Source organism: Talpa occidentalis, unplaced genomic scaffold, assembly GCF_014898055.3.
Source record: "Talpa occidentalis isolate TD23 unplaced genomic scaffold, MPIMG_talOcc4v2.1 talOcc4.9, whole genome shotgun sequence".
Lineage (NCBI taxonomy): Eukaryota > Metazoa > Chordata > Mammalia > Eulipotyphla > Talpidae > Talpa > Talpa occidentalis.
Genome location: NW_023605305.1, coordinates 18,519,217 through 18,580,164, shown reverse-complemented (window position 1 = coordinate 18,580,164; position 60,948 = coordinate 18,519,217). Strand labels below are relative to the sequence as shown.

The 60,948-nt window shown below is 41.4% G+C and overlaps 3 protein-coding genes and 1 pseudogene across 4 annotated transcripts; 2 read left to right on the top strand and 2 right to left on the bottom strand.

The window, feature by feature from the left end:
• Positions 1 to 1,262: 1,262 nt before the first annotated feature.
• Positions 1,263 to 18,091, top strand: LOC129145096 (uncharacterized). Of its 2 annotated transcripts, XM_054690939.1 has the most exons (3): positions 1,263 to 1,375; positions 2,600 to 2,725; positions 17,987 to 18,091. In XM_054690939.1, exons 2-3 carry the CDS (start codon positions 2,711 to 2,713, stop codon positions 18,080 to 18,082), a joined length of 111 nt encoding a protein of 36 aa, XP_054546914.1. In that variant the 5' UTR covers positions 1,263 to 1,375; positions 2,600 to 2,710; the 3' UTR covers positions 18,083 to 18,091. The 2 variants fall into 2 exon arrangements, with proteins under 2 accessions (XP_054546914.1, XP_054546913.1); XM_054690938.1 differs by lacking the exon at positions 2,600 to 2,725.
• LOC119235182 (cytochrome c oxidase assembly protein COX20, mitochondrial-like) lies at positions 13,319 to 13,514 on the bottom strand (annotated as a pseudogene).
• Positions 18,092 to 18,579: 488 nt separating the features above from the next.
• Positions 18,580 to 26,615, top strand: PTP4A2 (protein tyrosine phosphatase 4A2). Its single transcript, XM_037498331.2, has 5 exons — positions 18,580 to 18,675; positions 20,674 to 20,766; positions 23,663 to 23,793; positions 25,274 to 25,348; positions 26,313 to 26,615. Exons 1-5 carry the CDS (start codon positions 18,580 to 18,582, stop codon positions 26,419 to 26,421), a joined length of 504 nt encoding a protein of 167 aa, XP_037354228.1. The 3' UTR covers positions 26,422 to 26,615.
• Positions 26,616 to 41,134: 14,519 nt separating this feature from the next.
• On the bottom strand, positions 41,135 to 42,506 carry LOC119235424 (heterogeneous nuclear ribonucleoprotein A1-like). The gene has a single exon (XM_037498777.1). The coding sequence runs from the start codon at positions 42,454 to 42,456 to the stop codon at positions 41,557 to 41,559; it is 900 nt and encodes a 299-aa protein (XP_037354674.1). The 5' UTR covers positions 42,457 to 42,506; the 3' UTR covers positions 41,135 to 41,556.
• Between the last annotated feature and the right edge of the window lie 18,442 nt (positions 42,507 to 60,948).

Here is a 60,948-nt window from a genome sequence, read left to right as displayed (position 1 = left end):
GTCCCTCCCTCCCCTTCTGCCGCCCCTCTCCTGGGGAAGCCTCCCTTCTGCTTTCTCACTGCCCTCTGGCAACGGCTCAGCCCAGTCTCCTAGTTCATCGGTGACCACATTTTCCAAACCAAAACGCCTAAGCTGACAAAGAAAGAATTTCTGATCACCTTCCAAATGCGAGAGAATACTGGGACCTCCCCTTTTCCTGGGGGCCACCCTGTTACAGAATCGCTAGGATGATCCCTGTCGTTAAAGGGGACATTAAGTTGGAAATCTTCAAATTGAGGGTCTCCTATGTGGCATTTCTCATACCGTGTACCACGGATACGTGAACTCCCCATGAGGCAGCTGACAACTATTTCCACTTGTACAAGAGTCAATACTCAGAGAGAGGAAATAACTTACCCACTATGCTACATCCCGGAAGTTTGAATTTTAGTTCGGGGGGGGGGTGTCTCCCCCTCTCTGGGACTGGGAGGGAGCGTTGACGCAGAAGTGTCCTTCGCAAAGACGCGCCATTTGCCTGGGCCTCGAGGAAGGCCAGCCCAGACCCGAGCGGCCCGGCTCCCACCTCAGAGCTGGAAATCCCCGAGCCGAGGGCCCGGTCGCGCCCCGTCCCCCCGCACTTGGCCCAGGCCTCGCCGCCCGGGACGCGGAAACGAGCCCCGAGACCTCGCGGGTCACACCAAGGCCTCGGGCCCTCGTCCCAGCGCGGGGGTGGAGCCGCGGGGCCCGAGTGTGGGCGCAGGGCTCCCCCGCCTGTCCTCCCGCCCCCCCGCCCCGGTCACATGGACGCGCCTTCCGCAGCCCGGAGCGCGGAGCGGAGCGAACCACGAGGAGGCGCGGGGGGCGCCGAGGGCAGTGGGTCAGCGCCCCGCGGGGCAGGGGCGGGCCCGGCCGCCGCGCAGGCCGCCAGCCAGTCAGCGGGCGCGGGGGGCGGGCCGGCGGGCGCGCGCGCCGCGCCCCGCAGCGCCCCCTGAGGGGCGGCGGCGGGAGCGGGTTCCGGCTGCGCGCGCAGCAGCGGTGGCGGCGGCGCGGTCGGCCGGGTGTAACCGTCGTCGGTCCGGTAGCGGCTGGAGCGGCAGCGGCGGCCGGGCACGGCGCGAGGCGACGCCACCGGGCAGCGGCGGCAGCGGGGGCAGCGGCGGCAGCCGGGGACGCAGCGGCGGCCACAGCAGCAGCAGCAAGACGGACTCGTGGACACGCGCCGCCGCCGCCGCCGCCGCCGGGCCGGGCCGGGTGTCGCGCGCCGAGGCTGGGGGGGAGTCGTCGCCGCCGCCGCCGCCGCTCCCGCCGCCGCCGCCGCCGCCGAGGTGACTGAGGAGAGAGGCGCCTCCTCGCTCCCGCCGCCCGGACTTCAATGCCCAGTCCCCGGCTCGCCAGCGTGAGTGCGCGCGCCCGGGGGGCCCCCGCGCCGGCCCCGGGGCCTCGGGGAAGGGCGGGCGGGAGGCGCCGCAGCCATTAGTGCAGGCCCGAGACACGTCCCCGGAAGGAGGCCGGGCCGGCCGGGCGGGGAGCGCGGGGCCCGCGGCGGGTGCGGGGCCGGGCGCGTGCGGGCGGGCGCGGGGCGGTGTGGAAGAATGTGGCGTGCGGGGGGCGCGCGGGCCGTGGGGGCCTGGGAGGGGAGGGGGGCGTGGAGGGAGCGGGGCGCGCAGGGCCGCGGGGGGAGAGCGCAGGGCGGGACGGTGGGGGAGCGGGGCGAGGGTGGGGGACCCTGGGGGACAGTGTGGGTGGGGGTGAGCATGTGTGGGGGAGTGTCGGGGAGAGAGAGTGAGTGGGCAGCGTGTGGGGGAGCGTGTGGGGCGAGGGGAGTGTTAAGCGAATGGGGGGTCTGAGTGTGGGGTGAGGGGGCTGCCGAGGTGCGTGGACGGGGAGGGAGAGTGGAAGGGTGCAGGGTGTGCCCGCGCTCGTCGTGCGCGAGCAGGCGTCCTGGAGGGCGAGCCCCGCTCTCCTGGGGTCGGGAGTTCTCTCCGGGAGAACTCGGGGTCCCTGCAACCTCGGGGTTCAAGTGGGTGCACAGGATGCGAGCATGTGTTCCGGCGGCGCTATCATCTCTGGATTTTTGTTATGAAGTGCGCCCCTGTCCCCCCCCCCCCATTTTTTCCCCTGTAAACCGCACTCCCCCCCCCCACCTCCTTGTTTCAGGACATGGACATAAATTTCCCAGTTTGCCAAGAATGTGGTTGCACCCCATCCTAGGCTGGGCTTCGAGAGCTGGCGGACACAAACTTGTCTATTGTCCAGAACCCTCGATGATTCTCCCTTTAGGGTATTCCAAGCATAGCTGTTTCCTCAAGTACTGCTAGTTTTTCAAGGGAAAGTTGTTCCGTTGTTAGGTATCTTGAAGCAGTATTTTTTTAGGTTGTGGCTCTTTTCTGCCTACCTGGAGAACAGCTCTTAAGCAATAGGAAGAGCGGTAGTAACATACTGGTGACGGAGAATCCTAGGCTAGTTTATTATTTCCTGAAATTTGTCAAGAAACATACAGTGTCCAGCGAATCTGGCATCACTGGAGACATGGCAGCAAATGATTGTTTGGAGTCACGGAACTACAGCTACAGCTGGATTAGAATATGGTAGTTACCTGCTGCCTTGCTCTGTCTTACAGAATAGTTTCAGACAGGAAATGATTGAAGTTGTGCCCTATGCAGTGTGCACAAGGAAACGGACAACAGTGACACATTATTAAAGGCTTCAGAACCGTTGGCTCCACACCATTATGTTGGTGAAGCTGGTGAGAAGTTTGCCATACTCTGATCTTCACATTTTAAGTTGTTTCATATTGGATGGTGAAAGGACTTTTCTCAGGTTCTTGTACTGTAGAAGTAGGGGTTCTTGTTGATGAGTACCTTGCCACAGATTGTACTCCTAAGTCTCTTAGAAGTTGGGGGTTCTTATGATAAGCAAAGAGTAGGGTGCCTTTTGGAAGGCAGCTATCTTCACCTTGTACCACCAACACAGCACAACCCAAGGTGGTCTTTTTGATGGCAGACAGAAAGGCAAAGGCATTGGTGTGTAATTAGAAGTTAGAAATTATTTTTCTTTCAGTGTCCTTATTCACTGGCCTACTGTCTGCTTTCAGAAATAGTAAATGGTATTGTTCCTATCCAGACAGGATTATTTAGTTAAGTGTCTGTTGTGCACCAGGTGCTTTTTATCAGCTCACTTAATGCTCATAGTCACTGTAAAGGTGATGGGTATCTTCATTTGCATTCATTCAGCACACTGAGTGGTATGTATTTGCCAGGGACTCAGGGGTCTGGGGTCCGGTGGTGAGCCCTCAGTGACTTACAGCAATGAGATGAAGAGATGGAGACTCAAAGAGGTTAAGTCACAAGATAATATCTTATCCCAGGTCACAAGATAATAAAAATTGTAGTTAGGCTAAAAACCATGCTCTGACTCCAAAGTCCTTGATTTTTCCACTGCACCATTACTACTTTCAAAATAGGTTGTCTCACTGTGAGGTTTCTCATCCACCAGTGGTGACCTAGCAACTTTTATAGATGAGACTGAAGACTGAAGGACTAGAGGCAAGGGGATCATTTAGGAGATGCTGACTTGAGGCTGTTGGGGGCCTAAGCTAGGCTTTTATGTGGGTGGTGATTCTGCCTTGAAACTCTTGGGGCCCCAGGGTGTGTGCTTTGCGACAGTTTTTATGAGACACCTGGGATATGTCTGGGAGAGAAAAGTTTGATGAAAGAAACCCAACAGTCTTTCATGTTTTTTTATTTTGGGGGAAAGAGGAAGAATGTATTTTGAGGGACTGAGAGTCAACTGTGTGTTGTCACTTCTTTGTGAAAGTCTTTCTGTTCAGCTGTATGGGATATTTTACCTCAGATTATGAAGATCAAGTGAGTAAATATATATGAAAGTATTTAGTTCATTATAAATTGAACCACAGATTCAAAGTATTATAACCACTAGGACTTTTCTACTAAGGCAACCATCTAGTTGTTATATTTAGTAGCTGGAAAAGACTAGCATTTTAGAATACCTATACAAATGAAAGATTGTTTAGAACTGCTGAACTGGACATATTCTGATTCAGAATAGCAAAATCAAAACTCTCCTTCTGTGAGTCAATCAAGTAATATTTAATTTGAATGAACCAAACTTACAGGCAGAAACCATTTACAATTAGGGGGAAGAGTAAATTCAAATTGTTTGAATTAAAAAGTCTGAAAACTTATTTATATTTTACTTGAAAATTAGATTTTTAAAAAAAGATTTATTTATTTATGCATACAAGAACTGGGGTACAGACCAGAGGTGTGGGGGTGAGAGGATTCACCAGAGACAGAGTGGGGCAGGCAGATCGACTGAAATACACTGCTCAGGGGAGCAGCAGGCCAGACAGGAGAGGTCTGCTGTACCACGTGGATCACCTCCCTGGCCTGGGATCGAAATAGTTCCGCAGTGGCTGCTGATAGCTTCTTAATGCTGACTCTTAACCCCTTGCACCACCAGGGAGTACCGAGAAATAGTTTATTTTTAAGAAATAATTTTGTTTTTGAAAGGTAGGATTTCTGTATACACTAGTTACAGAACACTACGGTTTTGATACACAAAGTTAAAATTTAGTTAAGATTTATTTATAGTGGGGCCTCCCTGGAGGTGTAAGGGTTTAAGACGCAACCTATGAAACTGTCCGCAGCCACTGCAGCATGAGTTCGATCCCCGGCCAGGGAGCTACCTATATGGCACAGCAGACCTCTCCTGACTCGCCTGCTGCTCCCCTTGGCAGTGTATTTCAGTCATTCTGCCTGTTCTGTTCCCCACTCTTGTCTCTGGTGAATCCTCTCACTCACCACACCTCTGGCCTGTACCCCAGTTCTTGTATGCATAAATAAATAAATCTTAAAAAAATATTTATTTATAGGGCTTGACTGTGCTGTTAATTTTTTATTGGAATATGGAATTGATAACCAGGGAAGCCTCTAGAAAAAAAGCATTTATAAATAAGATGCAGAGGAGCAGCACATAAATTCTTACCTGTTGATCTTGAAAGTGTGAAGCCTAAGTAGTGTAGATTTCTTCAGATGCTATAGTATCACTCCTCCTTCTTACACACATTTAAGACTTTTGAGCAGCTAAGTATCAAGGATTCCTAGTTTTAACATGGTGTACTTAGTTATGTTTATGGAATTAGGATAGAGATCTTGAGGTCTTAGATAATTATGAAGTCCAACATTTTGCATTAGGTTTCAACATTCCCTTGAGAATCTTCTTGTGCTAAATCAGATCATCTCATTTAAAACCCATAATAATCCTGTGAGCAAGTGGCATTCTTTCAGTTTTATAGATAAGGATATTGATTTAGAGATCAATTTGCTGAATCCTAGGTTTTGGAATCCATGTTAAGAATATCAGTAAATAGACAGCAGTGGGAAAAAAAAAATATTTTCTCGTTGGGACTTAAAGCGCTTAAATCTCTGGCTAATTCACCACCCCCTCCTGTTATTTTACAGGGAACTATGGAGGAGTTAGGTAGATATTAAGGAAGTCAGCCTTTCTTTGCTTGAAATGTAAGGTTTTTTTTTATATTAAAAGATATACTTCAATTACTTTTTTCCCTCAATTGGGAGGGGTTGTACTTTGAGATTTTCTCAAGAAACAAGTTGGGTTATGTGTGTAGAAACTGATGCTTATTCTCTTAAGTTTCTAAAGCAGGAGTCCTTGCTGTTATTGTTATTGCTCAGATAATTTTATACCTTGGGTTCAATGAACAGTGCATGTCATCAGTTATTATTTTAGGGAATGGTGATTTGAATCTCTCAGTTGGGAGTATTAAAAGAGCCTTTTTTCCATTTTCAACTTCAGAATTAATATCTATATAGAGAATATCTGGTAGCTTTCTCTAGTTTTATTGACTGAACAGAATTCTCCAGCTCCTTTGTCTTCTTGACTACTCTGTTGGAACTTGAAGCCTAATGGGATTATTTGATGTAGACTCAAGTGGACATTGTATATAAATCTTTTGCTCCTTGGAGTTGTAGAGGTCTAGACTGAAACAGAAATTGTCACTACTCTAGCACTTTATAAAAGAAGCTGCACAGCTCTGTAATAGTCTGCCCACTTTCTACAGTTACTCTATGGAGTTTATATGACCCAGGTGAGAAAATGAGCTGTCTCCTCATGTTTTAAGGTGGTTTTCCCTGTACTGTCTTTTCAGATTTTTTTTTTTTTTAATAGAGGCATGTTTTTATTTATTTATTTGTTTGTTTGTTTGTTTTGTTTATACATGCACTGGGTACAGCAGAAGCGCGGGAGGGTGAAAGAATTCACCAGAGCCAGAGTAGGGAGCAGAGCAGGCAGAAGGACTGAAGTACACTGCTGAGGGGAGCAGCGGGCGGCAGGAGAGGTCTGCGCGCCATGTGGGACCCTCCTCCGGTGACCGGGGAGCAGCCGGGGATCGAACCAGCGCCACAGAGGCCACGGGCAGCTTCGCAACCCAGCGCTCTACCGCTGTGCCACCTGGGAGGCCCCCTGTACTGTCTTTTCAATCAGTACAGATTTACAAGGCACAAAATCTTAGCCAAAAAATGATTATGAGGAATTGACAGTATACCAACAGTTTTTATGTGACTTGAATACAGTGTTTTTCTGTTTGCACTGATTTCTTACTCCTAACTTTTGTAACACAGCATCCACTGTAGTTCAAGTGGACTAGAAACTAAGTTTTGTCAATTGAATGTACATTTACATTGTACAACATTAACTTTTTAAACTGTAGAGAATTTTAAGATTAAATGTTTCTGTCACCCTTGTTTTGCTTAGCTTGTTTTGAAAAAATATGTTGACCATTAAAATGGTCTTTACATTTAAAAAGGTGTATTTAATTTCTTTCATAAGTATTTTTGGGTTGAAATTTCATTCTTCTCAGAAAATGTTAGTTCTTTTGGCTTAAGATGCACACATGATATATTTGCTTTAGCAGATCAGATAAATTATATTTTTATTTCTGCAGTGGTCAAAAATGTTGGCTCTTAACTAATGTATTGTTTGACAAGAATTCAAATTCACAGTCAGATCTGCTTCTAGTTATCCTTTAATTTTAGTTGAGATTTGAGCATAACTTTATTTTTTTTGCAGTTTTATTGGAAAATTTACTAGGCTGTACCTACTAAATAGTATTTGTAAATTGAATGTGTGTATATGTATGTTGATACTTATTTTAGTAGCAAAAAAAAAATTGATGTTTTCTACTTTCAATTATTGGTGAAAAGCCTATCCTAAGAGAACAGAGTGCCTGGTTAGTGCAGAAGGATATGAGTCATCAGTAGGATTTGTCAGCAAATTGAGAAGGATATAATGGAGAAACAATAGATTCTGGTGACATTATTCTTCATTCCACACATGTGGTTGCAAACAAGTTTCCTTCTGGTGATTGGCATAAATGATCCACATCAGATCTTTCTGGGTGAAAAATTCTTCAAATTTAAGTTGTACACTATAGTCAGTTTTTCTAGTGAGGTGAACTCTTCATTTGGAAGTCTTTAACAAGTAGACTTTAAACTCAAATCATCTGTTTACTAAGAAAAATAATTCAGTTACCAAGTAGGAATTAGTTTAGAGTATATTTTCGTGAAGCTTATTGATAATTGTGGAGCTTTTGAATAGATCAGAAGATGCCCACAAATATGGCAATATTTGTTTTCTGTCAGTGATCAGAGTTGCTCCTTAACTGTTCTACTTTTAAATTCCCAAGAGCTTTTATTGCATTTGAATTGGTCTGAAATTCTTTTTACTTGGTCAATGCCTCCCAGTTACCTAACCAGACTCGGCTCCTTTTTCCAAGTTGGGCTACCAGACCCTTCACTGTTTCTGCCAGTCTTCTGTCCTGAGTTTTACCTTTCCTTGAAAGAATTAATCCTGCTCTGTTCTACTCGTGCTTACTTTGTGTCTTTCAAAGTATGTAGCATTAATATCACGTTGTAATGTCCATCCATCATCAAATACAGTTCACCCACATTGTAAGACCTTGATCCTAAATAGTGTTTGTTATGTGTGCTCACAGAGCTCCACAAAGCTTGTTATAAGATAGGCTGTGCTGCCTTTTACTATCATTTAGACAGAGGTTGTCTTTCACCTCAGTAAGCATTTGAAGGAAGAAGACAAGAATAATTGAACATTGCCTTCTTTAAATGGTCAGAGATGGAAGGTGACTGTTGAGCTGAACTAGGGAACAAAGAACGGTAACCTCTTGACATGGGGTTATAGAGCTATTTCACCATTTTCTCTTACTGTTCCTAGGTAATGTGAAACAACTGCTTTGAATGTATGGTTTTTTAAAAATGATGGTGTGTTTTATGAAAGTAAATAGCAAACTACTATTGGGCAACTGATGGGTGGGCAGTATATTTTAAAAGGCCAGCAGCTCTAAAAAGAATGGTTTAACATTCTTGGTTATCTTGCACTGTACTCAGTATACAGAGGGATGATTGTGAAGTAGAATGAAATTTATAAAAAGTAAGTTTAGGAGGGCCTCCCTGGTGGTGCGAGGGGTTAAGACGCAACCTATGAAGCTACCTGCAGCCACTGCAGCACGAGTTCAATCCCCGGCCAGGGAGAAACCCACATAGCACAGCCAACCTCTCCTGTCACGCCCACTGCTCCCCTCAGCAGTGTATTTCAGTAGATCTGCCTGTTTCCCACTCTGTCTCTGGTGAATCCTCTCACCCCCCACTTCTCTGACCTGTGCCCCAGTTCTTTTTTTTTTTTTAAGATTTATTTATTTATTTATACAAGCACTGGGTACAGTCAGAAGCGTGGGTGAGAGAATTCACCAGAGACAGAGCAGGGAACAGAACTGGCAGACTGACTGAAGGACACTGCTGAGGGGATCAACCGGGGAGACAGGAGAGGTCTGCGCGCCATGTGGGACCCTTGCTGGCGGCCGGGGATCGAACCGGCGCTGTAGAGGCTGCGGGCAGCTTCACAGCCCATGTGCCCCAGTTCTTGTATGCATAAATAAATAAAATCTTTAAATAAAAAAAAAAAAGAAAAAAAAAGTAAGTTTAGGACAGGAAGTGATGCTAACTTAACCCGGTTTTAGGGGAAACTTGCACTAAAATGCCCTAACAGCAGAAAAACTTCTAGGACTTAAACAAAAGAATTTATGCTGACAAGATGTATTTTAGAGTGTTCTTATTCTGTATTCTGTACATAGTTTTCTCTCCCAGCAGTACCTTTAAATATACTATGTACACTTGACAAAATGGGGAAATGAAAGAGTTAAGCTGACCCATAAACTGCTAAGCTCTGAAACATGGTATATTTTAAATAATGCTAACAATAGCTTGGAAGTTTTTGCTTTGCATACTGCTCCTGTGCTGTAGGTTATTTTGAAAGGTGATTCAAATAACCTTTTCCCAAGTATCTGTTTTGCAACCTCAGGGAACTTGCAGCTGTTACCGTCATTCTGACTGTCCTGATATAGCTCAGAAAACATTTCAGAGTGGTGTTGACAGGCTGAATCCAGGTGTCCTTTTAGAATTTTTTACTACTGAGTTTGCTTTATTACAATTGAAGTTCAGAATCTCAAATATATTTTTATTAATGCAATAATCGATTCAGTGGTTCTTGGGCTAAGGTATGTATAGAGATGTTTGAAACTAAATTAAAATGATTAAGACTTAAATTGTTCTCCAGGAAAATTACTTAGCTTTTGAGATTAAAGAAGGATAGAAGGAAAGAAAGACAAATATTTGAGACAGTTCTTATTGTATTAAAGAAGGTTACCACAGTTATTTAGGAATAGAATATGCTTAAACTTTATTATAAAGGACTTTGGGAGTCTCTTTAGAATGCATATAAACTACAGTCTTTAAACATAAATCTCCTTGAGAGGGTAGCCATGATACCTTTGCCTGGAAATGGAAGTATAAGTGAATAGAATCAACTTAATAGAACAATTTAATTTAATTTTTAAAAATTCACTGAAAACAATAAGATTAATGCCCAATATTAGAATTGTGCTGTTAGGATTTTTAATGTTATAACTGGTATTCTAATAATTTTTTAGAAAAAGTGAAAATTGACCACAACGCTTTTACCTCTTTAAGTTTTATTTAGGAGGGCCTCCTTGGTGGCGCAGGGGTTAAGACACAACCTATGAAGCAATCCGTAGCCACTGCAGCACGAGTTCGATTCCCGGCTTGCCAGGGAGAAACCCACATGGTGGGACAGACCTCTCCTGTCTCGCCGCTGCTGCTTCCCTCAGCAGTGTACTTTGGTCCATCTGCCTGTTCTGTTCCCGGCTCTGTCTCTTGTGAGTCCTCTCACCCCCCCCCCCCGCATCTCTGGCCTGTACCCCAATTCTTGTATAAAAATAAATAAATGTTTAAAAAAAAAGTTTTATTTAGGAAAAATAACATTTTTGGGCAAGAAATTTCAGCTGGAAGATTGCTAATCTTTAGAGTAACAATGGAGTACATAAGTGAAAATTAAATATATTCATGTGGTCTAAAGATATTTACTGGAATTTTTGTCTTATAGTTTATTTGTAGAGGGTGGGAATTACTAGAAAAGGAGGACTACTTCTAATCACCAGGGCACATACAAATTTGAAAACCACTCCCTTTCATATGAGTGGAAACAGCCCACAGAACTTCAGTAAATAACTGTCACTGTTCTGAGAAGCAGGTGCGATTGTTGGTTCATTGCTTTCCTTTCCTTTCTGAGTGACAGGCCATGTATGTCCTGCTGGTTCAGAAATAAGATATTTTCCCACCATCAAGGTCATACGTTCTTTTTATAGGGCTGATTATTGATTTCTGTACTGGAACTTGTTTCTCAAGTTCCCTCCTTAAATGAGGAAGTGGAAAAGTGGGAATAACCAAGGGAGTAACTTTGAAACTTTTAGTAGTCAAAAAGCATCTTGTTATTTTTATCTTGTTTACAGATAAACAGATCCTAATTTGTGTGGAATTACTATGTAGAATTTAATGGTTATACTTCTTAACTCCTCAGTCAGGAGGGGAGGAAACTAACGTTAATTTGAATTAGCTTCAAAATGTAAGATGTATTCAGTTTTAGTTTGATAAATGCAACAATAGAGAGAGGAACAAAGATAAGTAACAGAGTAGAGCTGTTGTTTCTACTAGGCTCTTTTTTTTTTAATAAGTTTTTTTTTTTTTATAGAGGCATGTTTTATTTATTTATTTATTTGTTTGTTTGTTTATACATGCACTGGGTACAGTCAGAAGCGCGGGAGGGTGAGAGAATTCACCAGAGCCAGAGCAGGGAGCAGAGCAGGCAGAAGGACCGAAGTACACTGCTGAGGGGAGCAACGGTCTGCGCGCCATGTGGGGCCCTCCTCCGGTGGCCGGGGAGCAGCCGGAACCGGCGCCGCAGAGTCCACGGGCAGCCTCGCAACCCAGCGCTCAACCGCTGCGCCACCGGGGAGGCCCTCTACTAGGCTCTTATAGCTTGGGAGTAGGTCATGAAAGATGAGTAAAATATGTTTTTGAGCCCAGTAAACCAGTTAGATGTGTTAATTAGCAAAGTTGAGTTCTCTTTAGTTTTCAAGTCTTAAGATACTTTTTCCCCTCAAATGGCTAAAATGCAAAAGATACAGTAGTGGTTTACAGAGGAAATAACCCTACTGTTCTTCCTTGATGGGTGGTATTTTATGGTCTTTTGTCTTTAGGCCTCTGAATATTAAGTTAGGCTTCTGTACAACTTAACTCAGGGTCTTGACACTTTGTCAAAGTCTGTGGTTGGTCTGGGGACAAATTTTTTTTGGATACTACCTCAGGGTAGATCTTGAAACCAATCCTTTAACCTCTCTACTGCTACTACCCTGGCCCAAGTACTCTTAGCTCTCTCTTGGATTATAGCAACAGACTTCTAATGGGTTTCTGTGTTCCTACCCTTACATCTCTATAATCTGTCTTCATGTAGCAGCTATAAGTGATCCTTTTAAACACAAATTGTCATTTTTGCTTGAGCCCCCATCTTTCTCTGAATACAAGTAGCCTATAAGGCTTTTAGTAGCCTGTAAGGCTTTCTTCTCTGATTCTATTCCTTGCCTTCTTTGCACCAGTAGCATTGGCCCTCTTGCTCTTCATAGTGTCCCCACTTCATAGTCTGTGTAACAGCTAACCCCTCTGCTTAGAATGCTCCCTCAAATATCTGTTTGGCTCACAGCCACACCACCAGGTCTTAGATAAAATATCCTTTTTGCAGCAAGACCTTTTCTCATAGCTTTATTTAACACTGGAATCCCCTCTCCCTTTGGCCCTGCTTCCCCAGCTTTGCATTTTTCTCCTTAGCCATGGTATATTTTATTTCTTTAATATCTATCTATTTAATCTGTTTATGCCTACTAAAATATAAGAGTCATCCTGACAAGAATTTTTGTTTACTGTTCTTGCTGCACCTATAAAAGTATGAGACAGAGTATGTGTCCAATAAATATTTGAATTAACAAATTTGTGACTAGCCAAATTGCAAGGAAAATATCTAACTCTTCATGAGAATGAATTCATATACTGTTGACAGATTATTCATAGTTACTATAAGGGGAAGTGTGCTGCTTGAAGTGAAATGAATTTGTTTTAGGAAAAAATTGTTGCAAAGCTTTAGTCTTATGTACAGTATTATGCTTTCATGTTGCCTGTTTGTAGAAACCAAGCTGATGCAAATTTGCATGACTTCCTGTTGAATTTCTGGTAAGAAAAGTAATACAGTAAATGTGTGCTTGCTTCTTCATTCTTCAGACCTTTGCTTTTAGATTTTATTTTCTTAGATCTAGAATTCTTTATTATGCATCTGGGATTATAGTATGCTGTTTTAATTTGGTGAATACTGACTTAATCCATCAAAATAGGGGGTTTATTGCATCATTTAATTTGGAAGTAGAGGCAGTTTCGCAGTGGAAAGCTTGGTGTGAGTCTATTGTGTGTGAGTATATCAACCTTTTTGAAAGGTTGCCCGGTGTAAATTTGGGTTACCTTAACTGGGGCTACTTTTGTAAAGTTTCCTCACACCTTTGAATCCTGCTTATTTATTTATTTATTTATTTATTTATTTATTTATTTATTACTTGAGTGAAGGCTTTATGGTACATAAAAGGTAGGTTTTTTATAGTTGCTCTCAGCTTTTTTCACACTGACTTCCGTTGTATTTGGGTGTTTTATGCCCGAGATTGCTCAGCTGCTGCTGTTGCCATTAGTTTGTTTTCTTTCAGGGTCAAGGGGGGTACTTTCATATAAAATTTTATTTTTAATTCCTTCTCTGGCAGTTCTTTCCTGGATTCTTTGTTTTGCATGGTTATACCTACAATGGGACCAGCATCCTAAAGTCACCAAGAAAAATCCTCCTACTCCAACATCACATGATCGTCTAATCCTACTACTACTAGTTAACAAAAAATGTCCAAGGCCAGCCACAACAGATCCTAATGAACCATAGAATATCAAATCCCGGACACAGGGGATGTTTTCAACTTCTAAAATTCCTAGAAGTTTAAAGGGCTTTCTCTACTCAGGCTTGCCTGGCTCCTGCTCAGCGGCCATGGGGAACTGAATCCTCCATGTTTATATTTGAATTTAGAAATAATAGTTGCCAAAGCAAGACCCGAGCTTTACCCAACATGTTAGTATCTTTTTTTTTTTTTTAAAGATTTATTCATTTATGCATACGAGAACTGGGATACAGGCCAGTGGTGCTGGGGGTGGGGGTGCGTGAGAGGACTCACCAGAGTCAAGAGTGGGGAACAGAACAGGTGCGCTGACCGAAACACACTGCTGAAGGGAGCAGTGGGCGAGTCAGGAGAGGTCTACTGAGACATGTGGGTAGCTCCCTGGCCAGGGATCGAACTTGTGCTGCAGTGGCTGCGGATAGCATCATAGGTTGTGTCTTAACCTCTTGCACCACCGTGGAGGCCCAAGTTAGTGTCTTTAACAAAGACGGAAACTGTCTTTCTGGAGCTGTGTAGGTACAGGTCTTCGGGGAACAGAAGCACTAACCTTCTAATCCTATGACTAAAGCACAGTTATGAACGTGGTTAAATTAAAATTGTAAATCATTGTAGGGTTCTTTATCACCCTGAAATTTAAAAAAAAATGCATGTATATGGAAAAAAGTTAAAATAGTTGAAAAGATATAGATTTGGATAAAGTAAATCATACTCTTGGGCTCCAGCCCCCTTGAGGCCCAGACAACTGATGTTACCTTTTCTCTTTGTAACTTTCCAGATAGCCCATGGACATGAAGGCATATACAGAACTCACAAATATTTCTACTTAAATCATTTGTTCTGTCTTGTACCGTATAAATGTCTCTTAACCACCTCTCCAACAGTTCATATAGGTCTGTTTTATTCTTCTTAACCTCTTCTTAGTTTTCCATTTTAAGGACCTGCCATGATTAAGTTATGGAAAATGTAATACACATTTTGGTTTTTGCTTCTCATCTAGGTAGATGTTCTCAGTAGTCACAGAGGACATTTAGACTCAGACATCTCTCTTTAGTGTTTTCAGTAGTTTCCGTTGTCGTTGACTTAGTGGCAGTACATTATCTCAGTTTGGTAGGCCTCTGATAACTTGCTCTTCTTGTTCTAGTGCCTTCCATTTTTTTTTTCTTTCTCCCCTCCTATCCTTTCTTAATTTAGACGCATTTTTCTGTTACAGAAAAGCCTTTCTAATCCTTCAATGGCATTGTGTTCTTTGTTAAAGATTAAAATGTTGCCTAGGAAATATGTCTGAAGTTCAATATTTTAAAAGTTAGGTTCTATAAAACATAAGAGAATATTTGGAGAGAATATTTGGGTACATATTTGAACTTGATTGCTGTTATAGCTCAGGCAAATCAGCCTCTTCCCTCACCTGGTAAATTAAAACAAAAATCAATTTTTATTTAAGTAGGTAGAGCAGAATTCCTCAGAGACAACTTTAGAAGAAAGTTTTCATGTAAGACATACAGCACTGTATATATAAAACTGTAGTTTTTTAGTACTTTTCCCACTGTGGTAGGTTGTTCATAATTTTTAAACTTTTTTTTTTTTTAAAGATTTATTTATTTATTTGTACAAGTACTGGGTACAATCAGAAGCGCGGGAGGGTGAGAGAATTCACCAGAGCGGGGAACAGAACAGGCAGAAGGACCGAAGTACACTGCTGAGGTTGGCAGGAGATGTCTGAGCGCCATGTGGGACCCTCACCGGCAGCCGGGGATCGAACCGGCGCTGCAGAGGCTGCGGGCAGCTTCGCAGCCCAGCGCTCAACTGCTGCGCCACCAGGAGAGGCCCAATTTTTAGACTTTTTGCTTTAAATTCTTATGCATGTCACAGAAGTTAACAGTTTATCTGAATTGACAGTTGCAAGAACATTTAACTGTTGAAGTGCAGTTTAACTCTTGGGGGAGAAGGAAGGAACAGAAGCTTGCTTTTTTTATCATGTATCTGTTAACATTGATAGAACATACTGTTTCGTTTGGCAAAAATTCCTTTTCTGTGCATCCCAGTATGGTGTTAAGAATCGGAAGTCTAATAATGAATTATCCTTATCTCTGGAAGTGATCCTTCTAAAATGAGCTTGGAGGAATAGATGGGACAGAGCTTTTTCTTTTTGCTGAGCAAGCACTGTAGAAGACTTTGTAATACTAAAGCTCTATAACCTTTTAAGCCTGACCATCCATACAATGCAGGCTTGTCAGTACTTTTACTCAGCTGACAAACATTAGCTATGATAACATCATTGAACTGAAGAGATTCAAACAGGTTAGAATTTCCTTATGTTTTGCTCTCTGCTATATGCAAACCACTGTTCTTTGAATAGTAGTAATCTTTTCTCCTCTTTTTATAAGGTCACAGAATTGCAGATGAATATCCAAGCAAATATGTGAAGAAAGTTAAACTTATTGTTAGATGAAAAAAATTATGACTTGAAAAATAATGTGGCTATGTCCATAGTCCAGATTTTAGGAAAAATCAAGAGTTTTTATAATTTATTTTCTTAACATCATTGTTAATTTTATATAGTGTTTGATTTCTCCCCTCGGGTATAGTCCCCACAGTTCTACTAACTAGCACCCGTGAACCATCACCAGAGTCCCTTGTGCTTTTCCCTTCTGTTTTCCCATCTGTTTTGACCCCTCTACTTTCCCCTCTCCAGCTGTATGCCTCAGATCTGTGAGACCTGGATTTTTCACTTGATCTGCTACTTGATTAACAGTGTGGTCTTGCTTAAGTCATTTTACTTCTCTGGATGCCCAATTTTTTTTTCTTTTTTAAGTCAGTAGTTGAACTCTCAAGTTCTCCTAACATTAAAATTCCTTGACTGTACAAGGAGTTCTCTATGATAGGTATCATGCATGGGTGGCTGTATTTTAAGGCTGCACTTAGAATTATGAGTTAGGAAGACTGGTGGTATGTAGTTTTGTTTTTCTTAGTTTGTAGAAGTTTTGTGTTTTTACTGTAGGAGAAACTCATTCTGCTGGGGACTAAAGTTTTTAGAATGCCATTTTGGATTTCTTATGTATCCTTCATATTTTAGGAATGTTTTAGTTTTGTGCTTGTGTCCATGGTAATATAATCACAAGTACGTAACTTGAAAAGCGTTGTAAGAATATCATAAAAAGACTTGAAGGTATAGTAAGCTTGAAACTTTGTAGGGCTAGATTCTTTCTTATCTATATATTTCAGTGTTGAAATTGGTTCTGTAGTCATCTTTCATGTCTTTCTATCTGGTCACAGTCATCTTTTTTGAGACTTCTAAATAAACTATATTGGTGACTTAGGGCAGAGGCAAATGAGTTTAGACCTTGTCCCTATTTCCAAAGGAATTTATGATTATGTTGACACTTTGAGCCAGTTTGTAAAGATAACTGTGTTTCAAAACAGCAGATTTATAATATTAAAAATTCTGCCACTTCTTTTTCTTAGTTGGGATTAATATTTGGACAGGAGAATGCAGTTTCTTTTTTCTTTTTTTTTTTTTTAAACAGAGGCATGTTTTTATTTATTTATTTGTTTGTTTGTTTGTTTTGTTTACACATGCACTGGGTACAGTCAGAAGCGCAGGAGGGTGAGAGAATTCACCAGAGCCAGAGCAGGGAGCAGAGCAGGCAGAAGGACCGAAACACACTGCTGAGGGGAGCAGCGGGCGGCAGGAGAGGTCTGCGCACCATGTGGGACCCTCCTCCTGTGGCCGGGGAGCAGCCGGGGATCGAACCGGCGCCGCAGAGGCTGCGGGCCGCTTCGCAACCCAGTGCTCAACCGCTGCGCCACTGGGGAGGCCAGGAGAATGCAGTTTCTATCTGAACTTCACATGCTTTTGTACTCTTTAGGCAGTAATACGAGAAGTAGTAAAATGAACTAGAAATAAGAGGATGGGATTTGAATATTAGTTGAGTCATCAGGCATTGTGGCATGTTAAGAAAAACATGGGACTAACAGAAGACTTGAGTTTGAATTTGGACTCAATTAACTCATTTACTTTTGACAAATCACTTGACTTTCTGATCCTTTTCATCATTCCTCACAGACAGGAACAACTACTCAGAGTTATGAGGAATAGAAGATAATTTTGCAGACATACTTTGTGGTCCAATATATTTTGGATAGAAAGAACTTAAATTTTCAAGCACAAATACGGCTTTTATTTTAAGCAAAAAACATATGTGACGGACTTAACCATCAAAGCATAAAAATGAAATTGTTATGAACTTTATGAAAAGAGTTCAAGGAGGGACGGTTTCTATTTATATTTTTTAGGCATTTTAAAGTTGTTTAAAATGAATGTAGAAAGTCAATAATTTAAAAATTATTAGCACAGAAACTTTGTTGAACCCTGTTTTGAAATAAGACATATTTAACTTTTAAGTCTCTGGTCTAGGAATATGCTTTTGTCCTAGTCTTGGCAGTAATTTAGAATTGGTGGCATTTCAGATGTTTTTGGACTTGTAAAGAATGTTTCCAACTTTGGGTATTGTGTTTAAGTATGTTGTCAACCCCAGTTCATTTTACTTATGCTTTATTTTCCTCCAGGTTTTTCGTTGGAATATACGTTGCACATTTATGGCGATTCTGAGCGTGAGGGCAGACTTCTGCCAGGCTCAGCACAGCGTTTTTGCTGACAAGTGAGCTTGGGGATTCTATGTGCCATAATTAACATTGCCTTGAAGACTCTGGACACCGAGACTGGCCTCAGAAATAGTTGGCTTTTTTTTTTTTAATTGCAAGCATATTTCTTTTAATGACTCCAGTAAAATTAAGCATCAAGTAAACATAAGTGGAAAGCGACCTACACTTTTAACTTGTCTCACTAGTGCCTAAATGTAGTAAAGGCTGCTTAAGTTTTGTATGTAGTTGGATTTTTTTGGAGTCCGAAGGTATCCATCTGCAGCCATTGAGGCCCCAAGTTGAATTTGGATTCAAGTGGATTCTAAGTACTTCTGCTTATCTTGAAGAGAGAAGCTTCTTAAGGAATAAACAAGTTGAATAGAGAAAACACTGATCGATAATAGGCATTTTAGTGGTCTTTTTAATGTTTTCTGCTGTGAAACATTTCAAGATTTATTGATTTTTTTTTTTCATTTTCCCATCACACTCACACACGCACGCTCACACTTTTTACCATAATGAACCGTCCAGCCCCTGTGGAGATCTCCTATGAGAACATGCGTTTTCTGATAACTCACAACCCTACCAATGCTACCCTCAACAAGTTCACAGAGGTAAGATTGTATCATAATCTACTTTTTGGATTGATTCTTAGGTAATATCCTATTAACAATTAATACCATTATAAAGAAATCTCTCATCACAAAGCCATTTATTTCTGTGTTTGAAGTCTGGATGTTCATCCTACCAATCTGTTTGAACTGGGTTGAAATAGTTACAATAGCTTTTTAAAGAATATTTATGGAATTTGGGGAGGTCTTGTGGATTATGTCACACTTTGTTTTTATCCTACATATCAGTCCTTTTGTCTTTTTTTTTTTTTTTTAAAGATTTATTTATTTATTTATACAAGCACTGGGTATAGTCAGAAGCGCAGGAGGGTGAGAGAATTCACCAGAGCCAGAGTGGGGAACAGAACAGGCAGAGAGATGAAATACACTGCTGAGGGGAGCAGCGGGCGCGGCAGAAGAGGTCTGCATGCCATGTGGGACCCTCGCCGGCTGCCAGGGATCGAACCGGTGCTGCAGAGGCTGCGGGCAGCTTCGCAGCCCAGCGCTCAACTGCTGCACCACCAGGGGAGGCCCCATTTGTCATATTTCAATAATAAAAATGATTCACATTTAGTGCCGAGCATTACAATAAGCAATTTTACGCATTATGCCATTTACTCCTTACAGTAACCCTATGAAATATAGGTACCATCATTATCTCCTTACAGATGAGGAAAAAATGGGGTTCAGAACTATTTAGTAATTTGCCTAAAGGTACCCTCGCAGTACATGGTAGAATTGTCTCTCTGAAATACCTAACCATTTTTGGTGAAAAGGTATTTACAACTACTTCACAATAGTAGTCATCATCATATATATAAGGGTCCAGAAACTTAGAAGAGCATTTTTATGTCAGAGTTATCTTTTTTTTTTTTTGGGGGGGGGGTAATAGAGAAATTATATTCGACAAACATTGGAATGTGAGCTTTTAAATCATTCCTAGGTTGTTCAGTCTCAATGTAATTTCATTTTATTTTAATTTTAATTTTTATATGCATACAAGAGCTGGGGTGTAGGCCAGAGGTGTGGGGGTTGAGCGGATTCATCAGAGACAGAGTGGGGAACAGAACTGGCGGATTTACGGAAATATACTCCTGAGGGGAGCAGTGGGCGAGACAGATGTCTGCTGCACCATGTGGGTTAGCTGCCTGGCCAGGGATCGAACTCATGCCACGGTGGCTAGCGATAGCTTGATAGTGCTGAGACTTTAACTGCACCACCACCAGGGAGGCCCCCTTAGTATTATTTTAATTTTTAAAAAAGATTATTTATGCATACAAGAACTGCCGTATAGGCCAGAGGTACGGTGGGTGAGAAGATTCACCAGAGACAGAGTGGGGAACATAATAGGCAGATGGATTGAAATACACTGCTGAGGGGAGCAGCAAGCGCGACAGGAGGTCTGCAGTGTCATATGGGGCAACTCCCTGGCAGGCTGGGGTTGAACTTGTGCTGTAAAGGGTGCAGATAGCTTCACAGTGCTGTGCTTAACCCCTTGAGCCGCAAGGGAGGCCCCAGTATTATTTTAATAGCTGTGATAGTATTCTATTGTTTAGATGTCCCACACTTTCTTCAACCATTCTTCTGGTTTTGCACCATTAATGTTTCCAGCTTTTCACCATTTCAAACAGCGATGCTGAACTTGTTGGGACTTAAATCTTTGTGTATATCTTTACTTATCTTGTTATCAGATTCCCAGAAGAAAATGGGGTGAGTGTGAGGAAGGGGAGGAAAAATGTTCCCAGAATTTCTAGGTTAAAGAATGTACTTTTAAAGTTCTTGTGTTTATGCTACCAAATTGCTCTCTAGAAAGGTGAATTATTGATGCCTCCACTGAAAAGTTTGAGAACATCTCTATATACGTTGCCACAGTTCTCCAGTTGTGAATAATTTTGATCTTTGTCTAGGAATAACGTCTCATTGTTTCAGTTTATGATAGTGTATTTTAAAAGCTTTGGGTGCAGATTATAGAAGCAACTTTCCTTATATTTTTCTTTAAAGGAACTTAAGAAGTATGGAGTGACAACATTGGTTCGAGTTTGTGATGCTACATATGATAAAGCTCCAGTAGAAAAAGAAGGAATCCACGTTCTAGTGAGTGTGTAGTGTTTTAATTTTCACCAGACAAGTTGTATCTTTCAAACAGATATTTGTGAGCTTATAATAGGAAAAACAGTATTCATAGCAATCTTGAAAATTTTCTTTAGATTTTGTCCATTGTGCTTTTAAAATCTATATGCAGGCTATTTTCAACAAATAGGAAGCAAAATTTAGTGTACATTTATTTCAGGAAAATGGAAAATTGCATTTTGTTTTCTTTAGGAAAATTAATGCAGTATTTAATTTTTGTTTCTAGGCTGCTGGTTTGAATTTAAAAGTAATTTCCATCAGACATTCTTAAGTCACATGGAAATACTCTACTTTGTGAGAAAATATTAGTTACTTAATATTTTTTTGAAAATTTGTGGAGAGTAGAAAGGTGGGAAGAGAGGATAGGAAGGAAAAGGGAGACTGGGCATCTTGGCCCAGAGTAACCATCACAGTTTCAGACACTGTTTGGTAGAGTTCTAAGCAGCTTTTGTGTGATCAGATGTCTTTCATAGTCCAGTTTGAACATTATGTGATTGGAGTTAATTTAAGTTGAATTCCTACTTAGCCCCTAAATACTCTGTTTCATTATTGGAAACAAGAGCCTCCAATTAGGTAAAAATTTATACATTTTTTCCTAAATAATTGTCTAAGTTGCAAGAGTCTGTAGTGAAATGACTTTGTAGTTATAGATGTCTTATAGATCTCTTTTTCTTTTTAAACCTCTTATAGTTTTCTTTACTCAAACATTTCATATATACCAGTTAATCTAGAAAAAGTCTTAAAAAAAGTCTTCATTAGATCATTTGATTTAATTGTGGGAAGACAGTATAGGAAGAGAACTGTAGATTTTTTAAGTAGTTGAGTAGGAAGAAAGTAATAAGGATGATATTGATAAAAGAATATATTTCTATTTCTTACTAAAAGGTAGTTTTGTTACTGGATTTGTCAGTAGTTTGGAAGACCGTTCATGAAAAGAAATATGCTTGTTGTTAAGGAAGCTGTTTCATATCTGCTCCATAAAATTTCCTCACTTCCACTTTGGTGAAGACAAAAGCTAAATAACCAAACCCCATTTTTTAAAAATATATTTTAATAGTATAGCAAGCAAGGTGTAGTAATTTGCTTGTTTCCCCATTTCTATATGACTTTAAAGGTCCCTTGGGTGAAAGTCCCTTGGGGATAAGTAGAAACATGTAAAATACAGCTCTGTGTTAAAAAAAAATTTTTTTTTAACTTCTGAAAATAGGGTGAATACAAATTCCTTTTTCTTGTATAGTTAGTGGATAGATGAGAAATCAGTGTGTTTTGACAGATGGCAGAGTGAGAAAATGAACTGTGAGTGACTGGAGTCTCTCTGAATCAGTAATGTTGGTAAACACCTTTACAATATAGAAATGAATGAAAGAACTTGAACTATTTTGTAGAAGATAATAGTAGGTCTAGGATTTATTCTAGGACTTTAAATCTAGGTTTTTGTTTTGTTTTGTCTTAAATAGTTGTGATCAGATAAAATTAGGGTCTTAAACTGAAAAAAAAAAAAATTAGAATTAAGCTTGGAATTTCTTTCCTTTTCCCAGACAGATTTTAAGATGGGTTTTTTTTTTGGTTTTTTTTTTTAAGATTTGTTTATTTATACAAGCACTGAGTACAGTCAGAAGCATGGGAGGGTGAGAGAATTCACCAGAGCCAGAGCAGAGAGCAGAACAGGCACACTGACGAAGTACACTGCTGAGGGGAGCAGCGGGTGGCAGGAGAGGTCTGCGCTCCATGTGGGACCCTTGTCTGGTGGCCGGGGAGCAGCTGGGGATCGAACCGTCGCAGCAGAGTCTGTGGGCAGCTTCGTAACCCAGCGCTCAACCGCTGTGCCACTGGGGAGGCCCTTAAGATGGGTTGTTAATTTACTTTTTGCTAGTTGATGAGCATTTGAAATATTTCATCAGAGGCTATCTCCCCAAATAAGACCTTTCAGTTCTTTGATGAGTGCTTGTGGCAAATCTGAGGCACAGTGGACAAGACTAATGGTTTCAGCTATGTCAGTTTGAAGTTCATATGCTTTTAAACTATTACTTGAATGGTTTTTTGATAGAAACTGTTCTGTATTGCATTAGTCTGTAGTTGGGAAGACAGTTCATGCAAAGAAAAGATTAAGTGAAGCATGTTTCTTATTATTCCTTAATTAGTTGCATTTTAGGGATTATTAGAGGAAGTAAACTCTTGACTAAAGTACTTAGGATTAAGGTTTTACTGTTATTTACAGTTAGACTATGTAGTGACATAATAACCTGGTAGCCCTTTAATTACGTGGTATAGTTGACTAATCAAACATAATGTACTGTCATGGCTAATGGGCTACATGAAGTGTCTACTACTGCCAATAATGACTGCAGAATTAATTTAATGCTTTTTCACTTTTCTCCTTTTCTCTAGTATCTTAAAGTGTCCTTATCTGATCTATTAGAATAGTCGCATGTTTAAAAAAAAATAAAATATCCCAATGTTTTTGCATTTCAGAGACACCAGTTGGTATATTTCTTTGTCAGAGTGGACTTTTAAAAATTACTTATAGGTATCTCTTTGTTTTAGCATTAATTACGTTTTCTCTGTTACATCTTATTACTATATTCAGACAAAATATTTGAAGAACATCCACTGACTTACCACTCTGATAAGAGATTTCCATAAGGTAAAATCAGACACTTATGACACTGTATTTCATTGAGAAGGCTAAGTCATCTAGGGTCATTTTTCAGCAGTGTTCAGAATTGTGTTAATTAGAGTAAGTATGTATAGTTAGATTAGTTCATTTAGACCTACTCTATGTAATATGCAGCTGTTCTGCATTAGGATATTAATCTTGGGGAAAAAAGCAATTTAATGTAAAAGATCTTTTTTTCCCCAGGATTGGCCATTTGATGATGGAGCACCACCTCCTAACCAGATAGTAGATGATTGGCTAAACCTATTAAAAACCAAATTTCGTGAAGAACCTGGTTGCTGTGTTGCAGTGCATTGTGTTGCAGGATTGGGAAGGTAAGATTTTACCCTTTTACCTGTGAATTCATTATCATGCCTGAGTGAGCCAATAGAGAATTTCACTTTGATAGAAACTTGCATTTATTATACTAAATTTTATTATTATTATTATTATTAAGATTTATTTATGCATAAAAGAGCTGAGGTACAGGCCAGAGGTGTGTGTGTGTGGAGGGTGAGAACATTCACCAGAGACAGAGTGGGGAACAGAACAGGCAGATTGACCGAAGTACACTGCTGAGGGGAGCAGCGGGCGAGTCAGGAAAGGTCTGAGTGCCATGTGGGTAGCTCTCTGGCCAGCGATTGAACTTGCACTGCAGAGGCTGCAAACAGCTCACAGTGCTGTGCTTAACCCCTTGCGCCACCAGGGAGGCCCTCTTACAACAGTTTTTTGTGTTTCATTGGTTGTCTGAATCTGGTTCAGAAATTGTTTTAAGATTGATTTATATAATTGTCTTTGAGTTAAGAACGCAACCTTAATTCAGTATGTTTTCTGTTTCTCCACATTTTAATTTAAAGTTATCAAAAGCTCAAGCCTTTGAAATGGGCAGCAAAATTAAAGTAACTTTTAGATTTTTTAACATTCTATACATTGTTAATTTTGGATGAGCTGAAGGAAGTTAGTATCAGGAGAGCAGATGGCTGAACTTTAAACTCCTGAAAGGAGATGTATGGAGAATGAAAATTGACTTTGATTTGAAGACTTTTCTTTCAGCATTGCTTGGAATGGTGTTGCAACCCTCTCATTAAAAGCAAATTTAAATGCCAATTTATGATGTGCACTTGAACTGAAAACATTAGTGCAGACTGCTGTTGCCTCAAGGTGGTGGTGACTCAGGATGTTACATCTGCTCAGCTCTTTGGTTGTTGCTTCTTCCCCCTGCCCCTCCAGTTTAGTCGTTTTTTCTTCAGGGTCAGAAGTTTCAGTCAGTTCCTAACTTGAAGGGTAAAGATAGTGTTCTAACTTGACTTGGGGTAATTTTATAACTAATAACTACTCTTGTTTAGCTAGTCCAGAGTTGGTACCCTATAGATTTGTTAGATTACAAAAATGTATATTCTAACCTCTGACACTGTCTTAACTCAGGAAAAGAACTTTGTTAAAGAAGTCCAGAACCTTTTAAATAGGTGATGATAATGATATTAAAATTGATTTGTAGCAAAAATTACTGAGATAGTCTTCCTAGATAATACATTTGAACATTTTATTTCACTGTGATAAATTGTTTTTGATGTGAAAATTTCATATATTGTGATGTTTTAAAGAGTAGAGTTCTCTTAAAGATTTAGGATTTTGTGCTGTGCTGAAAATAGGTATTATAGAAGCTGTAATGCTACAGGTATTTTTAAGACAATGGAAAGTAGCAGATAGTATGTAGGAAAAAGGAAAAAATTCAAGATGTATTATCCTGGATTAAAAAAAAATGCTTTAATTCTAAAAACCTGTGGATATTTACAGATGAGTTTCTCTCTGCAGGGCACCTGTGCTGGTTGCACTTGCTTTGATTGAATGTGGAATGAAGTACGAAGATGCAGTTCAGTTCATAAGACAGTGAGTATGAAGTTTTAATGATTGGAAATACATATTAAGCAAGATCATGCAAAAGAAAGGAATTATGGGAAGTATCCATTTGTAGAACAGAGTAGTAGTAGTTTGCTGTATTTGGCTTACAATATTGTTTGACTAAAGAGATCAGAAAGACCAAGGGATAAAGATACAGTAATAATGGTAACTCCAAAATTGATTTTCTAATGTATGTGGCAAATTTAGATATTGCAGAATATATCCAGTATATTACTTGAATATCTAGGAATCTTTAAAGTAAATATGTAGGTAGTAGAGTCTCAGAGTCTCTTTTAATGGATGTCCAAAAGCAAATCTCTGATCAAGAGGTATGGAAGAATTTAGAGGCTCCAGACACTTAAACGACCTGTTTAGGGACAAAATCAGAATGGTAGTGTCCAGGAAAAATGTTGGCAACAGTCTGGAATAATGTGTCCTGTTATTTTGTTGTCCAGAATATTCTTTGGCAATTACTGTCTCACCTTTTCCCTTTCAACCTTTCCTTTAAAAAAAGGGGGGAAAAAGATGATTTATGATGGAGGGCATGAAAAGTATGGTAGCAGCTCTAGAAAGGTAACATTTCACAGAAGCCCATCTGTGCCTGCTTCATCTAAATACTTACTCATTCATCCTAAATACTCTCTACCTTAATCTGAAGAAGATAGTAAACTAATTGGGAAGAGTATGGTCAGATATCCCTGGACAAACTGAACTTTATTACATGATTAATATCTAATGAGAATCAGTTAAGAAAATTCGTGTATTCCTTTTAGGAAGGCACAGAAAGTTCATGTTTCAACTCATCCCTTTCAGTAAGAAGTGATGTCATAAGGGAACTATGCTAGTTTTCAACTGTGTGAGTTAGAAAAGCCTGAGACCATAAATAATGCATTTCAGTGATTCTGGCAACTCTCTTTTTACATGATAAAGTTTGCCGTTCTTATATTTTCAGAAAAAGAAGGGGAGCGTTCAATTCCAAACAGCTGCTTTACCTGGAGAAATATCGACCTAAGATGCGATTACGCTTCAGAGATACCAATGGGCATTGCTGTGTTCAGTAGAAAGAAATGTAATCGAAGGCTGACTTGATTGTGGCATTTAGAGGGAACTCTTGGTACCTGGAAATGTGAATCTGGAATCTTAACTGTGTCATCAAAGTAGTGATGGATTCAGTACTCCTCAACCACTCTCCTAATGATTGGAAAAAAGCAAACAAAAAAGAAAATCCCTCTATAACAATGAATAAAATGTTTAAGAAAAAAAAGAAAGAAAAAAAGGGATTAATTCAGTGAAGGGTGATTTTGCTCCTAGTGTTAGATTTTGAATTTCAAGATTGAATTATTTCAGAATCTCCTGTCTTTTTTAACTGTTTCAAAATAGGTCTTTAAGGAAAACCAGCAGAACATTAGCCTGTGCAAAACCATCTGTTTGGGGAGCACACTCTTCCATTATGCTTGGCACATAGATCTCCCTGTTGTGAGACTTCTTTCCTTACCTTGTTTTGGGGGGGAGGGGGTGGGTTGTATATTTTTCTCCTCTACTTTTCTTTTACCATCCCTCTTTTTTCCCCTTCATACAAGTTGTAGGTGGAATAGGAGAAGCCCTTGTTGCTATAGATGTGTGTGCAGTTTGGCAGCCTTAAGCCCACCTGGGCACTTTTAGAAAAAAAAAAAAGAAAAAAGAAAAAGAAAAAAAAAAAGAGCAGTGGCATATATATATTATATGATCCAGGTTGGTTTTAGTCTTTATTGATAGGGTATTCATGTTAGTTTCTTTTCTTGAAAACCCTGTTCAACATTAGGCAAAGTAGCCAAGACCTGTGTTTTGGTAAATTAGTGGAAAAGTGGCATTTTAAGAGGAGTCTCTCTTCTCAATGAACTTAGCTGAGAGTCGAGTTCTTCTCTTTTCTAACCAATGAAGTTTAGTGGGTATCCCAGAAACTTTTTTTTTTTAAACTTTTGTTTTCTGAAGGGGATTACACCAGGCCATCATTAAAGGTATGTCCAGGCAGAGAGCACATGCTCTACATCTTAAAGAATTGTGGGCTGTAGCATTACTCTGATTTTTATCCAGTGATGTCAGAGAATGCTGTTAAATTTTTTTATTTTAGAACTTGCTTATATTCTGAATTCTTCAAGAATGGTAAAAGGAGTAGCAGAAAGACACAATATTTTGGACCTGAGAAATGCCTGTGATGGGTATTTTCTAAACTGCCCCCTTACCTGTACAGTTCAGTTTAACCACTGATTGCCTTGTTATTTTCTTAATAGTTTCTTTATAAGATTTAAAAAAAAAAATCGCTGGTTCAAAACCAACAATGCCTAGTGAGTATGTGTCCTCAGGCCATAACAGGATAGAAGAGAGAGCAACCCAGTGAGTAGCAAAGGGACTGCTTTACTAGTGAAGTGGTGTATTATTGCTCTCGCAGATTCTTTGCTGGGTTCAATGTGCTGATTTAGAAAAGCTGTTCTGGTCTTTTGCAGAAGGCAGCTGTGATTGGGCTGCATTGACAAAACAGGTGAAGGACACCATCAGGGACTCTAGCACTCTGTCTAAATATTATATACTTAATAGTGGTCTGCTTCTAAGGATTTGAATAAAGGCTTAGGGTCATCTTATCCTGCTGGAATTTGCTGTGCAGAGCCATAGACTTCCCATTTTGTTTAAATGAGCTAGGCCAGTAGGAATGGACCAGGACCTTGTCTCACACTCATGATACCTCAGACATTGGCTGGCTATGTGAACTGCCTATTTCCTATGCTGGAGTTGTTTTGAATTTTAACTCAGTGAAATTCTGTACATTCTCTCTTTCCCCTATCCCGGAAAAGAAAACAAAATAATGCTTTTTGAAATTGCTTCTAGGATTTTAAAGTGAAAAATGATGGTACTATCCAAAATTCTTTATTTCAGAACATGACTATAGGTTCCTTTAACATAGGCTCAAGATCATAATGCATAACCTCTAAGCTCAAACTGACTCCCAAGAATTTTGATCAATACCACAACAACCTTATTTCCTCTTGACGTGCTCTGATTTTTGTTGCTTGAGGGGAGAGAGAGAGAGGAAGGAAGAGAGAGAAGTGTGTATGTGTGTGCACGTGTGTGCATGCATGCCCATGCCATGTCCACCAGTATCAGTGCCTGCCTGAGTTAGGAAAATTACATTCCTGGTTCTGTATGAGGAAAAGGGTGTATAAAGCAACATGAAACATTAGGCCTTCAGTTTGTTTCAAATTACAGACTAATGTTAATTATTTTCAGAACTGGATTTTTCCCCTTAAAATTAAAGTTTTTTTTTTTCTTTTGGATTTAATGAAGTATTGCTAACTGAAGCCAGTTTGACATGGTGAGACAGATGTCAGACTGATGAAAGGTGTGCAGCCTGATTTAAAACCAAACCCTGAACCCTTTTAAAGAACAATAAAACATATTTTACATGCTCTTTGTGCATTTGTTCTTCACTCCCAGGTTGAGTTTCATTTGTCTCCTTAGAAAACTTGGTATTCTCAAGGCCTATTTTGGGTCCTGCTAATTACTGCAAGGAGGTGAAATAATTAGAGGTTGGGAAGTTCAAAGATTTCGTGCCACCCAGGTAGGTGATCATAAGGGCAACCTTAACTGTAGTTGGGTTACATCTGGTACATTTTCTGATAATGTTGTTGGACATACAGCACTGTAGGAATTCAACATTTTGCCTCATTTCAAAGGATTTATTTATACTATAGGTTTTGGTGAAGCATTGTAACTTGAACTCTTAACAAGGAAGGAGGAATTTTATGGGAGGAGTTGGGTGGGAAATTTCTCTTAAACTGTGGGTTAAGCAACTGCCTCCATCCATTCAGATAACAAATCTATATACTAAGGTAGTAAGGTAAGACATGAATCCCAATTTAGAGGTACTCTGTCTAGAATGCCTGGATGTATAGATACAGAAACAGTGAGTGGCTTGTCTTACCTGTCTTTACCACCTCTGCTTCATTTCCCACCTTAGATTCTGTGGGCCTCTCACTCACTCTTGGCTACGTAGTAAATTGTTTTGACCTTGTCTTCATTATCCTTGACTGACTAAACTCCATTTTTAATTAAATTCAGTGTGTTACTTTCTCTGCATTTACACACTTAGGCAGCTGAATATGTTAACGCAATCTGTGTTTAAAGTCATGTCCTTAAGTAGGCCTTAGTATCTTCAGACAGTTCTACATCTGATTTATACTTTCATTTTCCTTGAAAACTCTAACACCTTTCCTATCCTCACTCTAAGCTTATAACTTTTTTTTTAAAACTTAGAAAATAGAAACAAGGACATTTCCACAGCCTCCTGCCATTACATACTTACCTACTTGTGTATGCACAATTGTATTCTCTTACCTCCAGTTACTGTTGGTAGATTGTCCTTACCGTACTTAAGGCAAACTCTTCCACCGGTGTTCTAGATTCTATCCCTTACCTATTCAAAAGGTCCAGGTTTAACTGTTCTTCCTACTGTCCATTAGCTTTTTTTCCTTTCTAGAGCACCCCCATCAGGTTATAAATAGGCTGCTCTTCCATCTTAAAAGTTGACCCCATCCACTTTCTCTGTTCTTTATAGTAAAACTCCAAAGAATTATCTATCTCACTTTCTCCAGTGAGGATTTTGACTCCTCAAACTGAGAGTGTCAGAACTCCCATGGCGGTATAGTCCATGGGCTATACTCAGTCCAAAACTCCCTGCCCCTCCCTCTGGCATGTGTGGCATGTCAACATACGACACATGTTCATTCCTCTTTGAAATGTTCATTTACTGTGTAGGCAGAATAATGCCCACTCCTATAAGATGTTTACGTTCTAAACCCCTATAACCTGTGAATATGTATTTTTTAACGACATTTATTTATGCATACAAGAACTGGGGTGTAAGCCAGAGAGATGTGGGATGAGAAGATTCACTTAGAGAATGGGGAGCAGAACAGACAGATCGACTGAAATACACTGCTGAGGGCAGCAGCGGGCGAGACAGGAGAGGCCTGCTGCCCCACGTGGGTTACTCCCTGCAGTGGCTGGCAATGGCTTGATAGCGCTTTCAACCCTGCATCACCAGGGAGTTCCCAACCTGTGAATATTTTGCCCTATACAGCAAAAGGGACTTTGTGGCTGTAATTACAGATCTTGAAATGGGGAGATTTTTCTGGGTTCTCTGGATGGGCCTGATGTGGCTTCCTGCATGGGTCCTTAAAAACAGAACCTTTCTTTGAGTCGGAGATGTAGCCAGGAGAACGGTTGGAGAGATGGGGTGTTGCTGGTTTGGAAGATAGAGGAAGGGAGCCTCTAGAACCGGGAAAAGTCAAGGAAACATATCTCCAGAAAGGAACTCACTCTGCCAACACCTTGGTTTTAGTTTTATATGGGCTTCTACAGAACTGTAAGGTAATGTTACATTGAGCCACTGTTTGTGTTAATTTGTTACAGCAGCAATAGAAAGCAAATACAGACTTTTGGTGTCATCAGACTAGGGATTGAACTAGATACTCCCTCCTCACACCTCCTCTCCATGCCAAAGACCACAGTTGATGTGGATCAGAGGTAGACAGTTGACCCAAAGCTAATCAGTTGCCAGAGATTCTTAGTTTCAGCTGAGGGACATTCTGTGAGGAGCTAGTTGAGTCAGTGCGCATGTTGGTTATTTTTTTTTTATTTTTTTAAAGATTTATTTATACAAGAACCGGGGTACAGGCCAGATGCGTGGGAGGGTGAGAGGATTCACCAGAGACAGAGGGGGTAACAAAACAGGCAGATCAACCTGAAGTACACTGCTGAGGGGAGCAGCGGGCCAGACAGGAGAGGTCTGCCGCACCATGTGGGCTTTGAACCCGTGCTGCAGAGGCTGCAGCAGCTTCACAGTACATTGCTCAACCGCCTGTGCCACCAGGGAGGCCCGCTCATGTTGGTTATTAACATGTCCCTTTCTGTGCTAAATACTGAAAGTAAAGTAGGTAAGGGCTTTGTATGCATTGCAAATAAATGGGATGAATAAAGGACAGAGGGAGGGGGATGGAGTAGAAGCCTAGGGAAGCAAAATGGAGAGACAAGGAAATAGCTTGTCTTCAGCCGTATTTCAAGTTCCACTTTCCCATGCGGTCCAGCCATATGCCTGCCCCTGGAGTTCTTTTATTGGTTTCTGCTCCTTCTATGTCCCTTGCTTGGAAATAGTTTTGAGTCCATTTGAAGGCATTATAGAAAGTAACATGTTAAATGCTGTGACAGAAGCACCTAGAGGAAGAGTGATTTGTTCAGTAAGTAATACTCTTGCCACATGCTACATACTAGTGGAGGCAGGAAGAATATAATGGCAAGCACAACTGCCCTCCCAGAGCTTAAGTTCTAGTGGAGAAGCCTAAAAATAAACAGCTACAGCCATAAGTAGTGCATTTATCAAAACTGATTTTGCTGAAGCCAAGAAGAAAATAGAGCTAGTAAGGGCTAGTAACTGGGATTATGGATGGAGTTAGATGGAATGCTCAGGGAAGGTCTGAGGAAGGGGAAAAAGGGCCTACTATGCACATGAAGGCTATGGAAGCACATTCTAAGCAGTTTGTATAACAGTATGTGAACTTAAATAAACTCAGTATTTTCAGAAACAGCAGTGTGGATGGTATGGCTAAAACATACCAAGGAGGGAAGGTAAATGTGGGCAAGATACATTTTAAGAGACCAAATTAGGTAGATTTGGTGAGGCTAGAAAGGCTGGGGTCACATTGCAGACAGCATCATGTATTATTATTGCATGAAATTTGGAAGTTTGCCTCCTTGTTTCTCAGTCTGAAGGAAACATCAGCACCAACTACATGGCTGCTTCAAAATATCCATGTTCAGGCACCAACCGCGGCTATTCTGAATCCGAGTCTAGAGTTGGGAACCCCCCAATTCAATGGGAAATGTGATGGGGAGTCTCTGCAGGTTGGTAAACAGCGATTACAGTCACATCTGTGTTCAAAATGGTTATCAAGATGTTACCTGTTAGGTAAACCCAGTTGCTGATTTTTACTATGCACGCAGTAAACAATAGCTGAATGAGTGAGAAAAAATTGGAGAGAGTGGAAGCTGAGAGACCATTTATGGATGGTGGGCTGATGATGGCTTGCAGTAGGCCAGAAGTACTGGGGCCTCAATTTGGGGGTGGAACTGAGGGGGTGGAAGAGGAACAGAGGGGAAGACTATGCTTTCTTTCAGCCACTGGAGCTGAAGTGCTCTATATCTGTATTTACATTTCAAGGGATTAATTTATATCCACTGGAATATCTGGCGATGGGAAAGGTTTGTAAAACCACCCCCACCTCTCATTCTTTTCTGTAGATGAGATATGCAAATGAAAACAATTAGAATATCTCATGCTTGCAATCTCGCCAACCACTCTGGAAGAACTTTCTGGCAAGTGCGACAGCAATGTAGTACCTTTTCCTCCTTTGCTATTTTGGGGTTGGGGCAGTGAGAAGATGGAGGGACCAGGGGATGACACTAGCCAAGATCTGCCGAGTATGGTTGTACTCAGATTTCGCATGCATTATCTCTTTTAATCTTCAGAGGCTTTCACTAATCGCTGATCCCACTGTAAAGAGGAGGAAACTGAAAAGTAAAATAATAAAGAGGTGGGTGGGCCAGTATTTGAATCCAGACCTGTCTGATTCTAGAATTGGTACTTAACTGCTTGATTGGGAAGTCAATTGGGAAGATGTTTATGTTCAAGATGTAGCATGGATTTTTGCACTCAAGTCCCTGTGAAGCTACATCTTTATGTTAAGTGTGTGTGTGTGTGTGTGTGTGTGTGTATATAAAAGCGTGTGTGGTACAATGTGTGCATGTACAGTGATTCTTGTCTTGTCAGTGGATTTAACTTAGGCCAACTGTGTGTAATGGGCCCTGCCAGTAACAAACCAGGATATCTGAGCAGAGTATTTTATAGTTTATAATTGGCTTCCTATTGCTGTTGGCTGGTTCTCCTGCACATTGAGTATTACTCCAGGATTAGTATTTGATTTAAGAAATTTTCAAATTGATTTTATTTTCAGTGCATTAATGCATGGCCTAAATTCCTGCAGAACCATTAGATAACCAGCCTGGACATGCTTTAGCAATCGTAACTGGATCTGAGCTGCCAGCACTACAGCTTTTATTCAGCACAGATAAATCATTTTTCTGAAACACTTTTCTACCTAAGCCCTGTGCCTTATTTTTTCGGGTACCTCAAGCCTCTTGAAATTGGAATATATTCTCCAAATCATGCTAAAACACACAATTGGGAATTTATGAACACAAGTTGATTTAATTTCTATCTTCCTATTGGAACAGAGCATATAAATATTCAAGGAATGGTGTGGAAATCAGCCTAATTTTCCAAGGGTGCACAATTGTAATGCCTGTTAAAATCAGAAACTATGAAATGTGACCCCAGTAGTGAAATGCTATAAATGTTGCTGAGTACTTGGAAAATGGGAGGATGTTTTGCAATTCCATGAGGATTAGCATAGATAAATGTTTTCATAAAATTTTTTTCAGCTATAGAAGTGCCGAATAGATCACAGCTACATGAAAATACCAATTAATCATCCTCTAATGCTTTTATGCAAATGATTTTATTTGACTTTCATTTAGAATTGCCATTAACACCTGGAACCCTAAGATTGATAACAGGTAAAATTTTAATGAACACATAAATTAAAGATCTGAATCATGTTTAGATTAATTTATAGCACCTTTATTCATTACTGCAAGCTCTCTTGAAATCTAAAAATCACAGAATGAGACAGAAAGTAAGAAAGAGGAGACAGCCTTTGGACTTATCAATTTTTTTAATGATGAAAAAGGATGACTTGGAAGAGCTGAATTCTGCAAGTGCTTTTTCTGTCCTTTGCAGTAATTTGCCCAGGTGATTGGCTTCTGTATACTACATGAGACTTTAATTTTTACAAGTCATGAGACAATACTGGCCTTTTTTTTTAAAAAAAAAAAAAAGATTTATTTATTTATGCATACAAGAGCTGGGGTACAGGCAAGAGGTGTGGGAGGTGAGAGGATTCACCAGAGACAGAGTGGGGAGCAGAACAGGCAGATTGACTGAAATATACTGCTGAGGGGAGCAGTGGGCAAGACAGGAGAGGTCTGCTGCATCATGTGGATTGCTCCCTGGTCGGAGGATCAAACTCGTGCTGCAGAAGCTGCAGACAGCTTCATAGGTTGTGTCTTAACCCCTTGCGCCACCAGGGAGGCCCCGTCCTTTTTCTTTTTAATGAAGATTTTCCTTCTATGCATCCTCCTTGCTTTAAAAAGTATGTATGTATGTATGTATATGTGTGTGTGTCTATATATATATATAGACACACACACATTTATCCCCCCCACCCCCGCCCCAGCAGAATGAAAGTAAACATAGGCTCTTGGTAGAGGTTTTGGGAAATACAGAGTAAGTGAAGAAAAAAAAACCCTCATTGAGCTGACAATCAGGAACAACTGATGTAACGTTATAATGTATTTTTTTCACCTCTCCTCCTCACCCCAGTGAATAATTATAATTGTGTAATTATGTAGCTTGCCCTTTTGCTTACAATTTATTTGAAAGTTTACTATGTATTAGACACTGTGCTTAGTGCTTTTAATGTTATTTTTGAATGGTAGGTGATACCTCCATTTTACAGATTGGGACATGAAAGCTCAGAGAGGGTAAGTAGCTTGCCCAAGTATCACTAACCTGAAATGTCTAGTAGGTTCCAGAGGCAGAAAGCTAACCTGAATTATCTAACTCAGAAACTCTGATCATGTCAGTGTACCATACCCCCTTTGCATTCAGTAAGTGGAGATTATTGTTATTAACTGAAATCAAATTTTCCACTGAGACCACTGCTTTCTCTGAGACCTCATATGTGGAGACTATTCATCGTCCCATGACCCATGTACCCAGAAGCCAGTGGGAGATGAGGGCCATGTCCATTCAGACCATTGCTCCTTTGCCCTTGGGTAATACCAGTTCCAGACAGTTTACTATCCGTCTGTCACAACACTGCCCCTCATTGCTGTTGTTCTCTGCCACCCTCCCTGTCACTCAATCTGGAGTTCAGTGAAGGCTTACCCCTTACTCATTTTCTCATCCTGGGCAGATTCAGTGCTTCAGCCCCTCGGCATTGAAGGTTTTTATTTTCTGAACTCCATTCACCCATTCCCATGGGAGTGAGACAGCTCTGCCTCTGATATAGGCAGGGTTGAACAGTGTCTGGGGAAAAACAATTGTGTGTGTGTAAGTATTACATTACATAAACAACATAAAATTAGTTTATTATAAATTTTACTAGTGTAAAGGATATGTACAACAATTAAAAATAATAAAATAAGCATGAATGTTTATTATTGTTGGGTTTGTTCATTGCAACCATAGGTTGGCTAGGATGTAAGAGACTGGCAAAAATCAACAAAAGCAACATAATGTTTGTTGATATTTTCCTTTATGCTAAATGCTTGAAAATAAAACAATGAAGATTATGTTAGAATTTCACTCATTTGGGCCTCCCCGGTGGCGCAGCGGGTTGAGTGCTGCGCTGTGAAGCTGTCTGCAGCCTCTGCAGCAAGGGTTCTATTCCTGGACCACCAGGGAGAAACCCACATGGTGCAGCAGACCTCTCCTGCCTCACCCACTGCTCCCCTCAGCAGTGTCTTCGGTGCGTCTGCCTGTTCTGCTCCCCGCTCTCTTTGGTGAATTCCCTCACTCTCCCGCACCTCTGACCTGTACCCCAGTTCTTGTATAAATAAATAAATCTTTAAGAAAAAAAAAATTTCACTCATTCACCAGTGATGTGAGTGGCTTCTTTGTGGAACTGAATAATAGTTTTCAAATCCTGGAAAACTGTCTCCTCAATTTTAGGGTGTTGTTTATGTAAGAGCTACTAACATGATGCACTTTCAAATTTAATGTGCATTACTAACATTTCCCCCCCTTTTCAAAAAAAAGTTTTATATATTTTTTTACATCATTTTTATTTTTGCACAATGTATGCATTTTCATTTTGGTTATAGTTGCTTGTTGATTTTGATTTTTACTTTATTATAATTAGTCTTTTTTCTGATCCCTTATTTAGGTTTTCTAAATTCCTGCTATGAGTGAGACCATCCAGTATTTTCCTTTTTCTTTCTGGCTTATTTCACTGAACATGATCCCTTCCAGCTCTATCCAGGTTGCTGCAAATTGCATGAGTTATCTTTTTTTGATTGCTGAGTAATATTCCATTGTGTATATGTGCCACATCTTGATCCAGTCATCTATTTTGGGGCATTTGCATTCCCCCCCCCCTTTTAAAGTATAGACGATCAACAATAAATCAACTTTTGAGTTTTGACTTGATTTATTTGCCAATTTCCAATATATAAATACTCCTGCCATGGCCAATTTCAAGCTATCAATTGATGTCAGTGAACACAGGGTTGGGAGATGAGCAGTGCCAGGCCCACCATAATAGTATTTCCACCAGAAGCATGGGCCATAGTAAAATATAGCAAATTAGGATGTGATGAGTCTTAAGAATTTATGAAATTTATGTCTTCAGTACTTTATTGTAAGTTTTTATAAACTTCATTCTTAATTTTAGTAATGACTAACAATACTTGCAAAATTCCTGAAATTTAAGCAATTTTCTCTGGGTTCCAGTGGCCTCAACACATTGCTATGTATAGGTGTCCTCTACCCACTCTGACACAGCCCATCAATCCCTCTCTTACCTTCTCACCTGCATTCATATGTTTACCCTTTGGTTCATTTTCTATTCACTCCATAACTCACCACAACCTGACTTTTGCCCTTTTTTGTGACAGAGCTTGTAACTAGTAAGTGAAATCTCCTTTCTTCCACTGGCCCCTGAATTCCAGTTTTCCCCAGGGCTCTGTCTTAGGTGGTCTGCTTTTCTCTTCCTATACACTTTGTTTTGTTGATCTCATCCAAACCCCTGACATTAAGTATACCCAAACCTGTAATTCTCTCTTTCTGGAACTCCAGGTCCATTTTCCAACAGTGTATTGGTCATTTCACTTGTTTGTCTCATGGCAATTCAAACAGCATTTCAAGAATGAATTGAGTGTTTCTCCATCCTTCAACCTCCACACCCAAAATCTGACTTTGCCTCTTTTTTTTTCCTGCCTCAATAAATGAAGATAACTTACTAAGACGTTGGAGCCAGGTACCTGGAAGTCATCCTTGATTCCTTTCTTTTATTCATTGTACTTACCTTTCTCTCTGGTACCAAATCCAGATTTGCTCATCCATCCATCCATTCCTTCAGCAAATGTGCATTAGAATGGCATCTTATATCAAACAAGAGCACTAGAGCTTGATGTCAGTCTGCCAAGAATCAAATCCTGCCCTTGGTAATTTTGGGAAACCTTCTCGACCACTCTGTGTCTCCGTTTTCTTAAATATAAGTGGGGATAATAATAGAATCTTCCTCCCAGGGAATGGAGAGATTGAAATGGTTGCTCTGGGAAAAACATGTAAAACACAGCCTGACACAGCAAGCACTGAAGAAATGTTAGCTGTTAATATATATTGAGCTAAATAATCATGCCAGGACAGCAGCCTCAGTAAGTATTCGTTTCCCAGAGATGCTGTAACAAAGCAGTCCAGAGTGGGAGCCTTAAACAACAGATATTTATTGTCTTATAGTTCTGGAGACTAGAAATCCAGAAATTAAGGTATCAGAGGGGTCATATTCCCTCTGAAACCTGTAGGGGAATCTTTCCTTGCCTCTTCTTAGCTTCTGGTGGTTTGCTGGTCATCTTTGGCATTCCTTGGCTTGCAGTTGTTTCTTTAATCTCCATTTGCATCATCACATGGCATTCTCCTTGGTCTCTACCTTCACATGTCATGTCCATAAGTCATATTGGTCTAGGGGCTCACTATACTCCAATATGATCTTATTACATCCACAGTACCCCTGTTTCCAAATAAGACTACATACTGAGATACTGAGAATTAGGGCTTCAACATATTTATTGATATGTTAGAGACTCAATACAATTCATAATGGGTAGGAACTATGATAAAGGGATCATAGCTTACTCTTTGTCTTCTTACCTCCTGTCCCTATAATGCTGTCTTGTTCCTTTCGTCTTGTAATATCTACGGATTACATCCTGCTCTGGCCCTGCCATCTCCCATCCTGAACTTTCAGGTAAAGGGTTGACATAAAAGAGCCTTCTTGTTCTAGCTCCTTCTTGTCTTTCTACACTGAACTTTACAGCCCAAAAAGCTGTTGATAGTTCCCCAAATGTATCATTCTCGTTGACAGTTCTGATGAGGGCCATTCTTTCTGCCTTGGCTCTCACCCTCATTTCTTCACCTGTCTGGGAAAGATTCTCCTGACCCTCCCCAGACCTCTTCTGAACTCCTTTGGTACCCCACGCACACCCTGAACATAGGGTTTACTGATATCATTATTTTCTTTTTTTTTTTTTTTTATAGAGGCATGTTTTTATTTATTTATTTATTTATTTATTTATTTGTTTGTTCATTTGTTTTGTTTATACATGCACTGGGTACAGTCAGAATTGCGGGAGGGTGAGAGAATTCACCAGAGCCAGAGCGGGGAGCAGAGCAGGCAGAAGGACCGAAGTACACTGCTGAGGGGAGCAGCGGGCGGCAGGAGAGGTCTGCGCACCATGTGGGACCCTCCTCCAGTGGCCGGGGAGCAGCCGGGAATCGAACCGGCGCTGCAGAGACTGCAGGCAGCTTCGCAACCCAGCGCTCAACCGCTGCGCCACCGGGGAGGCCCTGATATCATTATTTTCTTTGTGCTTTCCTGATAGGACAGAATGTCCCTTGAGGTCTGGGACTGACTTCATGTCTCCAGTTGTTAGACATGAGTGTCATTTTCAATCTATTCCCCATTGTAAGTAATACTGTAATGAATATCTTTACTTTGAAATACTTTTTCAAATTTAAAATTATTTCTTTAGGTACAGCCCAACAATAAGAAGACAAACCACCAAATTAAAAAAATGGATAAAAGACTTGAATAGAGATTTGTCTAAAGAAGATATACAACTGGCCAACAAGCACGTGAAAAGATATTCAACGTCAATAGTCATTAAGAAAATGAAAATCAAATCTGTAATGAGATATCACTGCATACCCATCAGTATGGGCATAACAACAACAACAAAAAAAAAAAAAAAAAAAAACCAAAAACAAGGAGGATGTGAAGATGGAGAAGTTAGAAAATTCTGGTGGGAATGTAAAATGGTGCAGCTGCTGTGGAAAACAGTTTGGTGCTTCCTCAAAAGGTTATACATGGAATTACCATATGATTCAGCAACTCCACTCTTAGTGAATACCCAAAAGAACTGAAACAGATGCTCAGCAAAAAATTGTGCACAAATGCCTATAGTGGCACTATGCACAATAGTAAAAGGTGGAAATGACCCAAATAGCCACCCATGGATAAATGGATAAACAAAATGTGGTATATATCCATTCAGTGAAATAGCACTCAACCATAGCAAAGGCATGAAGTACTGGCCCATGCTACAATGTGGATGAACCTCAAAAATGTCATGTTAAGTTAAATGACTCAAGCACAAAAGGTCACATAGTATATGATCCCATTTATATGAAATAGTCAGAATAGAGTCACAAAGCAGATGGGGGTTGCTGGAGTAGAGAGGAGGGGAAAAATGGGATTAATTGCTTAATGGGTACAGATTTTGTTTGGGGGTGATGAAATGTTTTGGAGCCAGATAGAGTGGTGGTTGCACAACATTGTGAATGTACCAAATGTCACTGAATTACACATTTTAAAATGTTTATTTTTATGTTAAATGAATTTTGCTTCAATAAAAATTAAATCAAAAAGGAATGAAATACTGTTACATGGTAAATATGGATGATTCTTAACCATGTTACTCTGAGTGGGAGAACCCAGACATAGAAGGTCACATGTTGTGTGATTCCATTTATATAACAAAATCAGAATAGATAAATTCATAGAGACATAAAGCAGAATAATCGTTGCCAGGGGCTGGGGCAGAAGGAAATAGGGAGTGATTGTTTCATGAATAAGAGGATTCCTTTTGGGGTGATGAAATGTTCTGGAACTAGATAATGGTAATAGTTGCACAACTTTGTGAATGTAATAAATGCTACTGAATTGTATATTAAAAATGGTTAAAATGGTAATTTTGTGTTATGTGTATTTTACCATGCATAAAAAAGTTTCCTTGGGAGACACATCTTGAAGTGAAGTGAGAGTCAACCACTTGCTTTAATTGCTCAGTTTCTGTTGAGAAGCGTGTCACTTGTCCCATGCTGCCCAATGGTGCCATTCCACCATTGATGTTTGAGAATCTGTATTGTCTCTTCACTATACTTGAATACTATGGTTTAAAAAAGACCAAAAAACATCATTAATTTGTTACAGTACTGCTCCCCTTTTGGGGGATTTCTTTGTGCTTCCAAGCTAAAGGTTAAATTAAATGAGAGGTGTATAGGAACATATCCTGAATAAACAGATTTTAAAACTGGGAAGAGACCTCAAGAGCATGCAACCTCAAGAGCAACAACCTTACTATCCTGAAATAAAATTCACAGATAGCTAAACTGTATGATTCAGTCCTTCAGACAATGTAAATCCTGAGCTATTTTCCTGGGCTTGAATTCCTGCTCTCCTGCTTATTAGCCATACTATTCTGTGCCTCAGTTTCTTCATCTATTAAATGGCGCAAATGTCAGTGTCTACCTCATAGGATTGCTTTGAGGATTAAATAAGTTTGTTTTTTTTTTTAAAAAAGACACATTTATTCAGCGTCATGATCAGACTATTACATTTAGCAATCAACAGCATGGGTGCAAAAAAAAAAAAAAAAAAAACTACATAAAACCCTTTGTTGGAATGCTTTACATTTTCCACAGAACAGAAACTAAAATAACCTGTTATACAATTAGTCACAAATACAGTCCTCGAGATTTTTTGCCCATACACATGAGTATTGTCTAAAACATGTCTTCTTTGTAGCAGCTAGGCCCTGCCACCACTGTGCTTGGCTGAGTTCACAAATCTGTTGTAACCTGTAGCTTCCCTGTCACTTCTCTGGCTCTCCTCTCCTGCTGAGCTTTGTTTCCTGGCAGTTAATTAAAACCTTCTTCCACTGCCTTAGCTGCTGCTGCTGCTGGAACCACCACAGCCACCTTGGTTTCATGGTTTGGCGAAGTATTGGCCTCCACCACCATAGGGGCCAGAGCTTCTGCCTCCAAAGTTTCCTCCTTTCATGGATCCAAAATTTGAAGATTGATTATTGTAGTTGCCAAAATCATTGTAGCTTCCACCACCTCCAAAAGTGCTTTCATCATTACCAAATCCATTATAGCCATCCCCACCGCCACCATATCCACCACCACCACAGCTGCCACCAAAGCCACCTCTACCACTGAAGTTTCCTCCACAACCAAAGTTGTCATTCCCACCAAAACCACCTCCACGACCACCACCAAAGTTTCCAGATCCGTTTCGACCTCTTTGGCCGGACGAAGCACTGGCCATCTCTTGCTTAGATAAGGCTTTCCTTACTTCACAGTTGTGGCCATTCACAGTATGGTATTTCTGAATGACAATTTTGTCTACAGAATCATGGTCATCAAAGGTTACAAAAGCAAAGCCTCTCTTCTTGCCACTGCCTTGATCAGTCATGATTTCAATCACTTCAATTTTCCCATACTGCTCAAAGTAATCTCTTAAGTGATGTTCTTCAGTGTCTTCCTTAATCCCACCAACAAAAATCTTTTTCACAGTTAAGTGGGCACCAGGTCTTTGAGAATCTTCTCTTGACACAGGCCTCTTTGGTTCCACAACTCTTCCATCCACCTTGTGTGGCCTTGCATTCATGGCTGAATCCACCTCCTCCACCGTGGCATACAGGACAAACCCAAAGCCTCTGGATCGCTTGGTATTTGGATCTCTCATCACCACACAGTCCGTGAGCGTTCCCCATAGCTCAAAATGGCTTCTCAGACTCTCATCAATAGTTTCAAAGCTCAAACCTCCAATGAAGAGCTTCAAAAGCTGATCCGGCTCCTTGGGAGACTCTGACTTCGACATGATGGCAGTGGCAGGGAGACTGCTGCGATGCTTCCTTGCCGGCGTCCACACGCAGACTGAGGATTAAATAAGTTTTTATATGTAAAGTGCTTATAATTTCAACTTTAAAAAAGAAATAAAAGGAAAGTAATTTCTAACACAGTGCATTTTTAAAAGGTTTATTTATTTATGCATACAAGAACTGGGGTACAGTCCAGAAGTGTGGGGGTAGTGAGAGGATTCACCAGAGACAGAGTGGGGACTAGAACAGGTAGACTGAAATACACAGCTGAGGGGAGAAGTGGGCGAGACATGAGAGGTCTGCTGTGCCATGTGGGTAGCTCCCTGGCCGGCGGGGGATCGAACTCGTGCTGCAGTGGCTGTGGATAGCTTCACAGTGCTGTGCTTAACTCCTCTAACAGGGAGGCCCCTCTAACATAATGCATTTAAACTTATAAATACCTAAGCATGATTACCCTAGAAGAAATAGGTATCTGCACCAATACATAACATTATTCTGGATGTGACAGCTATAAATGTGGACTGACATGGGGTGCTGTACCTCAAAAACTATGAACACTGCTTTTGGTGACATGTTCTTCCTAATCAATTATTGGGCCAATCCCTTGAAACTCATTTGAGTTGCCTTCCTGGGAAGCATTTTAAAAAATTTGCTCAGAGAGGGGCCTCCCTGGTGGTGCAAGGGGTTGTCTCAGCACTATGGAGCTATGGGCAGCCACTGAAGAACAAGTTCGATCCCCGGCCTGGGAGGTGACCCACATGGCTCAGCAAACCTCTCCTGTCTCGCCCACTGCTCCCCTCAGCAGTGTATTTCAGTGGATCCGCCTGTTCTGCTCCCCACTCTGTCTCTGGTGAATCCTCTCACTCCCCCACACCCCGCTCCACCTCTGGCCTATACCCCAACTCTTGTATGCATAAATAAATAAAATCTTTAAAAAAAAAAAAAACAACACAAACAGGGCCTCCCTGGTGGCGCATGGGGTTAAGCAGCGCACTATGAAGCAATCTGCATCCTCTGTAGCACAGTTTGACCCCGCCTGGCCAGGGAGCAACCCACATGGCGCAATAGACCTCTCCTTGGTTGCCCGCTGCTCCTCAGCAGTGTACTTCAGTTCCATCCGCCTGTTCTGTTCCCCACTCTGTCTCTGGTGAATCCTCTCATCCCCCCACACATTTGGCCTTATAACAGGACTGTATGGATGCTCTTGTATGCATAAATAAACCTTTAAAAACAAACAAACAAACAAACAAACAAAAAACCTACTCAGAGAATAAAAACTGGGCTCAGAGAATTTTACAGGTTTTTCACCCTCAAATGTGCATGTGCAATGGGGCATTTGAGTGGGACATGGGACCATTCTTTATTGTGTGGGACATCCTACAATTCCTGGAAGTCTAGAATCCCTGGCCCCTTCTTTTAAATGTCAGTATTCTGTAGTGGGTGTTCCCACCCCACTGAGAACTGTTCCAACCATCTTCTTTTCCAGACCAGGTTACAGAGACTCAGAGCGGGAATTGAAAATAGACACATCACCCTGCGTGCCCACCTGTCCTCCTCTTCAGCCATGTGATGATGTAGGGAGATGCCTTGTCCCTGCCATGTTTATTTAATTTCTTTCTTTTTTTTTTTGCCTACACATCGTCCTTCCCTCTTCCTCTCCCTTCTTTTTTCCCAACAGCCAACCCATCAGCAAGTTGTTTTGGCTGTACCTCCAACATGTGTCACTGTAGTAACCCTCTTCTGGTGGCCTACTCCCACCCTGCCCCGCGAAAACCTACTCTTCTACAGCCACAGGAGCTTTTTTCAAAGATCATATCAACCCAATTCTCTGCTTTGACTGCTCCAGAAGCTTCTCAGTACACTGAGAAGGAAAATTCTCACATGCAAATTCCTCACCCTGATCTCACACACCTGCCTCAAGGTCTTTACACCTACTGATCCTTCTACCTGCACCTCCCTTCTGTTCAGCCAGTTCTTGGAGAGCTGATCCCTTATCCTTCATGTCTATTTGAATGTCATCTCCTTAGAGAGCATCCCTGGCTACCTTATCCAAAGTAACGCCATGCCTCTATTCCTCTATTCTTGCTTTGTTCTTTGAGGCTACTTATCATGATTTGTTGTGGGGTTGTTTATTTGTTTGCTCATTCATCATCTGTCTTTCACTAGACTGTAAGCCACACTGGGGCAGATACCTCATTAGTCTCATTCTCTACTGGATCTCAGGATCCAGCACACTGTCTCAAGTGCTGCTCAATATTTTTTGAGTAATTGATTGGAGGCCTAGCACACAACTCAAAATGGACCAATCGAATCCTCCCCCAGTAATTTTGCAACTGGATTCACAGAGAAGTGCCTTTCTTATTTTAGTAAAGCTTGGAAAGTATTGGCAGTTGAATGTTCTGGGTCAGATAACTAGAAAGGAATCAATCACTGGGAAGTTTTGAGAAAGAGAAAGAACGGTGTAGGCATCTGGAGAATAGAGACAAGAGAGAGGCAGAGAGGGCGTCTTGCCGCTGGGGCAGGTGGGATCCAGCTGCTGACCTGCTCTCAGTGTGTGAGCGTGCACTTGCCCATCTCTGTCCCGATTGTGAAAAATCAATGTCATTGAGGCATAATTTCCATGCAACCAAAGTTGCTGATTTTAAATGTGTCATTTGGTGAGCTTTAACAAATATATACAGTCCTGTAACAACCACCACAATCAAGATATAGAACATTTCTGGGCTTCCCCGGTGGCGCAGTGGTTGAGCGCTGGGTTGCGAAGCTGCCCGCAGCCTCTGCAGCGCCAGTTCGATCCCTGGCTGCCGGATGAGGGTCCCACATGGCATGCAGACCTCTCCTGGCGCCTGCTGCTCCCCTCAGCAGTGTGTTTTGTCAGTCTGCCTGTTCTGTTCCCTGCTCTGGCTCTGGTGAATTCTCTCACCCTCCCGCGCTTCTGACTATACCCAGTGCTTGTATACATAAATTTAAAAAAAAAAATCTAAAAAAAAAAAAAGATATAGAACATTTCTGTCAGTTCAACAAAAGCATAGCCTAGTTCTTGAGCTCCATGTGATAGTCCATGATTCATTTTTCAAAAACAGCTTTGTTGAGGTATAATTGATATGCAACCAATTACACCTATTTAAAGAGCTAACTTGATAAGGGACGACAAATGTGTACAGTAGTGAAACCATCATCACACTCGAGAGACTGAACATCACCCAAAACGTTCCTCCTGCCTTTTGTAATCTGTCCCTCCCAGCCCTTTCTACCCACATCCCCAAGAAACCCCTAATCTGCTTTCTGTAACCATAGGCCAGTCTACATTTTCTGGAGATTTATATAAATGGAATCCTATAGTACACACTATTTTTTTCTGGTTTTTTTTTTTTTTTTTTTTACCCAGTATAATTATTTTCACATTACTCATGTTGTTGCAAATATTGAGCTCATTAAAAAAAAATCTGAATAGTATTCTGTTGGATGGATATGCCACATTTTATCTACTCATATACTGATGGGCATTTGGGTTGTTTCCAGTTTGGGATTATTACCAACAAAGCTGCTATGAACATTCCTGTACAAGTCTTTGTAAGGACATAATATTTCCTTTTCTCTTGGGTAAATACCTAGGCGTGGAATGGCTGGATCATATGTTACTCTTATGTTATTCTTAATAATCTATTTCTCCTTTCTGCTGAAGCCAATCAATTTAGGATTGGTCGAGGTCCCTCAGCAGGATGGGGACTCAGCTCCCTCCCTGCTGGCTCCCACCCCAGGCTCCTGGGCCCAAGTAGGGAGCTGCACCTTACCTTCCCAGGCACGTCCCATTTGACAAGCGATGTCGGCTTACATAAGCACACTGACCTCTTGCTTCTTGCCAAAGTCTAAAATCATGGAATCTTTTGCAAGTGTGCTTGCTGCCTCTGGACTAGAATGTTAAGTGCTGGCGGAGCTGTCTGGCTTAACAGTCCGATCATAATAATGCCTGTGGATGGACAAGGTCAGTGATTGACTCCGTGGAAGGAGAGCCTTAGATGAAAAGACAGTCTGAGGACAGGGAGCCGCAGGGATGAGCTGAGAATGAGGCGCAGGCTTTCAGAGCAGCTAAAGAGCCAGTGTTACCCGGACAACATGCTCTTACATTTGAGTATTTCTGAAAAAAGAAGTGCATTCAGATGACTGAAAATCCAAGAGCTGGGGTAGGTATGCAGCCCAGTGAGAATTGTTTTCCTTACCCACGTCCCAGCCACTGAGTTTTTCCCTCCAGAAGCAACAGCAATGCCTCCCCACTCCCAGTTCTTTATAGATTCTTCCAGAGATTTTCACATAAAGAGATTTGCATGTTCAAGAACCTTTGTATAGAATGTGTGTGTGGCATTTTTTACACAAGTGTCAGCAGGCTAGGCCCATCATGGTTTCACTTTACAGGTCTTAGAGTTCAGTCCTCAGAACCTGGTCGTTGTTTCTTTAATATTGACATGGGGTTCCATTATACGTGTTCAAGCAGCATTTGCCACTGGTATTGGAAGGACCAGGAGATTATGGGGTGAATAAGTTTAGCTTGCACAGTGAATCATGACAAAGTGACAGGTGGATTCTCTTGACCTACTGAGCTGTCAGATAATCTGGAGAAGGTGGACTGCAGGGAAGTTAATGTTTCTAAGCACTTGATATGCCAAAGGATTCAAAAAGTAGAGAGTGGTTCTTAAGCTTTGGTGTCCTTAAGAATTACCTGGGGAGCTAATTAAAAGTGAGGCTAAGCAGGCTGCCCCCTCCACTCCCAGACATTCTGATTCATTGAAGCTGACAGTCCTCAGACTAAACTTGAAGGCAAAAGAGCTCTCCACTGAAGGAGTAATTGAATAGTTCATTAATTCAAATTATTAAAATAATTTCATTCCCCTATTTTTGAACCTGAAAATAATTCATGAACAAGTAAATGATTTTTTTTCAATCAGTTCAGATGGCGACGCAGTCTCCTCAGCCCTGTCTCCCATTCTCTTTTTCTATGGACAGCAATTTCTTGCCAGTTATTCTTTCTGAAGAGACAGCATGTCCCTGTCATGCGACAGAGGAGCACGGTTAATGCTAACGGAGGAGGCTTGTCCTGAATTGCAGGCAGCGAGGGCCTGGCAAGAGCAATGAACTTGGGTCAAATGTTTTAATTATCAGCGACTCACCGTGTGCCAGGTAATGGAACCAGGACTTTGAATTCAGGCCTGAAGTCTTCAACTGTGTTTAGTGTCCAATTTGGGGACCAGCTCTGAATTACTCTGAGGTCCTCGGGCCTCTACAGCGCTTTATGGAAACCAGCCATTCACTGTCTCTCTTCTCACCCACTGAGCCCTGTGAGATATCTGTCTCCTGTTCTCTGTATACACAGCACCTTGCCCTCGGCAGATAGTAGGCTCTTAGCAAACTGGATGCCTGCAATGCGGTTTGGGTAGAAAATTCAGGAAAGGTTAATTCCTTAGCCCACTAAATTTTTTTGGTTTAATTTTTGCTAAATGTTTCTGAAATACAGACTGAAACTGGCTCAATACATACCAGAAAATCACTTTTTAAATACCTGAATATCCACAATTACATCATCAAAAATACCTTGATTTTCCTCTCATCTCGCCTGCCTATATTATATCTCGATCTATCCACCCTGTAATATTTTTTTTAAGATTTATTTATTTATGCATACAAGACTGGGGTAGAGGCCAGAAGTGCGTTGTGTGTGTGTGTGTGTGTGTGTGTGTGTGTGTGTGTGTATGAGAGAGGATTCACCAGAGACAGAGTGGGGAACAGAACAGGCAGATTGACTGAAATACACTGCTGAGGGGAGCAGTGGGTGGGCGAGACAGGAGAGGTCTGCTGCGCCATGTGGGTAACTCCCTGGCCGGGGATTGAACTTGTGCTGCAGTAGCTGTGGACAGCTTCATAGTTTGTGTCTTAACCCCTTATGGCACCAGGGAGGCCCTCCACCCTATAATATGTACAAAAGTCATACATGTCATATACAATTATTATATATAATTACAAATACTTATATAGGTAATATATAATTAAATAGTCAATTAATACATAACCTATTAAGCAGAGGGTATATAATAGTGTATATGAGTCGTATATATTGGAGAGATATATATTTAACACAGATATATCTCTGTCTTCTTGTCCATCTCCGCTCCCCCCTCTATAAATTGGGCTGAATAATCTCCACTCACAGAACTCCAAGGAGCTCCTGAGGGGTGTTTTGCCAGCACAGTGCCAGGCACACACTGGTTTACTTTTTCTTCACAAAAGGAAAAAAGGTGGTGGCATATCAGGGACTCGCAGGCCCAGGACCCTGTCATGATATACCATTCACGTTCCTCAGGACTCCCCTCAGGACCTTACAGCAGAGTCCTCAGGAGGGCTCTAGAAGAGACACTGTTCCCGACGGCCCAGTCTGACCCCTGAGCCCTTTCTAATCACAGTGTGGACCTTCGTCTTGACCTCCTGTTCTGCTGTAGTCACCTCAGAATTCGCTTGTGGTCAGTCCTCTGGAGCTAGAACCTTCTGGGACTCTCACACACTTTGGATTCTACTTTTGCGAAGCAGCCCTGCTGGAACCCACCTGAGGGCTTTACTGTCATCTCTCTGGGCTGCAAGAGCTTCCCAGCTCCGTGCCTGAGGGGGTGGGGAGGGGTTCTTTTCTGTTCAAGCTATTCACTGTCCCTCAGGGGAGAGGGCTCTGTTTGTCTGCTCCATTGGATCCAGCACTTGATTTGATCAGTGAAACGTGGGTGTAAACGGCCCTGTCACTTCCAAGCAGATGTTTCCAGAGCGAGCTTGTGGTCGTTATCTTTTTCTTTTCTGCCTACCATGAGTTTAGCAATGTCCCCACAGGGGCTGATCGCCAGCCTGGAGTGACGATAATGAGGATTAGGGATAAATGGACCTGTGATGGCACATGACATGAGAGAGAAATAAATATTTGTCAGCAGAAAATGTTCGTCTGAGATTTTGGGGTTATTTGCTACTACAGCGTTACCAAGCCCATTCGGCCTCTGATAGTTACTTCATCTCCTCAAGTCTGGATATCATCTGTAAAATAGGGATAAATGTGCTTACTTCACTTACAGGTTACTTTGAAGATTTACATAAAGCAATGAATTGAAAGTTCTCAGCCTAGTTCCCTGAGTTCAATAGTTGCTTATTAAATAATAGTTGAACCTCAGTCAACTGGAGAGCCCTGTCAGACAAACTAACATACAAAACACGGGTGTCCAGACAGCACTGTTTACAATAGGCAAAGGTGGAAACAACCCAGATGTCCCCAGAGACTGAATGGACAAACCAAATGTAGTCTGTACATTCAGTGGAATATTACTCAGCCCTAAACAGGAAGGACATTCTGTCACATGCTACATCAGAGACGAACCTTAGAGACATTGTGCTAAGTGAAATAAGCCCATCACAAAAAGGAAAAATAATGTATGATTCTACTTATAGTGGTACTTAGGGTAGTCTAATTAGTGGAAGTAAAATGGAAGTTTCCAGAGCTGGGAGGAGGGGAACTTACCATTTCATGGGTATAGAATTCAGTTTGGGAAGATGAAAATGTTCTATTGATGGATGGCAGTGGTGGCTGCACAACAATATGAATGTACTTAATGCCACTGAAGTGCACACTTAAAACGGTTAAAGTGGTCAATTTATGTTCTGTATATTTTATCATAACTTTAAAAAGCTAGACAAAGCTTCTTTTTAATTTGAAAAAAACCCCTTCATTTCTTTTTTGCTCTGCATTGTGTCAGGCAGAACTCATTTGGGACTCTTTCTTGTTCTGGACCACAAATTTTTATCTTTTCCTTTATTATTATTTTTATTACACCCAACACACTTGGTCACTATTAAAAAAATTAAAATACAGATAAGCAGACAAAAAAAATCTATCCAATGTACTCACACTGCAGTGATATTCACTGTTTATAGTTTTGCTGTATCTCATCCCAAACATTTTTCTAAACACTTATACAAATAATTACACATGCATCTATATACACTCAAACATACTTGCATTTAAAGGTACTATCAGGCCATAGTCTATTTACTGAGATGCGATCTGCTTTTCCCTATTAAATAATAAATATGTGAACAGCGTCCACATTAACAAGTATAGATCTGCAGCATAATCTTTAATGGCCGTGCAGAATATCACAGTACATACATATGGATGTAGTATCTTCATTAAACCAACTCTGCACCAATGTGGCAAATACAAAAATAATGATATCAGTGATTATGTCCTATGTACCGGAAACCATCCTAAGCACTTTACAAGCGCCATTTAATGTAACCCTCCCATCAATTCTATAAGGTAACGAAGCTATAATCCCTATTACAGGTGCAGGAACTGCATTTCAGAGAGGTTAAGTCACTTGTTCAGGATACCCAGTGAGTGATAGCAAGGGTTTGAAGGGCACCCTGCCTCATTCTGCAGCCTATCCTCTAAATGGTGCTGTATTCCAACTACTGAAATAGTGCTCCTTAAATTTCCTTTCTGCAGCCACAGAATGGGAGGAATTTGTGGGCAAGAAGCCTGCCAGTTCCCCCAATCTTGTTCTTTTGAAAACTAAACAGAGCCAAAATAGCCCTGGACTCATCTGCCCTTAAGAACGTTTAGATACTTGCCAACAAAGACACCAAGTTTTCCCTGGGGGCTGTCCAGAGGTCTTAGCTCTGGGTCATCCCTGCCTGGCAGTGCCTGGGATTGCCTGAGGCACACACTCTGGGGCTGCACGTTTGCCTGCTGTGTCTCCCTGCTACAGAAGCAGGCTGAGCCCCTCAAGCTTTCTCACCCCTGAGGCCTAGAAGACTCAACCCTGAGTCTGAATTTCCCTGTCAGACAAAGAAGGTGGTTCCCTGGGTTCAGGTCCGTGGCTTCCTTGAGTACACTCCCCTGAGAGCAGCAGCCACTGAGGATCTTGTGTCCAGTAACCTCTTGGGCAGCTGCCTCTTTTTATCACAGCATTTGCTTCCCCCAGAAACAGCTCCTGAGACATGGATTTAAGTGCACACAGTTCTCAGGGAGAGGGAGAGCAGGAAACACCAGCAGGGGAGGGGGGAAGTGATACAGGGGTGGGAAGGCTGCTGGTGAGGGTGTTAGCATGCTAGCTACCACGTTAGTCAAGTAGAGCTAACGTCCGCGGGGAAACTCTGAATGACTCAGGCTGATCAGAGCAGAGCTGGGAGGAGGCTGGGGTGTCAGTATACCCGTCATTCATTTGGGCAGAGAGATTCTTTGCAGCTTTGAAAAAGCCTTGAGGTAATGAGATGCAAAAATTGGAGGACAGAAACTGGTGCATTCAGAAGTGATGGGGTCTGAGCAGTGTGGGTGGGGGATCAGCAGCATCTGTTCTCTCCTGACACCAGAAGATCTCCAGGGTGAGGACTCTGTAATGAGCGCCATCTTCCCACAGCAAAGTACCATCCCCCCAGGCCCAGATACAGCTGGAAGCAGCACTTTCAAGATCCATGTGGCAGTCCACTTACAGTCAAATTGTACAATCCTGGGGCCTCCCTGGTGGCACAGGGGTTAAAAACACAGCAATATCGAGCTAATTGACAGCCACTGCATCACGAGTTCTACCCCTGGCCAGGGAGCTATGCACATGGTGCAGCAGACCTCTCCTGACTTGCCCGCTGCTCCCCTCAGCAGTGTATTTCAGTTAATCTACCTGTTCTGTTCCCCACTCTGTCTCTGGTGAATACTCTCACCACTCCCCACCTTTGGCCTACACTTCCGTTCTTGTATGCATAAATAAATGAATCTTTAAAAAAAATTGTACAATCCTTATTTATAGTTTTGTCTGCTTCAATCAATTATCAGAGAGGTCTGTTAATTGTCTTGCTCCTCGTGCCCCTGTCAGTTTGCAATAAATACTTTGTTTCTATTCTTATAATAGTTACCTAGTGGGCCTCCCCGGTGGCGCAGCGGTTGAGCGCTGGGTTGCGAAGCTGCCCGCCGCCTCTGCTGCGCTGGTTCGATCCCCGGCTGCTCCCCGGCCACCGGAGGAGGGTCCCACATGGCGCGCAGACCTCTCCTGCCGCCCGCTGCTCCCCTCAGCAGTGTACCTCGGTCCTTCTGCCTGTTCTCTCCCCGCTCTGGCTCTGGTGAATTCTCTCACCCTCCCGCGCTTCTGACTGTACCCAGTGCATGTATAAGTAAACAAACAAACAAACAAATAAATAAAACATGCCTCTATAAAAAAAAAAAAAAAAATAGTTACCTAGTAATTTCAACTTGTTACCTGACTTATCAAAATCTAAAATTGCTTAATATCTTTTTTCCCTGAACTATATAGCAACCTTAAACATTAGAACTCCGAGAACCAGCCTCCAATACATATATTATTGCTGCTGTATATCTTAAGTTCATCTGAACTTTCTTTTTAACCCTTGGAAGACTTTATCATTATGGATTTATGGTTGTCAGTGAGTAACATGGATCATTTTGAGCATAATTTTTAATTTCCAAATACATAGGGGATTTTGGTTACCCTTTCTCTATTAATTTGTAGTGTAAACATACTACGGTCTGAAAACATATTTTGTATCATTTCAGTACTTTGACATTTGTTCACACTTGTTTAATGGCTCAAAATATGGTTGATTTCTATAAATATTTCATGTGTGCAAAAAAAGAATATGGGCTCTGCAGTTTTGGCTGCGGTGCTCTATACATGTCTACAAGGCCAGATTTGTTAATCATTAAATCTTCTGTGTTCTTACTGATTGCTTTTTGTCTGCTTGTTCTAGTAATTATTGAAAGAGATGTATTAAAATTCCTACTAAGATTGTGGATTTGTCTGTTTCTTCTTGTCATTCTGTTCTTTTTTGGTTTTATGGTTTTTTAAAAGCATGGTATGAGCTGCGTACAAATTTAGAATTGTTATTCCTTCCTAGTAAATTGAACTTTTATCATTATGAAATGACACCCTCCCATTACCCATTATGTAATTTTTTTGGCTTTAAACATTTTTATTCTGTAACAAATCTAACTAAGTCAATTTTTTTTGCTTGGTATTTGTCTAATGTGGTTTTTCTACCTTTTCACTTCAACCTTTTTTTTTAATAATTATGCTTTAGATGTATTTCTTGTAGATAAAATACAGCTAGATCTTTATTTTCCAATTTTTACCTTTTGATTGAAATATTTATTTTTAAACCTTAACATGTTTTTATTAGTATATATAGTCAATATTAATTTAGACCTATTTAGGATCACTTTCCATCTGCCTGGAATAGACTGTCTTTAGAGATTTTAGACCTGCTAATGGCAAATTGTTTCAGTTTTTTGTTTTCTGAAAGTATCAGACAACAGTATGGTTATTTTTGCTCCAGATGTTTAATATGCTGAGAGAAAAGAAACATCAATTCAGCATCCCACACCCATCAGAAATACCCTTCAAGAATGAAGACAGGGGCCTCCCTGCTGGCCAGGGGTTAAGTCTCAGTGCTATCACAGAGTTCAATCCCCAGCCAGGAAGCTGACCCACATGGCATAGCAGACCTCTCCTGTCTCGCCCACTGCTCCCCTCAGCAGTATATTTCAGTAGATTGACCTGTTCTGTTCCCCACTCTGTCTCTGGTGAATCCTCTCACCACCCCCACACCTCTGGCCTACAGCCCAGTTCCTTTGCAAAAAAATAAAAATAAATAAATAAATAAATAAATAAATAAATAAATAAATAAAATCTTTAAAAATAAACAAACTGCAAGCTTCTTTAACAAAAAGAGTGAGGACAAAATAAAGATATGACATTCCGCTGGGCTCTTAGTTCTCTCCACCCCAGAGCTATGTATCCCTAGCAATCCCCAAATTTGGGGCAGGGCGCACAAAAATACTGAGGTTATTTATCGAAAATTCGTTTTCTTTTTCATCTCATATCCGGTTATTTGTTAAGTTTTGTACACTATTTCAACCTAACCACTTCTTATTTCCTCCACTTCTACTGTCTTAGCTTAAACCACCATCATGTCTCACCCAAACTGTAGCAATAGCTTCCTAATTGGTGTCTGCTTCCTCTCTTACCCACCCACATGATGTTGACACAACACCCTTTCAAATGCAAAGGAGGTATTATTATTTCCCCTACCCAGCACCATGGCATTTAGTGTAAAACGCAACTTCATACACAATGTCTGTGATGTGGCTTTTACCTACATCTCTAACTCATCTCATCCCCTGCTCTACCTTGTAATGAGCTACAGCCACGCTGGAACCTGCTCTTTCTGATTCATATCTGCTTGTCTGCATCAGGGCCCTTCCACATGCTCTCGCTTCTGCCTGCAGTACCTCGCCCGGGGATCCACCCAGCAGCTCCTCCCTCACTTCATTTCCATTTCGGCTCAAATATTAGTTCATCAGCGAGGACTTTCCAAACACCTTTATAAAAATAAAGTCCTCTCATACTTCTTTTCCTTGTTTAATTTTCTTCATAATAATTATAGTTACCTGAGTTCACACGCTAGTGTGCAAACTCCATGAGTACAGGACTTTATTTTATTCACTTTATTTTTCACTATGGTCTCAAAAGTCCCTGGCACAGAGGAGGTTCTCTGTTGAATGGATAAATCTGCACTGTTGTCCACTTTACAATGAGAAAACATATTAAATTTTTTTAAATGCAAATACAACTCAAGTATTTAACTTCATCAACTTGTTACTACAAAGTTGGGTTTAATTGCCTGATTGCCCTTTTATACTCAACTTATAATGACTTAACACCCTAATCATGTGATAGCAAGTTCTGAGTCTCTCTTCGAAGTGCCCCCTGGTTATTTCTGGGAGTCTCCAAAGGAGGGCTCGTGGGAGTGGTGTGCTTGAGTAGGCATGTGCAGGCTCCCAGGAGCTGACTGTTAAATATTCAGGAATTCTGTGAGCTGGTGGTTATACTGTGGGAGGTTGAAATTGACCATAGAGAGAGTATTTATACCATAGAAACCAGAAAATGCCACCGATGAGGGGGGCTTTTCAAACTAAAAAAATTAATAAATTAAGAGCCAGCTCACCAGTACAAGGGTCTCCAAAGTAATTACCAAGCTGTCCTCAGGCGACATAGTCTCTCCTCCAGCTGGGTAAGCTCTTGAAAAACCCTGCGCATCACAGCTGCCCATCCCCAGAAGACCAATGTCCATGCAAGGCTACTATGTCATATACGCTGGGGAGCCAAAGGCGAAATTAGAGACCTGCCCACCCACTAGATACAGAAAAGGAGTTTTGAAGATAATAGGGTTTCTCCAAAATCGCCCTCAACTTCTTTGACCAGCTGACATGCAAAACTCATAGACACTGTTATAAAAAAAAAAAAAATCAAGGGCCTCCCCGGTGGCGCAGTGGTTGAGCGCTGGGTTGCGAAGCTGCCCGCAGCCTCTGTGGAGCCGGTTCGATCCCTGGCTGTTCCCCGGCCACCAGAGGAGGGTCCCACATGGCGTGCAGACCTCTCCTGTTGCCCGCTGCTCCCCTCAGCAGTGTACTTCGGTCCTTCTGCCTGCTCTGCTCCCCGCTCTGGCTCTGGTGAATTCTCTCACCCTCCTGCTCTTCTGACTGTACCCAGTGCTTGTATAAATAAATAAATAAATCTTTAAAAAAAAAAATCAAAACTCCATAGTGGTGACTTGGGGACTTTCTCCTCCCTGTGAAAGATTCTGTTAGTTGCCAGATGTGTTCCCGCTTCTTCTCCTTGTGACTGTGATGCCAGAGAGGCAGCGTGGCAGAGACAGAAGCCACCCTAAGTGTTTGGAAACAAAATAAAACCTTTCCACTCACTGAAGCCACTGGGGGCTTACCTACTGCTTGAACCAATTCCTCACCGATACACTTCTCTTCAGCTCCCTTACATCAGCTAGGTAGAAACATATTTTCTATGCAAGTGCAGCATGTAAATAAGCTCCCTAGGCATTTTCTCTACAACTGGAGGAGCTGCTCTGTGGTTCCACGTATGTGCCTCCTGTGCGTGCCACATATCCCCCTCCGCACTGACCCACCCAAGTCAGACGAATCCTCCCTGGGCAACGAGATCGCAGATTGTATGGGCTTTCAGGCTTTCGGTTTCAGACTGACTCTTGCATCCTGGGGGATGTTGTTTGATTAACTCTTGGTCTCAACTGTATAATGGGGTCAGTGTTCCCTGCCTCATAGGTTTGATGAGTGAGAAAATGTCCAGCACGCAGTGGGTGTGAACTCTCATAAGCTGCAATGAGCCTCCCGGGCCACAGCCATACCCCATCATTTCCTGAGGACACATTCTTAGAAGAGGGATTTCTGGGTTGCAGATTCTGCTCATCTGGAAATTTTTTTTAATTGGGGCAAGCAAAATTAAATGTGTTTATTAAAGAATCATGAGCGAGGATTTGAACTGGGAAGCAGTCAGACAGATTTTACTCAGGGAGAACTCTTTTCCAACAAACATGATTTCGAATTCTTTTATAGTGGTAGGAACAGTGAATCATTAAATCTCATTTGGAATTTTGACAAATACTGAAAACTGCTCTCCACACGTGTTCACACTAATGTGAATATCCCAGTTCTCCAAGAACTTCAGTAGTACTGTCATTTTCTTGGTGTTTGCTGATCTTTCAGGTGAAATTAGTATCTCATTTTTTTTCTCATTAACTTTTTAAAAGATTTATTTATTTATGTATACAAGAACTGGGGTACAGGCCAGAGGTACAGGGGGGTGAGAGGATTCACCAGAGACAGGGTGGGGAACAGAACAGGCAGATTGACTGAAGCACACTGCTGAGGGGAGCAGCAGGCGAGTCAGGAGAGGTGTGCAGCGCCATGTGGGTAGCTCCCTGCCCAGGGATAGAACTCATGCTGCAGTGGCTGCCGAGAGCTTCACAGGTTGTGTCTTAAACCCTTGTGCCACCAGGGAGGGCCTTTCTCATTAAATTTTTAAAAAAGATTTATTTATGCATACAAGCTGGGGTACAGGCCAGAGATGCCAGGGGTGAGAGGACTCACCAGAGACAGAGTGAGGAACAAAACAGGCAGACTGATGAAATACACTGCTGAGGGGAGCAGTGGGCGAGACAGGAGAGGTCTGCAATGTGGGTAACTCCCTGGCCGGCCGGGGATCGAACTCGTGCTTCAGAGGCTGTGGATTAGCTTCATAGTGTGGTGCTTAACCCCGTGCGCCACCAGGGAGGTCCTTTCATTAATCTTTAAGTTGGATGTATCTTTACTTACTGACAAGGTTGATCCCTTTCACATGTTTGTTGGAATTTTAATTCCTCTTGCAAATGTCCTGTTCTCACACTTGACCTATTTTCCTATGGGGTTTTTGTAGGGTGAGGGGGTGGGGTGGGGTGGGTGAGGAAGATAGACCAGCTGAAGGTGATTGGGTGATGTGGTTGGCAGTCGGCATGATGATAATTAGGCGGTCTTGAGAGACACTTACGCAGATGGCTTGACTGACGGCTTGGAGGTGAGTGACGGGGAGAAGGCAGCCAAGAATGACAGCCAGATTTTTGGTTTGGAGAATTTTCTGGATGGTGCTGTCACTTCTGAGATGGGGATGATTGGGGGTAAAGATGATGTTTTTCCTTTTGGCCCTTTGAGTTTGAGATGCCCTGTGGAACATCAAAGGCTTGTAAGTGGTTGTATTTCTTAGTCTGGAGTACTGAAGACAGATGTGAGCAGGTGAGTCCTTGATCTGCCCAGGGAGACAGTGAAGGGAGAGGCCAACACTGGAGAGGACAGAGAAAGAGTGAGAGGAAAACCAGGCATGTGAGCGGTCACAGAAGCTAGGGGATGAGGCTTCCCGAAGGAAAAGATGACGAAGAGTAACAAACAAACTGAATAAGATGAAGACTAAGAAATATACGTTGGAGTTTCAAGATGAGGCAAGAGCAAATTCAGTGGTGTGGAGGTGGCAGAAGCCAGTGTGCAGTGGGTTAGCACTGAATGGAAGGTCATGTGTCTATGTGTTTAGGATTGTTAAGGAGGTGAGAAGGTGGTGGTTGGAGGGTTCTCACCTGTTTTCCCGCTCTTTCAGCAATACTGGATCTGACCAGTTTTTAATCTTCACCTGTTTGATAGGTAAAGATGTCTTCTCATTGTTTCTATTTTCATTTATTATCTGTACAGTTGATTGGTTACTTGAAAGGTCTGCCTTCCCTGGGGTTGCTAGATTGAGCAAATAAAATACAGCACAAAAATATAGAATTTTAAATTCTAATTCCAGATCAACAAAAAATACCTTTTAAGTGTGCTCCAAATACCTCAGGTAGCATGTTTACCTGTATTTTAGTTGGCAGCCTTCCTCTACCCCAAGGTATAAAAAATATCCATCTGCACCTGTTTCTAGCACAATACAGTTTCATTTGTATTTTTAAGACATTTTGTAGCATTAGGTCAGGAAGGACCACTGAGCAGGTCTTCTGATCCCATGCAGACCGAGTAAAGGAGGAGTCAGAGTCCTCAGTGGTTTTTTGCAGGTCTTTTATTGGGGTTCACCAGGCATATGGCAGGCAGGGGAGGCCTGCCAGCCTCCCAGCCCCCAGCAAGTCTTCACTCTATCTGGGCTCTCTGGCCTTCTCTGCTTCTCTCTCAGCTTCTTCTGCTTCATTCTCGGCTTCTCTTTCGGCTTCTGCTGGCGTCCCCATGACACCGCCCTTAAAAGCCCAGTCTCAGCCCAGGTGAATCCCATCTACCTATGCCCACACCCTATTCCAGGTGCCCGCCATCAGGCATGCATTCAGGACCGCAAGGATCCATCATCTATCCTGATGGCGGGAGGGCAGAAAAGCCTGACATTTTTCCTTACCCTACACATTTCTTTCCTTACCCTGCACATTTATTTATTTGGGTATACAAGAACTGGGTACAAGCCAGAGGTGAGATGGGTGAGAGGATTCACCAGAGACAGAGTGGGGAACAGAACAGGAGGATGGAACTGAAGTACGCTGCTGAGGGGAGCAGCGGGCAAGTCAGGAGAGGTCTGCTGCGCCATGTGGGTACCTCCCTGGCCAGGGATTGAACTTGTGCTGCAGTGGCTGCAGATAGCATCATAGGTTGCATCTTAATCTCTTGCGCCACCAGGGACGCCCTAATACATTTATTTCTAAGTGAAATTTTTTTAAATGGTTAGGACTTTGTCCCAGCACTATGTACTCAATAATCTAGCAATTTCCCATTGACTTGGAAAATCATCTTTATCATATCTCAAAGTTCTTTTACACATTTGGTCTCATCTTCCCATTCTGTCTCATGGATCATTTGTCCACTCTGCTGTAGACATCATATCGTTTTGGGTTTTGTTTTGTAGACATCATATCTTTAAAATTTTTTGTATTTGATGATGCTTTTACATCTTGGGCCTTTAATCCTAGGGATACTGTCCCTCCCAGGGCTTGCTAATTCCTAGAGAGAGTAAGCACCTTGTTTATTATAAGCAAATATTTCCTTTGGAAAGCAACCAGCTCAAGACCCATAGCCACAATCACCTTCTTTATCTATTTAACCTCAAGCCAAGCCAAAATTCACCTGTCCTAAATCACCCCAGGGCTAGGGACCAAACAACCAGTGGCCACACCTGTAGCTCAGAGTTGCCCAAATTATTCAAACTATCCAATCCTAAACCTTTTAACTGCTTTGCTCTTCCTGCGAAAAACCATAATATAGGCCCAGACACATGGGTTCTCCTCACTCCTGCCTCCTGACGGACATTTCCTCTGTGGTCCTTCATGGTACCCCAAACCCTCTAGGGAACTGTCAATAGGAAACTCTTCTTTCAAAGGCAGTTGTCTTTCTGCCTGTTGCATTGTAATACCTGATTAAAATAAAATCCCAGGTACATTTAAAAACGTCTGTGCCAGGACCCTATTGTTTTCATTACTAAAACTTTGTAATATTTTAATGGATGGGTCTTTTATTACCCTTATTTTTAGAATTTTCTGAATATTCTTATACCTTTATTCCTCAAATTACCATGAGAACTGCTTTGCTAAGTTCTAAGATAAGGCCTCCAGGGATTTTGAGTTAGAATATGTAAATTTTTATATTAATAGGAGAAAATAGGTGGTTTAAGCGATGAGTGTTTCTACTTAAGACAAGTTAGAGATTTCTGTCTTCTACATCCCTCGGGTATACACTTTCTAAAAGTTCATTTCTAGTTACTTTTATCTTTACTGATATTATGATTGGAGCCCTTCCCCATTGTATTTTCTAACTGCCTGTTATTGTTTGATGGGAATGTACTGATTTTGTATATTTATTTTGTATTTGGCCATGTTCCTGGACTCATAATATTTAAAAAAGGTTTTGGGAGGGGTTTCCAGATACATAATTATATTAACTTTAATAAGGATAACTTGCCTCTCTCTCATATCTATGCTGCTATGTGTTTCTTTAATTAAATCACCTAGCACTTTTAGAACTCTGTTAATTAAGTGTTGTGGTAGGGATCTTTGATTGTTCTTTACCTAAGGGACTGTTTCTAGAGTGTCATTATGAAATGTGATGC

Excerpts from the sequence above, each read along its gene's own strand:
- LOC129145096 (XM_054690938.1), top strand. The coding sequence starts at position 1,352 with ATGCCCAGTCCCCGGCTCGCCAGC. Across the intron at positions 1,376-17,986 it reads CCAGTCCCCGGCTCGCCAGC|GTTTTTCGTTGGAATATACG; the intron begins GTGAGTGCGCGC and ends ATTTTCCTCCAG.
- PTP4A2 (XM_037498331.2), top strand. The coding sequence starts at position 18,580 with ATGAACCGTCCAGCCCCTGTGGAGATCTCCTATGAGAACATGCGTTTT. Across the intron at positions 20,767-23,662 it reads AAGAAGGAATCCACGTTCTA|GATTGGCCATTTGATGATGG; the intron begins GTGAGTGTGTAG and ends TTTTTTCCCCAG. Across the intron at positions 23,794-25,273 it reads TGTGTTGCAGGATTGGGAAG|GGCACCTGTGCTGGTTGCAC; the intron begins GTAAGATTTTAC and ends TTCTCTCTGCAG.
- LOC119235424 (XM_037498777.1), bottom strand. The coding sequence starts at position 42,456 with ATGTCGAAGTCAGAGTCTCCCAAGGAGCCGGATCAGCTTTTGAAGCTC.